Raw genomic sequence first — 72089 nt, 5'->3', positions numbered from 1 at the left:
ATAATGTATTGTATTGTATCTTATTACAGGACACTTCTCAGCAGATTGAATGAACTTCGGATCCTCTCAATAAAGCATTTCACCCGATAAACGACCTCATACTTTAGGGGGCATCTGTTATAGACAATTTTGTGCCTTACAGCAACAGACATGAATTGTCAATAATCCAAGGGATCCAAAGTTCCCTAAACATGATGTTCCTACCCCTAGAGGAACAAGGTCAGCAAACCAACAGCTCTCAGATCAGTTCTCCACCTGAAAACACTCAAAAACAAGCAATCCTGAAATCAAAGCAGGTGCTCCACTAGGCTTCTGCGCTGAAACACAACTGCTCCATGGTGTACCTGCGTTGCAAAGCAGGTAGAACAAAGCCCACCTGCGTTGGGCGAGTTTGGACATGTGGCACAGTGTGTCATTGCTTTGGAATCTTCCAAAAATGACACTTGGATCAGGTATTTCGCCTTGTGATGAGTCAGAGGCTTTGTTTCTCCAAGTGGAAGCAAGGTTCACCAAGTGGACTCAAGAACTGAAGATCAACTAAAGATTAACTGAAGAGAGAGAGGACACAAGGCAGCTACACATCAGTTGCAAGCTGACTCATCCTTTCTCAATTCATCTATATATTGAGCTCTCTCCTATGAGCTCAAGGAGGTTGGAATTTTGTGCAAAGTAATGATATGCTGTTGGTTTCACTATTGAGTTATTGGGTGATTGTTTGAGAGAGGTGAAGAAGAGAAATTCTTTCTGCTGGGAGGTGTTGCTGGGTTGGAGCCTTCAATGGTTGTAATACTCTCAGAACCTTTATTTCTTCATTAATAAAAGCTATTGAGGTTCTTCTATGTGCTCTTGTTTCAATTATATATTGTGATGATTGCATGTTTGGTTTACACTAATCCATGAACCAGTTATGATTGCATGCCTCTTGTAGTTTCCTTCTTTGTTATTTTGCAGGATCTCATCGTAGCTGGGCCAGCAGAAGAACAAAGAGCTAGGAGCAAGCGGCCAAAGAGAAGAGTTTGGATTTGACATTAAGCGCAAGGCAACGGTTAGTGCTTTCTCCATTCTCTTTTGTTTTCATAAAGAAGTAAACCTTAAGTAGTTTGTTTTACAGTTGTTGCTAAGGAACTGTCACCCTTAGAGTGGGATAGGGTCATCCGAGTCGGATACTTTTCCCTACAACAGAGAGATCTTTCGAATGACCATGGGGAATGATGAGTCTTTAGAGGATTATGAGGAGAGGTTCCAACTTAGCTATAAACGGGCCAGGTGCACACTTGACCCTGAATCCCTCAAGTTGGTGCTACTCCGAGGAGTCCCTGAAGATCTCTTAGACACCCTTCACATGTTAGCTGGGGGGGACATTTACCAACTGCCTTATGAGGACATCAAGACTGTGTTCTGAAATCATTCTAGGGCAGCTAGGAAAAGAGGTAGAGGAAATCTCCTCTCCACTGGTGTCCCTTTCTCCAAACATGAGTTTACAAACCAACTAGAAGATCTTAAGAGTGAGGTGAGACAGACCATTGCCATGCAGCTGGACACATTCAGGATCCAGCAGAAGAAAGAAGAAGCTGAGAGAGCCTTGGCTATCTTCTGTCCTAGGTGCACCAGAAGACACCCTAAGAACGAATGTCCATTGCATTCGGTTGAAGTGTGTTTCGTTTGTGAGGAGGACCACCCAACAAATCAGTGTCCAACCTTACCTGGATTTAAAGCTATGTACCAAGGGACTGAAGCCCCCACTGAACCTCTCTACTTCATCAACCAACGGAGGCCTCCAGGATCTAGACCTTATCAGCAGGGGATGCAAGGGGCATCTCAAGCTTATTACAACCCCAACCAATCGACTCCTATGCCTTCCTGGGGTCCCCCTGCTCATCCTTCTTGGTCCATGCCTCCTCCATGGTCTTATCCACCTCAGTATCCTACTCAACCTCCCTCTCATCCATATCACTCACATACCCAGTCGCAGCCTCAATGGAGTGCTCCTCAGTCGGGGTGGAGGCCCCAATACAACACTCCTCCTGCCATTTTGCCTCCACCACCAGTTCAACCTCAGCCTTTACCTCCTGCTCGTCCTAGGCAACCTCAGATGCCTACTCAACCGAACCCGAACCCCAACAATAGACAGGCTCAGCAGGTATATACTGGGGAGACCTCATGCCCTACCTATGTTGTGGAGATCCAGGAGATCAATCTTAGATCTGGAAAGACTCTTCCAGATCGCCAACCTCCTCCCCCAGAGGATGAGGAAAACCACTAGGAGAGTGAACCAAAGCCTATTCCACCCTTTCCTGAGAGACTAACAGCCACCACACAACCTAACCCCGAAGAAGATGAGCTTTTGGGTGAGCTCAAGCAGTTGTGTGTAAAAATCCCACTTCTCCAAGCCATCAAGGATGTGCCTATATATAACAAGCTGGTTAAGGAGAAGTGTTTCAAACACCTAGGCAGATGGAAGAAAGATGCCTCAACTATCAATGTCATAGGACAACTGTCTGACCTTATGCTAGGACAAGTCATCTACCCAAAGTACCTAGATCCTGGAAGCCCTGTAGTAGATGTTCACATCAATGGCACCATTATCCCCCACACCTTGATTGATCTGGGGGCAGCCATCAATGTGATGACCAGAGATACCATGCTTAAACTCAATCTTCAGGGTTCCTTGAGGAAGACCTCGACAGTACTGCAATTAGCAGACCGCTCCACCGTGACTCCCGAAGGGATTGTGGAGGATGTCTTGGTCTCTATTGATTCTTGGGAATACCCTGCAGACTTCCTGGTTCTGCAACCAAAGGCCAACCTTACTGGATATCCTCTCATCTTGGGAAGGCCTTGGTTAGCTACTGCAGATGCTTACATAAGTTGTCGGGCAGGAAACATGACCATCAAGAATGGTCCCATGTCAAAGCAGCTAGTCCTATACCCTCCTGCCCAACCTTCTTTAGAGCATGATTTACCACTCTGGTTGGAAGAAGGAGAAGAAGACGAGGTGTATTCAGCACCTCTGTGTACCATAGAAACCAATAGAAGAAATCCCCCAACCGAGGATGATTTGATCGAGAACTTGATCCAGAATCCACCTACCAGTGCACTACCTTTAGAAAAATTGGTGGAGGATGCCCAAGCTAGCACCTCAGTGGACCTTTGTACAACCGGCCCTGTCACTCCCAGAGTCAAAAGTGTGGAGTTTGGCCCTGAGAGAGCATTAAAGATCAGCTCCTCCCTATCTCCTTCCCAAGAGAAGGAGTTGTGTAGCCTATTGGCCAGCCACTTAGATGCTTTTGCTTGGAGCTATAAGGAGATGAAAGGAGTCCATCCCTCGGTCTGTACCCATCATATATACATCAAAGAGGATTGTAAACCAGTTAGGCAACCCCAGAGGAGAATGAATCCAGCCCTTAAAGACATTGTCAAGGAAGAGCTGCAAAAACTGTTGGATGCCGGATTCATCTACCCCATCTCAGATAGTGAATGGGTGTCCCCTCTAGTGTTGGTTCCCAAGAAGAATGGGAAGTGGAGGATCTGTGTAGATTACCGTGAGCTGAACAAAGCTACCAAGAAAGACCATTTCCCCCTACCCTTCATAGATCAAGTGTTGGATGGACTGGCAGGAAAGAAGTTCTTCTCTTTCCTGGATGGGTTTAGCGGGTACAATCAAATCCAAATCAGCCGGGAAGACCAAGATAAGACCACCTTCACCTATCCTTGGGGTACCTTTGCCTACAGAGTCCTTCCCTTTGGGCTATGCAATGCTCCTGCTACTTTTCAGAGAGCTGTCTTCAGCATCTTCTCAGAGTTGGTCCATGATGCAGTGGAAATATACATGGACTTTACCCCTTATGGGGCCAACTTCCAGGAAGCATTGTCCAACTTGGGAAAGGTCCTAACCAAGTGCACTGAGATGAACTTGTCCCTTAGTCCTGAAAAATGTGAATTCCTAATGACTGAGGGGACCGTGCTAGGCCATACTATTTCTTCCCAAGGATTGCAGGTGGATCCCAACAAAATTGCTCTCATCAAGAGGGTTCCACCTCCTCAAAAAGTAAGGGATGTTCGGAGTTTCTTGGGATTAGCAGGATACTACCGGAGATTCATTAAGGACTTCAGCAAGTTAGCCTCGCCATTGTTTGGTCTGTTGGCAAAAGATGTGGAGTTTAAGTGGACTGACGATTGTCAGAAGAGTTTGAATGAGATAAAGGACAAGTTGGTGTCAGCACCAATCTTGAGAGGTCCAAACTGGGCCCTACCTTTCCACATCCACACTGATGCCTCAAACAAAGCCATAGGTGCAGCCTTAGGAAAAGTTGAGGAAAAACTTCCATATGCCATTTACTTCGTTAGCAAAAACTTGTCCAAAGCCGAGCTGAACTACACTGTAACCAAGAAGGAATTCTTAGCTGTGGTCCATGCACTGAACAAGTTCCGACATTATATTACCGGTTACCAGACTTTTGTACATACTGACCATGCTGCTATTAGATACTTGATGAATAAACCAGATGTGAATGCTCGTATTATTAGATGGTTACTTTTATTGCAGCAGTTTGATCTAACCATTGTTGATAAACCAGGGAGAGAAAATGTTGTTGCTGACTTCTTGTCTAGATTGGATTTGTCTGCAGATGAAGATGGGACGGCGGATGACCAGATGCCTGATGAGCATCTGTTTGCTATATCATCACTCTCTCCGTGGTTTGCGGATATAGCAAACTACCTTGTTTCAGCTCAGTTCCCTCCGCACCTCTCTTCAAAAGAGAAGAGCAAAATCATCAGAAAGAGTGCCTCATTTACATGGATTGGGGGCAACCTGTTCAAGCTTGGCCCCGATCAGATCTTAAGGCGTTGTGTAAGGGAAGAGGAAGTCTTTGACATCCTCCTCACCTGTCACGATGGGCCTTGTGGAGGACACTTTGCAGCAAAGAGAACTGCCTTCAAGATTCTGCAGGTAGGCTACTATTGGCCCACACTGCATCAAGATGTCAGAAGATATGTCAGCCAGTGCGACCAATGCCAAAGAATGGGGAAACTGACCCAAAGGGATGAGATGCCCCTCCAACCTCAAGTGACTCTTGAGCCATTTGAGAAGTGGGGCATGGACTTTGTGGGTCCAATCAATCCCTCTTCGAGGCAAAGATCCTACATCATTGTGTGCACTGACTACCTGACGAAGTGGGCAGAGACCAAAGCCATCAAAGCAGCAACAGAAGAAAAAGTGGCCAAGTTCTTGAGAGAGAACATCTTCTATAAGTTTTTCTATCCAAGAGAGCTGGTCACCGATCAAGGGAGCCAGTTCACCTCCCACTTGGTTGAAGATCTCCTAGCTCATCACAAGATCAAGCATAGAACCTCCACTCCCTATCATCCTCAAGCAAATGGGCAGGTGGAGGTCACCAATAGAGCATTAGAGGGGATCTTGACCAAAGTGGTGAGCAGCAGCAGAAAGGACTAGGCAGATCGCCTGGTTGAAGCCACCTGGGCTTACAACACCACTTGGAAGACCACCACCGGCTTCACACCTTATGAGCTGGTCTACGGGAAGAAGGCTTTGTTGTCCATTGAGTTTGAGTATAACACGTTGAGGATGGCAGCTCAGCTGGACTTAGATCTCAGCCATGCACAGCAAGAAAGGTTGTTGCAGCTGAATGGACTGGATGAGCACTGCATGCAGGCCCTCCTTCACTCAGAAGTGGTTCAACTTCAGAGGAAGGTGTGGCATGACCAACATCTCCATGACAAGCAATTTCAGCCGGGAGATTGGGCTTTGTTGTATGACTCCAGATTCAAAGATTTCAAGGGGAAGTTGAGAACCAGATGGCTAGGACCATATGTAGTGGAGCAGTGCCATGACAATGGATCTGTCCTCATTCGAACCATTGATGAGGAAGCCATTCCCATGCTTGTCAATGGGCACCGATTGAAGATCTACAGGAAGCCTCCCTCAAGACAAGAGTTTATCAGCACTATGGAGAAATCTGTTTTGGTCATAGAGAAGGGTTCTGCCTCCATTTTGGGCATACCCTGAAGAAGAAAAAAAGAAAAAAAAAAGAGAAAAAAAAAAGAAAAAAAAGAAAAAAATAATAAAGATCCTTGGGTGAAAACCTCTCTGAGGCGCCCAAGGCAGGTAGTAGGGGTGAAAACCTCATTGAGGCGCTCCTATTGTCTTTCAAAAAAAAAAAAAAGGAGAAAGTTTAAAAAAAAAAAAAGAGAAGATCCTTGAGTGAAAACCTCTCTGAGGCGCTCAGGGCAGGTAGCAAGGGTGAAAACCTCTTTGGGGCGCCCCTGCTATCTTTTCAAAAAAAAAAAAAAAAAAAGAAGAGAAAAAAGAAGAAAAAAAAAACAATAAGCACAATAAAAGTTTTGCATGCAGATGTTCTATGGAGGAGAAGAAGCCTCTCCACTCCAAGCCAGGGGCCTTCATCATGCTATCAAAGGATGTCATCAACACCTCCTCCAAGAATAACAATGTTTTTCAAGGTATGTGCAATTTTCATCATGATTTGGATCTTCTACAGGAAGATACAGTTTTCTACAGGAACAGACAGTCTTCCTACAGGAAGACGCGGATCTTCTACAGGAAAGTGCAAAATTTCTACAGGAAGCTCTGTGTTCTACAAGAAACTTCTTGTAGAAGGTTGCGACGGCCGAAATGTGTTTCAAATGAAGATCTAGCGACTGAGGAGTGGATTGAATGCATGCATGCCACCGATGGTACCCCTGAACATTGCTATTATCTTGCTCCACCATCCTCGTCGCCATGCAACCAAGATCCCTGCAGCAGCACAACAAAGCAATGAGTTCTCGTGAAAAAACATCTGTCAAAGAAAAACCAAGCACCGAGAGCCATACCACATCCACGTTATGCATCAGAAGCGCTGGGATCGTGATCGAGAAGACAGAACCGCCAGCATGCAGCATGCACCCAAGGAGGTGAGACTGTTGCAAGGCTCCCACGGGAACCCTGTAGCAGTCAAACCTGCAGGAGTGGATGCCATTCATCGGCCAGCCATCTGCAAGCAAAACGCGGGCGCATGCAACCAGAACGTCAACCACAGCGCCAGCATCCCGTGACCACGAGCCTCCGGACTGTGTAAGCCACATGCAGCAGGTAGATCCGTCGTCCAAAAACCTGAAAATCATATGCAGACGCGCGCAGGTAAGTGTTCTAATCCTTCTCTCCATCAAATCGCATGGATATTACTTTGATTTGTTTTGCATGGCATAAAGGTGAATGGTTGAGCGGCCGTAAGGCCAGTTGACTGGCCACATCGGCTAGTGAAGGGATAGTAGGATGATGAGGTGGCAGCCACAACAAAGGACACACGCAGCACGCACGTGAAGATCAGTCCCGTCAACCGTGAAACGAGTTTAACCGAAAAGGGCGGCGGCAGATCTGTGGGAATGAATGCAGCAGCAAGCGAATGTGCAGGCGGATGATGGGTGACGTCACCCAACGGTCCGGCGGGGACAGCTCACCCCCCGCGCCACGAGCTGCGCCGATTCAAAATCTAATCGGCTCGATTGAGCGTGTATATCCATCAACCTCACTTCAAGACTCGAGTAGCTCCTCTGATTACCTCTGCATGTTGATACGCCAAGCTCTCGGCTACCTGAACGCTGGTAAGGCACCTCTCGACCGCTGTTCAACTATAGCTCCCCCCGAAGTCTGCGCACTGCTCCTACAGGAACAGTTTCTACAGGAACGCAGTCCTACAGGAAGCAGTATCTACAGGAAAGCAGTCTCTACAGGAAGGTGAAGTCTTCACGTAAAAAAAAAAGGTGGCGGAAAAGAGGTAACCCTGAAACTCCTTCCGCAATTGGTTTTCAAAGGTGGCAAGGTCATTATTCACAGTCTGGTCATAAAAAAACCATTGGATTGCCGTGCCCATACTATCGCTTCTACAGGATAGCAGTATAATTAGACTGTGGTTTTGTGAATTCATTGCATGCTCTGTCTATAAGACCGAATTCCTTTTGTATTTACCGCCTTTGGTCAAAACCACTGTGTTCGTCATGCCTGGTGGGTTTATCAGGCGAGAGCCCACTGATTCAAATACATTAAGGAGAAACCCGGCAGTGGTTGAGCTCTTCACTAGAGCACAATGGATGCCTTTTTGTGATAAGCTACAGGGCTACGATGATGAAGTAGCCGAGGAATTCTTGCAGGCCCTGAGGCCAAAATCCAAGGTGCTGGCCACAGTCAATTTCAGAGGCCTAAGCCTCAAGATAACCCCGCAGTCCATCAGTAGAATCACTGAGCTTCCTATGGGTCTCCCGTGGGATAAAGAAGAACGGAAGCAGAGCCAGCAAGCAAAGAAGGAGTTCTTCCCGCCTGAAGAATCATTCACAGAGGACAAAAATGGGGTGAAAAGGACAAGCCTGTTGCCACCGTGGAACGAAGTCAATTTGCAAATTATGAAATATATCACCTGTGAGGGTCGTTACAACATCATATATGCGTATCACTTCAGGCTGCTCAATGAACTAAGACACCAGATTGACCTCCCTGCAGCACAGAGGCTGAGCATTCCTTACTTTTTACTGCAGTCCTTGATGGAGTGCTCTACAAAGCTCAAGGACGGAATCCCTGATCAGATAGCCCATCATGGGCTGATAAAATTGCTTGTGGAGGATGCTCTTCACTCATATAAAGTCCCTCTCGCATGGGAATCATTTAGGAACTTAACACAGGAAGGGGACATAAAAATGTTGCTTGAAGAAACGGAGTCCTCTAGCGGTGAAGAAGAAGAGCCCGTAGCCAAGAGTAAGAAAGGGAAAAGCAAAAAGGTCCCGACTCCGACACAGAAGGAAGAACGGAAGGAAAAGGAGGAGGGAAAGGATGACAGAGCAAAAGAAGACACCCCCATCCTGTCAGCAAGAGAACAGAGGTTGAAAAGCAGGGCAGTCAAGACTGAGGTGGTCCCTGCCAGCCAAAGCACCTCGTCAGCTCCTGCAGGCAAAGCCAAAAGCAAAATCCACGCAGCCAAGCAAGAAAAGGTGGTGACAGCTGCATATACAGGGAAACAAACACAGGCTTCTACAGGAAGCCCAGGAACAACGCCTACAGGAAAGCAGACGAAGGCTTCTACAAGAGGCTCAAAAACAGAGAAGGGATCTTCTACAAAAGACCCACAGAGCGTAAAGAAAGGGTCTTCTACAGGAAGCCCGAGAATCACTAAGGAACAGACTTCTACAGGAAGTCTGGAAACAAAGACAAAGGCTTCTACAGGAAGCCCAAAACTGCTAAAGGAAAGAGCTCCTGCAGGAAGCCCAGACGTGCTAAAAGAAAAGGCTCCTACGGGAAGCCCAAGAGCTAAGGAAGATGCTCCTGCAGGGAGCCCAAAACCGGTCAAAGAAGGGTCTTCTGCAGGAGGCCCGAAACCAAAGGAGGAGGGCCCCTCTACAAGGAGCTCTGAGAGAGCAAAGCACAAGAAAGAGAAGTCTAGCATCCTCGAAAAGGAGGCGGCAGCGGCACTGGCTGCCCTCAACACACCGGCAAAACCCAAAGAAAAGAGAGAGAGGGAGATCCCTCTACCTTCCGAAACAAGGAGGAGTCAGAGAATGAAAACAGACAAGTCGCTGCCTCCACCCAGCAGCCAACCCACTTCAGGAGACATCCCTACTTCACCCAGTACAAGAACTCCCTCTAAAACACAGGCCACCCCTGAGAAGGGAAGCCCAAAAGTCACTTCCTGGATGCGGAAAATAGGCCAGTCGCCTTCTGAAGCCCGGCTCAAGGAAATGAAAAAGGGGGAAGAAGCACCACCCTCGTCTCCACCTGAGGCAGAGAAAACAGAGGGCCCAAAAATAGAGAAGAAGGAGCAGGTTCTGGGCCCCAGCTCTCGACCAAGGACAAGGAGCCGGGGCAAAATTGCTCAAGGATGAGCAAATGGTTCAGCTGGGGGGTGATGACGAGCCCCAATTTTGGTACAATTTGGGCTCATTTTGGCCTATTCTACTTGCTCAAACCATTCATTTTTTTATTGCTTATGCATGCATTTCTTAGTTTATTCATGTTGTTTGTAGGAAGAAGGGTAGGCACTCTCTCTACGTGACTGATGCATTTTGATTCCAGGTTTTGGCATTAAAAGGGAGCAAAAGACAACGAAAAAGGAGTTAAGGAGACAATGAGGTGGCACTGCGGGTTTTGGGAGAGGATGTCCACGGTTCTAGGGACATCCCTCGTGATTCCCATCAAGAACTCTGAGCTCTAATCCATCTCCCCTCCGAGCTTAAAAAAACGGCCAGCTGTTCTACAGGAACAGCAGTTATAAACTGCTCTACAGGAACAGCGATTATGACCATCCTACAGGATCAGCAGTTAAACTCTAGTTGGACAGCCGAGCTCCTAAAATGTAGGACACTTGTTGGATCATTGTTTTTGTATAAGTATGAAGGCTTTAGCCTTAGAGAGGTTGTTGAAACTCTCGTATTGCTATTGTAATTTTGGAGCACGGTTCAGTTTTCGTTCCTTTTTGTAAGCCAATTTGGCATGATATCAGTTATGAATAAAGAAGGCAGTTTGTGATCTAGTTCTGAGTTTTTCTCAAGGAGACTATAGCTCTCAGGTTAGGGCCCAACCTGAGAGCCATAGATCCCCTCTGCTGTAGTGTTGTTTCCATTTCATTTCAGCACTGTGAGCTTTCCATTTACACATGCAATTCGAATCACAGGTTGTTGAGTTGGTCTTTTTCATGAGTTAGCTAGGAGATTGCTTATAGTGAATTTGTTTCCATTTGCTTAGTGTAGCAGAGGATAGATATAATCGATTGGAGCTCCAACAAAAAGGTTGTTAAGGCTCACTGCCGTCTCATCTGGGATTGGAGTGAAGTCCATGATTAACCACCAAAAATACGCATTTCTTTATTCCATGATTGCTGCCAATACAGTCACGTTAAGTTAGCTGCTTCTACATGATTCACACCTGCACCACACTTCCTTACCACAGCTTCATGCACGTTCTCTTTCACGTTTAGATTGCTGCTCATCGAATTTACAAGCACACGTAGTTTAGGTTGATGCATTTTTGGTTAAGTGACAGTCATAAGCATTTGTTCCATTTACACTGCTCTCTCTCTCGTTCCATTACTTCATTCTCCATCTTGATCACGCATGCAACCACATCTTCGACCCCTGCTCCGCTCTGTTATCTCCCAAAGTCTTTCACTCCTCACGTACTTCCATTCTCTAGCCCTTTCATTGACCTAGCCCTCTATCTTCCAACCTACTCCTTACATTCACTCCCTATCCTGTTCCTCCACTTCTACAGCCATCACCAGCCTCATTCCTACCTTACACATCTTCCCCTACCATTCCATTACTCCTCCATCACTCCAAACACTCACGGTAGGTCCTCCTGTAGACATCCTGTAGAAAACAGAGTATCCTGTAGGATCCTCCACAGCCATCCTGTAGGAGGCCACTCTCTCGGTTGCTGAGCATCTGAATGCGAGGAACCTCTGTGGATGGATGCTAAGGATCCCTAGGGACCTCTCTTAGCTTCCCCAACCTATCCCACGCTTTCCTTCCTTCTCCATCCCATCTGCACAACCAAACCCTAGTTAGCACAAGATCACCATCATCCCACACACTTAACAGAAAATACAAAAACATAACTTTCATGATGCAAGTAGTTTAGAACGATGCATTTTCATTTATCAGAGGTAGTGACAGCATTGGTAGAAGCTTCATTCACATTTCTTGCATTGTAGAGGTTAGACTAGTTAAATTAGGGTTTCCTAGGTTTACATGCTTTGATTTGCTTGCAGTTCATTTTTGTCAAGTAAAGTAGCTTTTCTTTGAGATTAGCTTTCGTCCATCGATTAGCAAGCTTCTTCTGAGAGCCTATAGAAGTTCGCTTGAGCCCTAGCGGACTTATGCTAGCTGACCAAGTGACAGCTGCGACAAGAGCTAGTACTTGTGCATATAGCACCGTCGCTTCCAAGTTTGTACGAACTATCGGGTTGATAAAATGAGAGACAGGAAGCCCCAGGAGTTGTAGCATTATTGCTACAATACTAGAGCTCACTAAATACATCAGTCGACCAACCCCTTTTACAGTGCAAGAGGTCGTATATATACAAAAAGAAGTCACAAAATATCTAGGTGATGACTCTTCAGACAATAAATTACATCACCAACTCCTGCCAGGGAGTAAGTGAAACATTAAACACTGCAGTTAATGTTAGCTTGCTAGCTGTCTGTTTCTGTCAGAAAACCATTGACTTTGTAGGTTTAGTGGGTGGGCTTCCTGCTGTGCATTTATTTTAGCGCGTGTCCCCTGATGTTGGTATGTTGCCAGCTCCTGCCTGGGTCTTTGTCCTGCGTGTTTGGCTTTTTAGCATTGGATGAGCTGTAATCATCAATTCAATTTTGCTCCATGTCGATCTACCTTTGACAGGTGTATCTTGCCATTTCTATATGCTGACCTGTAACTTGACCAAAAAATAATTAATAAACCAAATCACCTGAGCAATATCTCTTTTATTCCCTTCCACCAGTCCTCCGTAGGCAGCTGATGCCTCCGTATCTTTATCAATGTTTCCTCAGCCTCCGTGTACCTATGGAAGGTGGGTTGGAATTCGAACAGGTGATTTATCTCTTGTGCAATATAGAATAGATTTTCTAACTTATTAAAAACACTCTGTCCTGATGGAGGCCCTGTTCCTTCTGAAGTGCTGGAGGAAGCTGTGATTTGGTTGACAGCAAACTTATTAACTCTATTAGCATAAAGGTCATGTGACAACAGTCTTCCGGCACTGGTTAACAAATTTGGCAGTCCTCTGCTATGCAATTCCATGATCTTTGCCTTGAACTCATCCACCTCAGCTTGCATCTCTTGGCATTTTCTGTCCAATGCCTGCACAAAGTTCCTAAGGGTTAACACCTTTTTTATTAGCAAGATAGTTTCAATCCTGCTACTGATTCCTAATGCTGCCAGCTACCCCTTGGTTCGAGTATTCAAGAATTGGATCATCCTATTTGATTCCTTGGGCATATTTCTCAAACATGCTCTGGCCTTTTGGTTTTCGAATTGAGCCAAATTTATCAACTCCATTTGCTCGTGAATAGTTTCAATGGCCTGCCACTGGTCTGTAATGGATTGGCCAATTTTGGCCCATAGAATTTTCTTTATATCAGCTAGAGTTCTATCAAAAGTGAGCTCTTTCTCTAGCTCTTTTATTCTTTTTTCTAAGGCTTTGACCTCTCTTGTTTTCTCAGCTACCTCCTGCTTTGATTTGTCATATTTTGCCTCAATTGTAGCCAGCTTTTCCTTGGTTTGTCTCAACTCTGTCATTTGTAATTCCAGAGCTTCAATTTCCTTCATCATATTGTCCATTTTTAAGTTGGTGTCCTTATCTGTAGGTGTTGAGGTAGTTGCTGTAGTTGGTGCTGAACTTGAGGTACCTGCTTCTGCTGCTGGAGTGATAAGGGGGACTGTTGTGCTGGTCGTGGGAGGGGCGGCTGTGGAGATCTGAGCTGTTTGAATTGGCTGAGAGGCCAACTCTCCCTGTCTTCCCTGCAATGCTGCCTCCAAGGCAGTCTCTGTTTCTGCCAACCTTTTATGCAAGGTCATGAGTAAAGCTACTACATCCTTTTCTTCTTTCTGTTGAGCTACCTCTGTAGTCTGAGGATGCAACGTAGATGACAGTTTGATTTGTTTCCTAAGGGCAGCTATGTCTTCATCCCTCTTTTTTAATAGAGCTTGCACGCCCTTGGGATTAGAGGGATCATGTCCCATCTCTATGATAATCTCCTCCAAGGACTTGATTCTATTGTCCTTGGCCTGTGAGGAAGCCTTTTCCAACTCAAGTTGGGCAGCAGTGTTGTGCAAAGAATTTTGCAGTTTGAGAGCTAGCAATGTCTTATCTGCTAGGGTAGAATATAGCATTTCCCCTGTCTTCTTGTGCAATTCAATCTGGTCCATTGGATGTATATCCTTGGCAAACACCTCCAGATTGGTTCTAATGTAATCAGCAGCTGATTGGGGTTGTTGAGTTGTAGGCTTGAAGTGACCAAGGGTCATCTTGCCTTCTTGGATGTCATAGGCCGCCATTAGTCTTTGCTGGTTGGTGGGAGCCATCCTTATTAACTGATTATACAGTTGGATTCTCACTGGTTCATTCCTAGCCTTTATATCAATAAATGCATTTTTAATGTCAGAGGGTTGTCGGCCTTGTTGTATTGTGGATGATACTTCCACGCCCCGCTGTCTCTCATGCTCCTACTGAAATGAGCTGACCGATGTCTCCATGCTGGGAGGAACCTGCTGTTCAGTGGTTGTCTCTGGCATTTCTTCTTCTGAAAAAGGATTTAACCTTTGTCTCTTCTCCCCTTGCTGCTCTGTGGATGTGCCTGGAGGTGTTTCTGGCTATTTGTCCCTTTTCTTTGATCTCTCTTCATTGAGAGGTGTCTGCAACACCAAAATTTATGTTGCCTTTGTTTGTGTCGAAAAGTCTTGCCCTTGACTTTGTTCATCACTAGAAACTGGTTGATCCGCCATTTCCTCTTGCTGTCCTAAATGGTGCACTTGCTCTTCTGAATGCTCTACCTCTTTACATTTGTCTGTTGCTGCTGGTGGGACAGTCTGTTGGGCTGGTTGCTAGGGGGCCGTGGCAGATGAGGTGCCTACTCCAAGCTGTCAAGGAGCTGCAAAAGACACCTGTCCAAAAGATTCCAAGTCAACTGATTTTTCAAGGTTTTTGATTGCTTTTTCTATTATCTCTTCCTCAGACAGTTCTTCAACTAATGTGCCCTCTATCCATTCTGGTTGGTTGGCAAATTGTTCAATTTGGGGGATATCACAGTGTTCATATGCTGCAAGCTTGTATTTGACTCTTCTAAGGCTGATAAAGTGATTTGGGTCATAAGGTGCCTAGTAAAAACTTGTTTTCAATAACATAAAATCTTTCAACATCTTATCTGCCTCCTTCCAGGCTTCTTCTCTTTTATTGAAAATAAATGGGCCCAATTGATGCCTGATTTTCAGCTGTGCCTTTTTGCTTTTGCCATAGAAGTGAAGCATGTCTGCATTGCCAAACTGCCGGAAGTATTCCAAGGCAAAGAGTCTCATGGGGACATATTTAGGCAGTCTATAAGGGGCCAACTCACACCCATAAATCCTGATTACTGTGTGGTGTTGATAAAAATACCAATCTCCAATACTGTAGGTCTTGGAAAGTTGTAGGATTTTTTGCATTTCATCAGTGAGTCTAAGGAGAGGAGGGCTTACTAGCAAGGAGGAAGTTGGGTATATGAACAGGTCAATGAACTCACAGTAGGTGTATGGAGAGTAATAAACATGGTGGCAAACTGATGACCAAAATACTACGGACCTTCACCTCCCCTTAGCATCCAACCTTTTGAGGAAGACCGGGAAACTATCAGGCTGATAGTACAACAACAAGTGATATATGTAGGAAGTATATTTAAACACCCTTTCTCTCTCCAGGTTCATGAATTGCTCATGAATTTTGTCAGCTATGAAGGTGGCATAATCATACTGGACAGCGGGGGGTTGCCCTGGAGTGAACATGGATAGCATTACCAAGATAACCTCATCAACATACTCACTGGTATTGAATCCTAAGATGCAAGATATCATATCTACTAGCAGTCTCCCTGTTTCATTGAACCAAACATGTAGATAAGGAGGAGGTTGGCGGGGCTGGTAATCTGGGAGCATGAATAATTGGCCAATTCTCGCGACCTCTGAGCTGGGCAGCTTAGTGCCTTGGTTAAGTAGAAGATTCATAGAAAGGGGCATCAGAGGTTTGCTTGGCTCAAAGCTTAGCATCTCATTTATGGATTGAGGGGTGATGTGAAACAAAACAGCCCCAGATGGAGCCAAAACTGCTCTTTGAGTGGGTTCATAATGCTCACAGCACTGATGGATAAAGTCTGGGAATACATTCACTTGTGGAAAATAATAGATGGGTAGGTTGGACTCCAAGATACCCATGTCATCAGTACCGCTTCTGTGTTTTCTCCTTATTTCACAGACAGTTTCAATGTGATATTTGTTGCTTATTTCAACTGTTTCCTTCATTTGATAATCCCTGTTGGCAAGGGGCAGCCATTCCAAGCCCCTATGTGGAGCATTCAGTGGTGAAATATTCAGGGCAACTGGGGTCTCCATGCTCCGACAATAACTACAGCTGGTTTAGGCCAGTATTTCAGCAAAGACAAGAATTCTGATGATGGTTTTTCGGGCCAGGAGCTCAGAGTTTTAAGCTTTGTGTAGATATGTTTTGATGAGCAGAAGTCAATGAAAGGCCGAGTGTGCAAGGTTCTGCAATAAATTCACTGAGAGGGAGGAAATTGGAGGGCTTTAGCAGACTGTCTTCAGCGGTTCTGCGGACAAATTGGAGCTGGATTTTGAAGCTATGAATGGCAGCTTTGTCAGAGACAACAGAGACGCCGGGCTTTGGCCACAACTGAGTTATATGGTGAGGCAGAGAGGAAAAGGTCGCATGTGTCGATGTGCTCCAGGTAAATTTTGGTGTATTGGCAATTCTTGCAGAGAAAATATAAAAACAGGGTTACGGGCGTTGTTTCGGGTAAATACCTGGACTTAAGGCGCCGGTAACGAACGAGCAGGTGCAATGGAGAGCAATGGCGACAAATTGGTGGGCGGCAGCAGCTCGTTTGATCGAATTTTGGACTTAGGCGGAAAAACAACGTGAAATAGCATGCAGAGAGCTCCCAGAACTGAGCAGTGAAAATGACATAAAACGGTCGATTTGCGCATTTTTATGATAATTTGACACTTTTGGCGCTTTTTAACTATGACGTCAGCATGATGTCATTGGCGAGCTAGGTACGAAGGGTGACGTGGCGGGATGACGTCAGCAGGATGACTCGGCAAGGGGCTGATGTTTGTGCAGGTGATGTGGCATGGTGACGAGGCAGACACGTAGAACAGGATAGGTTACATGAGGCGCGCGTACAGAAGGCGGAAAGCGGTTTCATCGGACCGCTTTCTGTACGGGGGCGGAATCCGTCAGAGCCCCTCCGATGCAATAGGAAATGGACAAGTGTCTTTGGGTACGACGGAAAAACCGCCCCGCCATCGGAAGCTAACGACCGAGCAGCGGGGCGCCTCCGAAATCACCGAGAGCCGTCGGATGGGGAGGGCCCGATCCGACGGTGGATGGGACAATGATTTGACGGGATGTTAACGCACTGGGCCCGCCCGACTGTTAAATCTTTATTCAGCGCTTCAGGGTCTTAAACTTTGGGTTATACGGGTTTAATGGGTTTACAAATGGGCGCGGGTGGCTATTAATTTGATCAGATATCAAATTAATTCCAAAGGGAATGTATGCGCGGAAGAACTTAGTATAAAGTTCACATGTGGGGGAGGGAATGGTGGTTGTTAATTTAACCAAATGTCATATTAACCCTGGGTTAGGACGCGGAAGGGTTAATGCCAGGCCCCAAATGAGCTTAGCATGCCCCAGACTTAGGAAATATGGCTATAGTGCCAAGGGGAGGGATTATTTAGTATCTTTTTTGGGAATTTCATACAGTTTTAGTAGTGAATAGGGATAGGGGAGAAATTAGGGAGCTACATAGTAGAATTAGGAGTTAATATGATAATAGTGGAGTGGAAGAGGAAAGAGAACAATGGTAAGTCTATGAAGTAAAGATAGACATAGAGATCAGGTGGAAGATGAAAACATGATTGTTACACAAGAAATGTGTCTTCTTTTCATGAAGAAATCCAAAACCTTGACTTAATGTTTTTTGCAAAAATGAAGTAAGAACTAGGACTTGTTGGGCAGATCCCAAGGTCCTCTAGGGGGATGTTAGTAAGGAACTTTTGAGAAGGAGGTGAGGGGAAATTAGATATGCTTTTCAACATTCTGCTAAAAAAAAAAAAAAACACTGCTTTGATACCTCTACCACTGATGAGATGAGCCTTCTTTGTCAACGCCCAAAAACTGAGGATGATCTTGCTTCTGCAACGCCGGGCTACCTACCCAGCCTAATATACCTAGCATTTTTTGTTACTTCAGGAAGGGTGCACCTGCTGCCTGGCACTAATCACACTGTAAAAGAAGTAACCTCAAGAGGTCAAGACCCTATTCCCAGGAACAGGAATCTTCAGCACTTGGCCTCTTGTTCCTAATCACACTGCAAGTAAAAGAAAGCAATCAATGGGAGCAAGACCCTATCCCTCTGTGCGGGGATCTTCAGCACATGCTCTCATCATCCACTCGTGCATTCAATACATGTAGCGCTAAGAAACAGAGTATCACAAACCATGTAACTAGTGTTTCAGCAACAGAATTAAAGACAATGCAAATACATAAGAAATAAACAGCTACAGGAATAAAGGGGTGAATCTTGTGAGGAAGGCGGGCCCTTTCCTTCTCACAAGATTCCCCAAGAGAAAGAATTAAACTGGAACGCTCAAAACAAGTCTTTATTCATCTGTCAAGAAACTGATACATTACAAAAAGGAGACTAGCTCCTGTCTCACACAATGCTGTTCTGTGAATTACAGTTCGATCCCCTCTAATGATGATGTCTCCTCTTTTTAAAGAGGAGACATCATTTACAATTTTACACAAAAGCGAAGATCTCGATTCTGTTCGAAACAAAACTATTCTGTTCTTTCTTAAAAAGAGCTACTGTTACAACCGAGACAACAGAAATGCTATCTTCAAGATAATCCAGGTAACCGTATCTTCGGGCTGCTGCTATTATCCACAAAAAGTTCTTCCAGAATCGCAAATTACGCATAACGGGATTTGCGTGCTTGACGGCTGTTTCAGCAACTGAGTTAGCTGTTTCAGCATCGGGACCAGCTGTTTCAGCAACGGGACCAGCTGTTTCAGCAACGGAGTCGGCTGTTTCAGCAACGAAGTCAGCTGTTTCAGCAACGGCCGCTCGTTCCCAACAAGACATATAACTTATCTGCGATCTTTGACTTGTGTTAGCAACAATGCACTTCAATAATTGATAAAATATAAGAGTATTATGGAATTAAATGTAAGACAGATTAACCATATAATAAAGAAGAGGTTTCTATATACCTTGGGATAAAGTGAATGATAAAGACATTGAGGTTCATGGTTTTAAGAGTAAAGTGATGTCAAAATATATAGCAAAAATGGTACATAGTGGAGTCCTAACATCCCCCCCAGCTAAAAATGTTGCATGTCCTCAGGCAACCTCTTCATCTGAATCAGAGTCTGAGTACTGGGACTGGCAATGCAAATTACTCAAGCAGTAGCTGGAGAAGGTGGCGTCTGTAGGAGCTCGGAATCCGCTGTTGGTCTGCAACTGTCGCCATGCCGAGGCTTCCTCTCTGTTAGTCAACTGATAATGACTTTGATATTTTTCTGAAGGCAGCCATAAGATTGGAAAACGGAAATGATACCCAATCCAGTTGACTCCACAATGTTGAATGCAATCAATATACTTAGGGACCCTGGATAATGCAGCTTGAAGATTGAGAGGGTTAAAAGGATGATAATCCTGTCTTTCCTTGCATGACTGCTGCCAAAAGATATCATTGGCCTCCAATGCAGCAGGACCCTTCAATCTAATGTGCTCTTGACACTTAAAAAGGATTGAAGCCTGTAATTGCTCTATGTGCTCGTTCATTCCCGGCTTCTGCAAGAATTCATAATACTGTGCTATAAACATGGCTGGGCTTACAGGTTCTGGTCTAATCCACAGGAGTTTATTCTCCTCATTATGACTGCTGGCATTGAACGCAGTCTGCCAGGTGAGCTGATTAGACAAAAATGAAGCAAATGCCCTAATTTGTATATCACCTGCAATTGGAGTAAGATTAACTCTCCTTTCTTCAGGAAGGGCCTCATTATGAAGGTAGAGTTCACACAGCAGATGCTGGTCACTTTCAGGGGCCTCTTTAAAGGTCTCAACAAATTTCTCTGAAGTCAGTACTTCATGTGGTCTGCCATATGCTATTGATTTTATTTGAAAATAAACTAGTCGTTCAGTAAGAAAGAGAGAGTAATTTACAGAGGGTTTACGTGTAACCATCAACTTCCGTACCAATGAAAACATCAAGGCTATCCGTTCCTTAGACTGTCTGGCTTCCTTCTTATATTCTCTGTGCTCTTGCAATATTTGTTCCCAGCTATCCCAGTTAGCATATACATAGTTCTGCCATTGCAACTTATGCTGTTGTAATACTATATTCTGTTCTTCAGCATGTTTCTTCTTCCATCTGTTGAATTGTTCCAATGGGTCCCATAGCCGAGTCTGTGTCTGTTTAACAGAAGTAGTGGGTTGGGACACTATTTCCTCTGTCTGAATGGCTGCCTCAGAGGTAATGCATTGGGGCATTATTTCTTCTGTCGGGATACTTGCATCAGTAGTGTGCTGAGGCAGTGTCTCTTCTGCCGGAATAGCTGCATCAGTAGTCATTTGCTCTGGCAATGTTTCTTCTGTCGGAATATCTGAATCAATAGTCATGTGTTCTGGCAATGTTTCTTCTGTCGGAATATCTGAATCAATAGTAGTGTGCTCTGGCAGTGTTTCTTCTGCCGGAATAGCTGCATCAGTCCACAAGGGATGAGATATCTCTGGTTTGATTTCTTCTTCTTCTTGCACCATAGGGGGTCCTACTGGTTCTTGTGGAGCAGTAGGGCATTCCTCTTGTATTCCCTCTGTCATGATTGTTTCAGGGAGTGGAATTTCAACTACTTTATAGCCTGCATTCTGATAAATGGTGCCACACTCCTTGCACATATATTCCATACATGGCTCCCTGTTTTGCATTGAGGCTACATGTGCTAATGTATGGAGATTGAGTTCTTTTTCAAAGGCTTCTTGTGCCATGGCTAATTCAGCTCTGTAAGCTTCTAATTCAGACTTCAGGAACTCATTTTCCTGCAGTAGAGATGTCATAGTGTGTGGACCTTGTATGCTGATTATTTCTGTTGGAATATTTTGTTGATGCACGGTGGTAGCTGATTGTTGCACCACAATGGGTGGTTCCTGTGTTTCATCCACCGTGCCAGGAATGGATTCTTGTTCTCCAGTGACTAAATCTGATACCATACTGGGTAGTCCTTGTGTTTCATCAGGAATAAATTCTTGTTCCACAGCAACTAGTTCTGATACCATAGTAGGTAGTCCTTGTGTTTCATCCATCGGGCCAGACATGGACTCTTGTGCCTCAGTGACTAGTTCTGTTACCGCAGTGGGTGGTTCTTGTGTTTCATCCACTGGGTTAGGAATGGATTCCTGTGTCTCAATCTCCAGTTCCGGTACCACAGTGGGTGGTTCTTGTGTTTCATCCACCGGGTTAGGAATGGATTCCTGTGTCTTAATCTCCAGTTCTGGTACCACAGTGGGTGGTTCTTGTGTTTCATCCACCGGGTTAGGAATGAATTCCTGTGTCTCAATCTCCAGTTCTGGTATTTCAGTCACTGGGCATTTCCCATTATCATCCTGCTTGTTGTATTCCTGTGCCTCAGTGACTGGTTCTTGTGGAACAGTCACTGGGCCTTTCTCACTGTCAGACAACTTGGTAGATTCCTCTGCCTCAGTGACTGGTTCTTGTGGAGCAGTCACTGGGCATTTCCCACTATTATCCTGCTTGGTGTATTCTTGTGCCTCAGTGACTGGTTCTTGTGTTTCAGTCACTGGGCAAGTGACTGGTTCTTGTGGAGCAGTCACTTCTTGACCCATAAACAATGTCAGATTATCCCGAGGCACTGGTTTTTGTATGACCATGCCCTCGGACGAGCCAGGTTGGGAGGTTTGTGATGGGGATAAGGGTTTTAATAGAATAGTAGCAGGGTTAGGGGAAATGGAAGTGGATTTTGTCTCAACAGTCTTTGTCCTCTTCCTTTTTGGTAGGAAGGCAGTAAAGTCGCTGCCTTTCCTCTTTTTCGAACGGGAGGGCTTTTTCTTAGGGACAGGGTTTTCCGGAGGAGTAAGAATTTGGGATGTAGACCTTGTCCGTGGTCTGGAGCTTGTGACTGCTGGGGTTTTCCTCTTTTTCTTAACAGGTGAAGAAGGGGGTGTTAGAGAATCGTCACTAGGGACAGGAATAGTAGAGGGTGTTAGCTCTGCTAACCGAGACGAGCTCGGGGTTGGATTGACCGGGGAATGCGGGGTTTCCTCCTGAGGAATTTCGGGAATATCATGAGGACTTCCAGACGGTTGGGACGTTTGGTCCTGCTGAGAAATTTCGGCCGGCTGGGGAATTTCGGGTGTTTGTAGGGGAATTTCGGCCGGCTGGGGAACTTCAGGTGGGGCTTGCAGAGGGACTTCAGGTAGGGCCTGCAGAGGGACTTCAGGTAGGGCCTGCAGAGGGGGATTTTGCTGAGCAAAACCCCTCTGTATTAGCAGCTGGCATAAGCGGTGATGGGTAAGGGATGACATTGGGGATTTGGCTCGTTTACAATAATACGACATGTTTTTAATACAACCAAGCAGATAATAAGGGATATTGATGAGCCTTCCATTCCTCAAATGATTCAGCAAAACAAAGTCATGATTGTACACTACCTGATAACGCCCCTCACATGTTAGGTAGTGTTTGACGAATTCTGCTACTGATGGCCATGGTTGAGGAAGTGAGTGCAGACTGACCCCGCGGCCTCTGGGTTCCACTTGCTCGTCCGGGCGCAGGAATTCTTGCTGCGCGTTAAGAACGACCTGCTTCCTGCTAAACCAGCGAATGCCCTCGGCTGGCAACCCTGATACCTGAACTATGTCATCCTCTGTCACTGAAATGCGAACCCCTCGGACCACTGAGAAATTGTCTTCAAGGTTTTGTGCAAACTCTAATACTTCTTCTGCGTTAAATTCTCCCAACCTCTCAAAATATGCTGTCCACCCCGCTTGTTGGAAGATCTGATACACTTCAGGAAAGAACTGAAGAAGACTTATGGAGCTGGGCTCATTTCTAATGGCCGTCCCTCCCATGGCTGAAGCTTTGAGTTTTCCGCAGAAGCACAATACAGTATTCTCAGACCCTGATCGGACTAGTTGTTGCAACAAAGGCTGCGTAGTCTAAATGACGGCAAAAATGGATATGATAACCGGCGGCAGGTTGGTTCATGCGAAATGATTTTTCCATTTTCGGAATTCCCCCCCCTACGGATGGTGTAATAATGATTGAACGTGGAAAGATATGCAATCATTATGAAATGAAATCCTCTCTTTTAATATGATTTAACCGAATTACATTAAAACCATATACCTTATACTTTACCTTTGATTAATAATTCGAAGTGTCGGTTGCAATAGCTTTAATGATCATAGAAGGGTCTGTGGATTGTTAGAACAAAGGTGTATATGCCAAATAATTTTCACCAAAAGTATCGTGAAGAACCAGAAAGCTTTTGTAAGAGCAAGGAGGGATACTGCTTTGATGATAACCAATTGCTGAAACTGTTGTTTAAGCAACTGAAAATGAACGATACATTGCTGAGGTAGGTGTTTCAGCAATCGAAGAAATCGATAATGCATTTGTTGAAACAGGTGTTTCATCAACAGGTGTTTCAGCAACGGAAAAAGCTGGTGTTACGTTGCTGAAACAGGTGTTTCAGCAACGGGAAAAATCAGAAAATTGGGATAACTGACTTAGGTCTGTGAATGGTAAGGGATTATTTCAGCAGTAAGGGGTGGAAAATACTGACTGAAGGAGGATATTTCAGGAGTGGTGGGAGTGATAGAAATAATGTGGGTATGGGGGGATATTGCTTTTAGGAAAAAGGGGGTAAAATGATGGGAAGAAGCTTCTTGATTTAAAGCTTCAGATCTTCTCATGATGAATCTGTCCTCCTTATTGCTTTTCCAGAATCTGCAAAATTCAATTGTAATATGCCAATCCTTGACAGGGATTATTAGTGCTAAATCTAATCTAATAAAAAATAGTGCAGAAATTTAAGTGCTGTGAGGAGCAGAAGACTCCCCTGGAAAAAGATAATGAATATCAGTCATGCAAGCAGTCTTGAAATCCTCTTTAGAAACAGGGCGCTCATACAAACGGAGCCTATGGCCATTGACTAGTAGAGGTGTTTTAGCATCATCAATTGTTACAAGTCTTACCGTTCCGTTTGGAAAGACATCATCTACTTCATATGGTCCAAGCCACCATGTACGTAGCTTTCCCTGAAAATTTTCAAACCGAGAATCATACAGCAAGGCCCAATTACCTTTTTGGAACTGCTTGTGTTTGATAATTTTGTCATGCCACTTCATCCTTTGTTGTTGAATCATGTTTGTTTGGTGAATGGCATCCAATCTCTTTTCATCCAACTCCAAAAGTTGCTGCAATCTAGCTGTCTGCACATCATTCAAATCAAGATTAACAGCTAAGGCAGTTTTTAAAGTTTTAATTTCAAATTCCACAGGAAAAATAGCATTTTTACCATAAACCAATTCATAGGGAGAAAAACCTGTAGTGTTTCTCCAAGTAGTCCTGTAAGCCCATAATGCCTCAGGGAGCCTTTGGGACCAATCCTTTCGGTTGTCCTTCACTGTTTTAGTTAGAATGGCCTCTAAAACTTTATTTGTGCTTTCCACCTGCCCATTGGCCTGGGGGTGGTACGGTGTGGTCATTCTATGTTGAATATGATATTTGTGAAGAGTAGATTTAAAACCATGAGAATTGAATGGAGGTCCTCCATCAGTAACTAGCTCTCTGGGGATTCCAAATCTAGTGAAAATATCTTCAAACAAGAAGGACAGCACAGCCTCTTCATTGGCTCTAATAAGTGCTTTGGCCTCCACCCACTTAGTCATATAGTCTGTGCAGACTAATATATAGGTTCTTTGATTGGATGGAGGGTTAATGGGTCCTATGAAGTCCAAGGCCCATCTTTCAAATGGTTCAGAAACTACCTGGGGGTTTAATGGCATTTGGTCTCTATGATTGGGTTGACCCATTCTCTGGCAGCTGTCACAAGCCCTTACATACTTCTTTGCATCCTTGAATAGTGAGGGCCAATAGTAACCCATCCTCAGAATTTTATGCGCTGTTCTTTTATCAGCAAAATGGCCTCCACAAGGGCCATCATGACAAGCTTTCAATATGTCGTACACTTCATCTTCTCTAATGCATCTTCGGATCTCCTGATCAAGCCCAGTATAGAAGAGACATCCACTTATCCAGCTATACCTGGCACTTTGTTGAACAATTCTTCTCTTTTCTCTATATGACAGGTGTGCTGGTAGTTTTCCTGCAACCAAGTAATTAGCAATATCTGCATACCATGGAGAATGAGCAGAAACTGCAAACAAATATTCGTCAGGAAAACTATCATCTACTGGAATATCATTATCAGTTTTTAACCGTGAAAGAAAATCAGCCACCACATTTTCCTTACCAGGCCGATCTACAATTGTAATATCAAATTCCTGCAATAGTAACAGCCATCTGGTAACTCTAGCATTTGTGACAGATTTGTTCATTAAGTATTTAATAGCTGAATGATCAGTGTGCACAAAAGTAGGATACCCAGTAATATAGTGTCTGAATTTATTAATGGCATAGATTACTGCAAGGAATTCTTTCTCGGTAACTGTATAGTTAAGCTCAGCAGAGGTCATATTCTTACTGATAAAGTATATAGCATAAGGAAGATGATTTTCCTCTTGTCCCAGGACTGCTCCAATAGCAACATCTGAAGCATCAGAGGATATGTGAAACGGAAGATTCCAGTCAGGCCCCCTCAGAATAGGAGCAGTAGACAGCTGATGCTTCAATTCTTCAAAAGCTTTTTGACAAGAATTAGTCCACTTGAATTCAGCATTTTTCATAAGCAATACAAACAATGGAGAAGCTATTTTAGAGAAATCTTTAATAAATCTCCTATAATAACCAGCATGTCCTAAAAAACTTCTCACATCAGTTTGAGTTTTAGGAACAGAAAGATTCTAAATGACTAATATTTTAGATGGATCTACCTGAATACCTAGAGATGAAATAAAATGTCCAAGCACTATTCCCTCACTCATCATCATGTGGCATTTTTCGGTACTTAAGGAAAGGTGGGCTTGAATACATCTTTTAAGTACTTTCTCAAGGTTTTGTAATCCCTCTTCAAAAGACACACCATAGGGGGTAAAATCATCCATAAATATTTCCATACAATCATTCAGCATATCGGAAAAAATTCCTATAACAGCTCTTTGAAAGGTTGCTGGTGCATTGCATAATCCAAATGGGAGAACTCTATAGGCGAAAGTTCCCCAAGGGCTGGTGAAAGTGGTCTTGTCTTGATCCTGGGGTGCAATTTTTATCTGATTATACCCACTGAATCCATCTAGAAAAGAAAAGAATTTCTTCCCTGCAAGACTGTCCAACACCTGATCAATGAAAGGTAAGGGAAAGTGATCCTTTTGGGTAGCTTTGTTTAAAGCCCTATAGTCAACACATACCCTCCATTTCCCGTTTTTCTTAGGAACAATTACTAACGGGGAAACCCATTCACTGTCAGATATGGGGTATATAAATCCTGCGTTAAGCAATTTTTGAAGTTCTTCTTTAACAATTTCTCGTAAATTAGGATTCATTCGTCTTTGGGGTTGACAAACAGGTCGGCATCCTTCTTTAATGTAAATTCTATGAGTACATAATTCAGAAGAAATACCTTTCATGTCCGTGTAATCCCAGGCAAATGCCTCCTTATATTCGTGTAATAACTTCATTAGTTGCTGTGTTTCAGCATCTGTTAGATCAGGATTTATGTTTAATGTCTTACCGGGTTCAATTTCAACTGCTATGCTCTTAGATGGGATCGTGGTTAAAGTTTGAGATGAATCTTCAGGTTCAATCTTTTCTTGTACATCCGTTTCAAAAATTGCAGTTAATTGATTGTGTGTTTCAGCAATAACAGAAGAAGGTTCACAAATAAAATTATTGATTATCTCATCCTCTGTATTGTCTTTAAGAGTTAAAGCTTGTCCTATAGTTAGAATCGGCTGAACAGCATTATCATCATAATCCATCCATATAGAATCTTCATTATTAACTACTGGCGTAGCGTGAGGATAAAGAGTTAATTGTTTTGTTTCATAACCATTAGAAATTGTCATTGAACCAGATCTGCAACTAATAAATGCATCAGCTGTGGCCAACCATGGCCTTCCTAGAATTAAGGGATGTCCCCCCAGCTTTGTTTTAGTTTGCAATACAACAAAATCAGCTGGATATTTCCAGGATTCAACTGAAATGAGCAGGTCTTCAACAACCCCTTCTGGCTTGATTGTGGAACGGTCAGCTAACTCTAAAATGGTGGGTGTATCTCTGATTGTGTTATTCAGCTGTAACAATTGTGAAGTTTCCAGAGTCATTATATTAATTGCTGCACCTAAGTCTACCAAAACTCGGGGAATTACCGCTTTACCAATCTGAACTGTGACAGTAGGATGGCCAGGATCACCATATTTTACAGGAGGGGCTTTTCCAGACATTAATGCAGACAAGTCTCCCATCACATGTACTGTAAGGGGGTCCTTGGTTTTCCTACCAGGTTTCTTAACACAAATATCCCTTAATGTTTTGGCATAAATTGGTACATCTCTTAATGCTTGTAAAAGTGGAATTTTAATATATAAATTTTGCAATTCCCCCATAAAATTAAAAGCAGGTGTTTCAGCTGTTTTGGTTAAAACCAAACGCTCGGGGAATGGTGGTTCTGTTAATTCAATATTTTTGTTAGGAGGTGGTTGAGCTTCTTTTTGTTTCTCAGTTTCATTTTTATCTGAATCAGTTATGTCATCTATGATAGGCTCTACTACTCTTCCAGATCTCAAGTGAATATCATTACATTGCATAGTAGGAAGTATAGACTGATTCTGAATATCAATGACTTGCACAGCTTTATTATTGGGGTTAGGATTTGGTTGCGCAGGTAGTTGGGGTCTCATTTGGTTGTTTGGTGGGGCATTTGATGGCAGAGAGAGTGATTTTTGGAATTGAGGCATTTGATTTGGGTATGGGAGTGATTGACTATTCCAACTTGGGTTCCAAGGATTGAAAGGAGGTGGTTGCTGTGGAGGCCAAGGAGTCCACATTGAAGGGTCAACAAAGGGAGGGTTTTGCATTTGCATGGGTGGGAAATTCATTTGACTGAAAAGTGGATATTGCATTTGGTTGAAGGGGGGGTAGCTTGTTTGGCCAAAAGCAGAATAATTGTTCCAACGATTAAATGGCATACCAGAGTTCGTACCTTGCCCTTTAGGTTGCCATTGTCTTCTTTGAGTTAGCAGGTAGACTGCTTCAGCTTCTTCCTCTGTTGGCTGCATCGCTGCTTTTATCCCTGGTAGAGATGGACACTGTTCTGTCTCATGATCTTTCTCACAAAGAGTGCAAACTGGTACTTTATCTCTTGGACACTCCCTTAGTGGATGTTTATCTCTACATTTCGGGCAATAGACAGCCAGAGTTGCTTCTGCCTTAGCCTGCTTCTTCTTAACCTGCAAAGTGTCAATCTGCGAGGCAAAAGAACTTAGCATTTCGGTTTTAAATTCTTCAAGCAAATTACCTATCTCTGCTCTTGTTGCTCCTCCATTGGCTGATTTCTGTACCCTTGAATAGGTGGAATCTCTTATTCTGTTTCTTGCAGCTCCCCTAGAACACCTTTTAGCAAGTTCACAAATCTCATCATATGATTCCTTAGATATATCTCCCTTAGCAAGCATATTTAACATATTTAAACAATCATCCCTTAAACCTCTAAGTAAGATTGTTTTACGAATTTCCTTACTTATATCTGGATGATCGGATCTCTGTATGTTGTATTGCAATCTTTCGATGTAGTCCTCCAGGCTTTCATCCGATTTTTGTGCCATATTAAATAATTCATCCTTCTTCTCTCTCGTCCGGCAGTAGTCTTGATATTTAAGCAGAAATTTTTGTTTCATTTGTTCCCATGTTGTGATTACCTGACTTCCAAGGCTCATGAACCATCTCAAGGCATTCCCTTTCAAGGTGGCTGGAAACAGTTTCAACTTTTGAGCATTAGTAACATAATCATAACTTCTGCATAAAATATCAAATTCAAAAAGAAACTCATCAGGATCCTCAGTAGATAAACCATGAAAGTTGGGTAGGGCAGACAGTGGGATGTTTTTCATTGTTCCTGCAGGAAGATCACTGATGGGAAATCCCAAGGTGGAAAGGGAATTTTCATCCCTTCTTTCTTCTTCAGGACCTGCACGTCCTCCTCCAAAGAGGAATGCATCATTATTATCTTCCATTGTTGGCCCTCCTACTGCGCTTTCTCGATCGTCAGAATCCTCTATTGGTTCTTCAATGTTTTCTACCGGTTGTCCAGCACTTTCTACTATTTCCTCAATGTGTTCTACTGATCTGTTAATACTTCCTTCTGACTCTTCAGTGCTGACTGCTGGTTCCTCTGTATTTTCAGGACCCACAACTTCTTCTGTTCTGTAATCTGACTGAGGGGAGTGCTGAAACTTTGATTTCCGAGAACTTAATCTTTGTGATGATTCAGCCTTTGATACAATCTCGTCAATAAACGTTTTTCGTCCTCCCCAGCCTTTGCCACCTGCGCGGTTATTTTTCTTCTGGTTTCCTCGTCCTCTCATACAATCTGCACATTAGAAAAAATAGATAAATGCTTTTTGAAATCTATAATTACCTTCCCCGGCAACGGCGCCAAAATGTTGGTCGCTCTAATTGTTTTCACAATTCGAGCTCCACATAAATTGTCAACCCGAGAAGGTCTTTTTATTCCAAAGGTAATAGCGCACTGGATATGCTCAATTTCAAAAGCAGCTCAATGTTGTAGTAAAAGAAAGTCACACACATCTGTTTAAATTCATCAATCTATCAATTCACAGTCTACTTAATTAAAGCTGAAGTCAATTAACTTATAGCAGACACGATTTCTCTGTTACAGCAAAGGGAAATAAATTTATAAGGAAAGAAATCATTCAACCATAGCAGGAACAGGACCCTATTCCTTGGTGGGAACTTCAGCACCTGCTGCCTGGCACTAATCACACTGTAAAAGAAGTAACCTCAAGAGGTCAAGACCCTATTCCCAGGAACAGGAATCTTCAGCACTTGGCCTCTTGTTCCTAATCACACTGCAAGTAAAAGAAAGCAATCAATGGGAGCAAGACCCTATCCCTCTGTGCGGGGATCTTCAGCACATGCTCTCATCATCCACTCGTGCATTCAATACATGTAGCGCTAAGAAACAGAGTATCACAAACCATGTAACTAGTGTTTCAGCAACAGAATTAAAGACAATGCAAATACATAAGAAATAAACAGCTACAGGAATAAAGGGGTGAATCTTGTGAGGAAGGCGGGCCCTTTCCTTCTCACAAGATTCCCCAAGAGAAAGAATTAAACTGGAACGCTCAAAACAAGTCTTTATTCATCTGTCAAGAAACTGATACATTACAAAAAGGAGACTAGCTCCTGTCTCACACAATGCTGTTCTGTGAATTACAGTTCGATCCCCTCTAATGATGATGTCTCCTCTTTTTAAAGAGGAGACATCATTTACAATTTTACACAAAAGCGAAGATCTCGATTCTGTTCGAAACAAAACTATTCTGTTCTTTCTTAAAAAGAGATACTGTTACAACCGAGACAACAGAAATGCTATCTTCAAGATAATCCAGGTAACCGTATCTTCGGGCTGCTGCTATTATCCACAAAAAGTTCTTCCAGAATCGCAAATTACGCATAACGGGATTTGCGTGCTTGACGGCTGTTTCAGCAACTGAGTTAGCTGTTTCAGCATCGGGACCAGCTGTTTCAGCAACGGGACCAGCTGTTTCAACAACGGAGTCGGCTGTTTCAGCAACGAAGTCAGCTGTTTCAGCAACGGCCGCTCGTTCCCAACAAGACATATAACTTATCTGCGATCTTTGACTTGTGTTAGCAACAATGCACTTCAATAATTGATAAAATATAAGAGTATTATGGAATTAAATGTAAGACAGATTAACCATATAATAAAGAAGAGGTTTCTATATACCTTGGGATAAAGTGAATGATAAAGACATTGAGGTTCATGGTTTTAAGAGTAAAGTGATGTCAAAATATATAGCAAAAATGGTACATAGTGGAGTCCTAACACTTCCAAGGGCCCAGATTAAGCTATTGGGCTCCTTCATTCTCTACCTAGCTACTAGTCTGCCAAGCTTAAACTGTTTGGCTTTCCTTTAACTGAGAAATCTTCAAAAATGGAACTTTTGCAGTATGAAAAAAGATGAACATTTTTGGCACTCCCACTGTCAATCATGAAATATGAAACCTGGTGCAACAGGAGGCCAACAGTGGCTCCACTTGGGGATGACTTTTCCTTGTGAAAAGCCAAGAACAGCAGGTCAGACTGCCTTGATCCTCTGTGGTTGCTATACTCTAAAATCTTTCCCTTTAATGGCTGCTTTATTTATGAACATGATAGCATACTTGAGGAGCTTAGGGCCTTCACTTCGGGCTTCAATTACAACGAGTTGCTATCCAAACAGAAACTTAAATCCTACCTACCTACCCTAATCAGCACTTGTTTGCTGGTTAGGTAAAATGAAACAACCAGTGCAACCATTTAAGCACTTGTAAAAAGAAACTAACTGTTTGACTGACAGTTAGTGAAATGAAAAACATTGTTGGGTGATGTGCCCCCATGGTCAAAATTGTGACATATAAAGGCCACTGCTGGAATACTTGATTCTCATAGAGAAAACATGTTACAAATTTTTAGTTTAGAAAGGTCTCCATATAATCTGCTACAGGATCAACAAAAGCATCTTGTGGGATGGTTCTATCTGAGCTTTCTTGGTTTGACGGAGCAACTGTATCCTCTGTAACAAATTCTGCAACTAGTCCTTTAGCCTTTGTCTTGAAAGCACAGTCATCCTTAATTTGTAAGTCATAAGGCAGTACAATTTTCCCATGAGTTGGAGGAGGAAGTCCTTGAAAAAAAATTTAGGATCTTGAAAATCGTATGACCGGATTTGGGAATGCAAAAGTTCAATCTCATTTTCATGTTCCTCCACAACTAAATCAAGAAGACATATCTTGATTTGGGGCTGTTGTATTGCATTGATCTTAAACAACAACTGTCTGACAAAATTTTCATCAAGCTCATATTTTGATAATAACTTTCTGAATTCATTTATAGCTTGTTTAACTTCATCTTCCACATACCCGGTCATCCTATCTGACTATTACCAGTGTGAAAAGGGATTACTTGGCTGTGAAACTGCTCAAAATTTTGAATTTTTTTTTATCCAGGTCTGCTCCACCAGTGGAGTCTTTGTTTGTGAAGATGATGCGGAGTCACCAGATGGATGATTCAACTTTGGAGTGTCTGATCTTTGTCCATCATCACATATCAGAACTAAACTTTTGTTTTAGTGTTTCTGGAAGAAAAGATGACCTTCTCCAGAGACTAAAAAGGAAATTTTTGGTCTGGTTCTTCCCCAGTGGAGCTTTCCAACTTGATTTATGAAATTATCTGAGGATGTTCCCCAGCGGAGTCGCCATTATGTTATCACTCAGGTTGTCCTTAAGCTCCAGAAAGGATACGGCCGAGGTAACCACAAACCAACTTTGGACTGCAGGTTCTAGCCCACTTGCAGTCAGAGAGGGCTCTCTCTTTATGATATAGCTTTGTTGATGATAATTTTAGGCTAGCTATTGAGTTCAGGGGTTTTGCTTGTGTTTTGGTTGGAAAGATGATGTTTCAAGTAGAGAGGCAAGGCATATGGTGGTAAATTTCAAACCATTGGGCATGGGGTCATGGAGTAAGACTGTTGGTGCGCTTTCTTAATCATGAAAAGGATGAGGAGCAGGGTAGCTATTCATGAAACAATTTTGCAAGTTTATAAGGATGAATAAGGGCTAAAGAATGAGAGGCAGCAAAGAATCTCTCAAACAGGTTAGCAGGAGGAAGATGAATGAACTCTATCTGGGAGCAGCTAAGAATTCCTAGATGACAGTCATTCATATGTGAAAATAGATCAAACATGAGCCATAACAGAATTCATATTTATGTCTAGTTCAAGAAGAAAAACATTAAGAAGCCACAGAGCCTGGGCATAGAGTGCAGCAAAGCAAATTCTATACCAATCTTTTGTTAAGTGACTTGAGTATGTATGAAAATGAAATAACAGAGGTAGGGAGACTTATTGTATCATATTGCAGCACAAGAATTCCTCATTTAACTCTTCAGAAACATTAATCACACATCAACAGTCCATTCTCCAAGCTTGTATGCAGTCTTTGATTATAGAAAAAATATCAGAAATACAGTGCAAGTCTTTCCGGAATACATCAGTCGACCAACCCCTTTTACAGTGCAAGAGGTCGTATATATACAAAAAGAAGTCACAAAATATCTAGGTGATGACTCTTCAGACAATAAATTACATCACCAACTCCTGCCAGGGAGTAAGTGAAACATTAAACACTGCAGTTAATGTTAGCTTGCTAGTTGTCTGTTTCTGTCAGAAAACCATTGACTTTGTAGGTTGAGTGGGTGGGCTGCCTACTGTGCATTTATTTTAGCGCGTGTCCCCTGATGTTGGTACGTTGCCAGCTGCTGCCTGGGTCTTTGTCCTGCATGTTTGGCTTTTTAGCATTGGATGAGCTGTAATCATCAATTCAATTTTGCTCCATGTCGATCTACCTTTGACAGGTGTATCTTGCCATTTCTATATGCTGACCTGTAACTTGACCAAAAAATAATTAATAAACCAAATCACCTGAGCAATATCTCTTTTATTCCCTTCCACCAGTCCTCCGTAGGCAGCTGATGCCTCTGTATCTTTATCAATGTTTCCTCAGCCTCCGTGTACCTATGGAAGGTGGGTTGGAATTCGAACAGGTGATTTATCTCTTGTGCAATATAGAATAGATTTTCTAACTTATTAAAAACACTCTGTCCTGATGGAGGCCCTGTTCCTTCTGAAGTGCTGGAGGAAGCTGTGATTTGGTTGGCAGCAAAATTATTGACTCTATTAGCATAAAGGTCATGTGACAGCAGTCTTCTGGCACTGGTTAACAAACTTGGCAGTCCTCTGCTATGCAATGCCATGATCTTTGCCTTGAACTCATCCACCTCAGCTTGCATCTCTTGGCATTTTCTGTCCAATGCCTGCACAAAGTTCCTAAGGGTTAACACCTTTTTTATTAGCAAGATAGTTTCAGTCCTGCTACTGATTCCTAATGCTGCCAGCTGCCCCTTGGTTCGAGTATTCAAGAATTGGATCATCCTATTTGCTTCCTCGGGCATATTTCTCAAAGATGCTCTGGCCTTTTGGTTTTCGAATTGAGCCAAATTTATCAACTCCATTTGCTCATGAATAGTTTCAATGGCCTGCCACTGGTCTGTAATGGATTGGCCGATTTTGGCCCATAGAATTTCCTTTATATCAGCTAGAGTTCTATCAAAAGTGAGCTCTTTCTCTACCTCTTTTTTTTCTTTTCTAAGGCTTTGACCTCTCTTGTTTTCTCAGCTACCTCCTGCTTTGATTTGTCATATTTTGCCTCAATTGTAGCCAGCGTTTCCTTGGTTTGTCTCAACTCTCTCATTTGTAATTCCAGAGCTTCAATTTCCTTCATCATATTGTCCATTTTTAAGCTGGTGTCCTTATCTGTAGGTGTTGAGGTAGTTTCCGTAGTTGGTGCTGAACTTGAGGTACCTGCTTCTGCTGCTGGAGCGATAAGGGGGGCTGTTGTGCTAGTCATGGGAGGGGCGGCTGTGGAGATCTGAGCTGTTTGAATTGGCTGAGAGGCCAACTCTCCCTGTCTTCCCTGCAATGCTGCCTCCAAGGCAGTCTCTGTTTCTACCAACTTTTTATGCAAGGTCATGAGTAAAGCTACTACATCCTTTTCTTCTTTATGTTGAGCTACCTCTGTAGTCTGAGGATGAAACGTAGATGACAGTTTGATTTGTTTCCTAAGGGCAGTTATGTCTTCATCCCTCTTTTTTAATAGAGCTTGCACGCCCTTGGGATTAGAGGGATCATGTCCCATCTCTATGATAATCTCCTCCAAGGACTTGATTCTATTGTCCTTGGCCTGTGAGGAAGCCTTTTCCAACTCAAGTTGGGCAGCAGTGTTGTGCAAAGAATTTTGCAGTTTGTGAGCTAGCAATGTCTTATCTGCTATGGTAGAATATAGAATTTCCCCTGTCTGCTTGTGCAATTCAATCTGGTCCATTGGATGTATATCCTTGGCAAACACCTCCAGATTGGTTCTAATGTAATCAGTAGCTGATTGGGGTTGTTGAGTTGTAGGCCTGAAGTGACCAAGGGTCATCTTGCCTTCTTGGATGTCATAGGCCGCCATTAGTCTTTGCTGGTTGGTGGGAGCCATCCTTATTAACTGATTATACAGTTGGATTCTCACTGGCTCATTCCTAGCCTTTATATCAGTAAATGCTTTTTTAATGTTAGAGGGCTGTCGGCCTTGTTGTATTGTGGATGATACTTCCATGCCCCGCTGTCTCTCATGCTCCTACTGAAATGAGCTGGCCGATGTCTCCATGCTGGGAGGAACCTGCTGTTCAGTGGTTGTCTCTGGCATTTCTTCTTCTGAAAAAGGATTTAACCTTTGTCTCTTCTCCCCTTGCTACTCTGTGGATGTGCCTGGAGGTGTTTCTTGCTGTCTGTCCCTTTTCTTTGATCTCTCTTCATTGAGAGGTGTCTGCAACACCGGAATTTCTGTTACCTTTGTTTGTGTCGAAAAGTCTTGCCCTTGACTTTGTTCATCAGTAGAAACTGGTTGATCCGCCATTTCCTCTTGCTGTCCTAAATGGTGCACTTGCTCTTCTGAATGCTCTACCTCTTTACCTTTGTCTGTTGCTGCTGGTGGGACAGTCTGTTGGGCTGGTTGCTGGGGGGCCGTGGCAGATGAGGTGCCTACTCCAAGCTGCCGAGGAGCTGCAAAAGACACCTGTCCAAAAGATTCCAAGTCAACTGCTTTTTCAAGGTTTTTGATTGCTTTTTCTATTATCTCTTCCTTAGACAGTTCTTCAACTAGTGTGCCCTCTATCCATTCTGGTTGGTTGGCAAATTGTTCAATTTGGGGGATATCACAGTGTTCATATGCTGCAAGCTTGTATTTGACTCTTCTAAGGCTGATAAAGTGATTTGGGTCATAAGGTGCCCAGTAAAAACTTGTTTTCAATAACAGAAAATCTTTCAACATCTTATCTGCCTCCTTCCAGGCTTCTTCTCTTTTATTGAAAATAAATGGGCCCAATTAATGCCTGATTTTTAGCTGTGCCTTTTTGCTTTTGCCATAGAAGTGAAGCATGTCTGCATTGCCAAACTGCCGGAAGTATTCCAAGGCAAAGAGTCTCATGGGGACATATTTAGGCAGTCTGTAAGGGGCCAACTCACACCCATAAATCCTGATTATTGTGTGGTGCTGATAAAAATACCAATCTCCAATACTGTAGGTCTTGGAAAGTTGTAGGATTTTTTGCATTTTAGTAGTGAGTCTAGGGAGAGGAGTTCTTACTAGCAAGGAGGAAGCTGGGTATATGAACAGGTCAATGAACTCACAGTAGGTGTATGGAGAGTAATAAACATGGTGGCAAACTGATGACCAAAATACTACGGACCTTCGCCTCCCCTTAGCATCCAACCTTTTGAGGAAGACCGGGAAACTATCAGGCTGATAGTACAGCAACAAGTGATATATGTAGGAAGTATATTTAAACACCCTTTCTCTCTCCAGGTTCATGAATTGCTCATGAATTTTGTCAGCTATGAAGGTGGCATAATCATACTGGACAGCGGGGGGCTGCCCTGGAGTGAACATGGATAGCATTACCAAGATAACCTCATCAACATACTCACTGGTATTGAATCCTAAGATGCAGGATATCATATCTACTAGCAGTCTCCCTGTTTCATTGAACCAGACATGTAGATAAGGAGGAGGTTGCCGGGGCTGGTAATCTGGGAGCATGAATAATTGGCCAATTCTTGCGACCTCTGAGCTGGGCAGCTTAGTGCCTTGGTTAAGTAGAAGATTCATAGAAAGGGGCACCAGAGGTTTGCTTGGCTCAAAGCTTAGCATCTCATTTATGGATTGAGGGGTGATGTGAAACAAAACAGCCCCAGATGGAGCCAAAACTGCTCTTTGAGTGGGTTCATAATGCTCACAGCACTGATGGATAAAGTCTGGGAATACATTCACTTGTGGAAGATAATAGATGGGTAGGTTGGACTCCCAGATACCCATGTCATCAGTACCGCTTCTGTGTTTTCTCCTTATTTCACAGACAGTTTCAATGTGATATTTGTTGCTTATTTCAACTGTTTCCTTCATTTGATAATCCCTGTCGGCAAGGGGCAGCCATTCCAAGTCCCTATGTGGAGCATTCAGTGGTGCAATATTCAGGGCAACTGGGGTCTCCATGCTCCGACAATAACTACAGCTGGTTTAGGCCAGTATTTCAGCAAAGACCAGAATTCTGATGATGGTTTTCCGGGCCAGGAGCTCAGAGTTTTAAGCTCTGTGTAGATATGTTTTGATGAGCAGAAGTCAATGAAACGCAGAGTGTGCAAGGTTCTGCAATAAATTCACTGAGAGGGAGGAAATTGGAGGGCTTTAGCAGACTGTCTTCAGCGGTTCTGCGGACAAATTGGAGCTGGATTTTGAAGCTATGAATGGCAGCTTTGTCAAAGACAATAGAGACGTTGGGCTTTGGCCACAACTGAGTTATATGGTGAGGCAGAGAGGAAAAGGTCGCATGTGTCGATGTGCTCCAGGTAAATTTTGGTGTATTGGCAATTCTTGCAGAGAAAATATAAAAACAGGGTTACAGGCGTTGTTTCGGGTAAATACCTGGACTTAAGGCGCCGGTAACGAACGAGCAGGTGCAATGGAGAGCAATGGTGACAAATTGGCGTGTAGCAACAGCTCGTTTGATCGAATTTTGGGCTTAGGCGAAAAAACAACGTGAAATAGCATGCAGAGAGCTCCCAGAACTGAGCAGTGAAAATGACATAAAACGGTCGATTTGCGCATTTTTATGATAATTTGACACTTTTGGCGCTTTTTAACTATGACGTCAGCATGACGTCATTGGCGGGCTAGGTATGGAGGGTGACGTGGCGGGATGACGTCAGCAGGATGACTCGGCAAGGGGCCAATGTTTGTGCAGGTGATGTGGCATGGTGACGAGGCAGACACGTAGAATAGGATAGGCTACATGAGGCATGTGTACAGAAGGCGGAAAGAGGTTTCATCGGATCGCTTTCTGTATGGGGGAGGAATCCGTCAGAGCCCCTCCGATGCAATAGGAAATGGACAAGTGTCTTTGGGTACGGCGGAAAAACCGCCTCGCCATCGGAAGCTAACGACCGAGCAGCGGGGCGCCTCCGAAATCACCGAGAGCCGTCGGATGGGGAGGGCCCGATCCGACGGTGGACGGGACAATGATTTGACGGGATGTTAACGCACTGGGCCCACCCGACTGTTAAATCTTTATTCAGTGCTTCAGGGTCTTAAACTTTGGGTTATACGGGTTTAATGGGTTTACAAATGGGTGCGGTGGCTATTAATTTGATCAGATATCAAATTAATTCCAAAGGGAATGTATGCGCGGAAGAACTTAGTATAAAGTTCACGTGTGGGGGAGGGAATGGTGGTTGTTAATTTAACCAAATGTCATATTAACCCTGGGTTAGGACGCGGAAGGGTTAATGCCAAGCCCCAAATGAGCTTAGCATGCCCCGGACTTAGGAAATATGGCTATAGTGCCAAGGGGAGGGATTATTTAGTATCTTTTTTGGGAATTTCATACAGTTTTAGTAGTGAATAGGGATAGGGGAGAAATTAGGGATCTACATAGTAGAATTAGGAGTTAATATGATAATAGTGGAGTGGAAGAGGAAAGAGAACAATGGTAAGTCTATGAAGTAAAGATAGACATAGAGATTATGTGGAAGATGAAAACATGATTGTTACACAAGAAATGTGGCTTCTTTTCATGAAGAAATCCAAAACCTTGACTTAATGTTTTTTGCAAAAATGAAGTAAGAACTAGGACTTGTTGGGCAGATCCCAAGGTCCTCTAGGGGGATGTTAGTAAGGAACTTTTGAGAAGGAGGTGAGGGGAAATTAGATATGATTTTCAACATTCTGCCAAAAAAACACTGCTTTGATACCTCTGCCACTGATGAGATGAGCCTTCTTTGTCAATGCCCAAAAACTGAGGATGATCTTGCTTCTGCAACCCCAGGCTACCTACCCAGCCTAATATACCTAGCATTTTTTGTTACTTCAGGAAGGGTGCACTTAGACTTGCAAACCCTGATTGCCCCCTTTTTTTTTCTTTTAGACTATCCTTCTATCCAAAACTAGCCTTATTTCTTCCAAGGGCCCAGATTAAGCTATTGGGCTCCTTCATCTCTACCTAGCTACTAGTCTGCCAAGCTTAAACTGTTTGGCTTTCCTTTAACTAAGAAATCTTCAAAAAAGGAACTTTTGCAGTATGAAAAAAGATGAACATTTTTGGCACTCCCACTGTCAATCATGAAATATGAAACCTGGTGCAACAGGAGGCCAACAGAGCCAACCATAGAATCACGGGTATTTTTGGGTTACACAGAAAATACACACATGTACTATGTGTACTTGTCATCCCTCATAATGATAGTTGTGTGAAGGGATGTAAAATTTGATAAGGAGAAAACAATGCAGTGCTCTCTTGAGAGGGGGCTTTAGATCCCACCAGAAGAGGATATTTCAGCTCCAATGGAGCAACCTTAAGAAATTGTGGAGTAGCCATAAATTGAGGAGTAGAGAGTCGAGACAACCACTCACGCAGAACCATCCAGAGAAGGAAGGAAAAGAACCAGGGAAGCTGAAAGACTTGTGTAGGATGAGAGGGAGAATGTGGGTTCTCCTTCAAATCAACGCGGGAAGAGAAGGTCAACTGATCAGTACACTAGCTACATGGATCTAATGGCTATGCTTGTAAATACTAAGCCATCCTCTTTCAAGGAAGTAGTAGAGAAACCTATATGGGTTGACGAAGTGGTGGAGGAATATGAATCCATTGTAAATAAAAGTGTTTGGGAAGTGGTCCCAAGACCAACAGATAAATCAGTGGTGGGTTCGAGATGGATCTTCAAGGTTAAGAAGGAAGAAAATGGAAGCATAAAGAAGTATAAGGCCAAATTTGTGGCGAAGGGGTACTCTCAAGTTGAGGGAATTGATTATGAGGAGACATTTTCTCTTGTAGCAAGGTACCCATCTATGAGATCACTTCTTGCACTGGTTGCATAGAATGGGTGGAAGATCCACCAAATGGATGTAAAAACAACATTTCTCAATGGAGTTATTGAGGAGGAGGTGCACATTAATCAACCAGAAGTTTTTGAGAAATTTGATCGAGAGTATCATGTGTGCAGACTTAAGCGATCATTTTACGGTCTCAAACAAGAACCCCGTGCTTGGTACACAAGGATCAATAGCTATATCACTGGTTTGGGCTTCACTAAAAGTGAAGCAGATGCAAACCTCTATCATATCTTGGTAAAAGGTAAATTTATTATTATTGTCTTATATGTTGATGATTTTATTTTAACTGGTGATGAGTTGCTGATCAGATCTTGCAAGGAGGACCTTGTAAGGGAATTTGAAATGAAGGACATGGGTCTCATGCACTACTTCCTCGAGTTGGAATTATGGAAGGGCAATGGGAAACTGCTTGTCTCTTAAGGAAAGTATGCAAATGAGATATTATAGAGATTCTGCATGAAGAGTTGTAAGCCCATGGAGACACCTCTAGTGACCAAATGGAGGAAGGAGGATGCCACTTCAGGTAAGGAAGTGGATTCGACCATATATTGGTAGCTAGTGGGTTCACTCATGTATCTTGTAAAGACATAACCATATATGTGCTATGCAGTCAAACAACTAAGCCAAGCTATGGTTAGGCCAATCAAATTATTTTGGAAGGTAGTTAAGCATGTTTTATGGTACCTCAAAGGAACTACCCAGTTTGGACTATGGCATAAATAGACAGAGGGACTGAAGCTATGTGGCTTCACAAATGCAAATTGGGTAGGGAGTCCATTAGAATGAAAGAGTACGTCACATGGAATTTTTAGTGTTGGGTCCGCAACTATTTCCTGGTACAACAAGAAGAAAAAATGTGTGGTGCTCAGCTCGACAGAAGAAAAATACATGGCTTCCAGTCAAGCAACATGTGATGCGATCTCGATGAGAAAGATACTTTTTGGACTATTTGGTCAAATGATGGATCCAACTGTGATCTATTGTGATAATCAAATTTGCATCAATTTCTTTGAGAATATTGTATTTCACGATCGATCCAAGCATATAGATATCTGGTATCACCATTTATGGGACTGTGTGCATATGCGAATAATGTTGATTCAGTACATTTCGATAGAGGAACAAGATGCTAACATTTTGACAAATTCCTTGTCAAGAGGGAAGTTCAAGTTCCATGGGTGCAAGATAGGGGTGGTTGATAATCCCTTTCTTTGTCATAGGGAGTGTTAAAAAATGCAGCAAGAAATTCTCAATTTGATTTTTCCTTGATTAACTTGAGAAAATTTGAATTTCCACATCAACTATTGGGGGAATTTTGAGGACTAAAATGGGCCTCCGAAGAAAAATGTACAACCAAAAAAAACTTTATGAGAACCAATAGGATTCAAGATGATGATGTCAACCATCGGGGACGATTCACCATTTTTGGAGCAAAAAAGGTAAAAAGATTAAAAAATAATAAAATAATAGAACTTCTTTTTCAACTTATCTCCCTAAGGGTTTACTCAAATTTCGAGAGAGAGAGTAGTCATTAGATGCAAAATTTAATTCCTCATCCAAGGACTACTCATGTTGCATACTTTCGATGGACCCTACTACATGAAAAATGAGAAATATGTGAAAAAACGTGATTGCAATCACATTTTTCATGCATTTCTCTTTTTTTTTTGTAGCACGGTCCATCGAAAGTATGAAAAATGGGTACTCCTTGGATGAGGAATCAAATTATTCATCCAACAAGTGTTTCCACTCAAAATTTGAGTAAACCCATAGGGAGATAAGTTGAAAATACGAGTTGAAAAAATAGTTTTTTCATTTTTCCCTCTAAAATTTGATGATGTAATCTAATATTATTTTATTATTTCGACTATTATTTTATAATTTCCTTAGGAGGCCCATTTAAGACCTCAAAACTCCCCTAATGAGACAACTTGGATGCAGTTAACTTGTGTGAAATGGCTTGTATCACCCAATTTACTAAGTAAATTCGAGTTGGAGGAGTTAGAGTTTAGTTAAGCAACTGTAATTTCTAATTTGTAGCAATAAAAGTGAGTTATCTCAAGTTGTTTTCTGTTAAATTAGTTCTAACTGTTGAAGGAATTGTTGGAATCACGATTTCCGTTACACAAACCTGTAGGTGTTAGTGTATGAACACATCGCCGAAGTTAACGGATCCACGAGTGTTGGTTAAGCACATGTCAAGAAACACACGGGGATCACTGGTTTATCTAATGTCTAGTAATATCCCCCCCAGCACAAGATGGGTGTGATTTGAACTTGAGACCTTTGGCTCTGATACCACTTGTTGGATTCAGGATTGTCGTTACACCAAAAACTGCAGGTGTTAGTAAACGAACACATTCCTAGAGTTAATGAATTCGTGAGAGGCGGTTAAGCACATGTCACGAAACACATGGGGAGCGTTGGTTTTCCCAATGTCCAACAAGAACTAGTGGGAGGTCAGTTTTGGAGTGGGACTTCAATCAAACTCAGTGATCATCCACTTAATTGATCAATCAACCCAAAATAGCTAGTGCACGTAGAGAATTTGAGTTCCCCATCTACGGTGGTGATTCCAAGGCAATGTAACGTCAATTTTAGAATAGTCTTCAATGTGCACATGTTGCATGCAGTCAGATGATCAACCTTGGGAATTGTGTAATCCATTTTGGATAAATTTCTAAATAATTAGGGCCTATTTTCTTAGGAATTGCGCAAGGAAATAGGGGCTCAAGCAGAGACAAAAATTGACTGAGTCTGGGCCAGAGCTTCTCAGTTAGTAGAGAGAGAGGTTATTCACTTGCAGGTTGTGCTTAGTTGAGCAAAGCAATTGTAATGCATCTTTATTCATCATATTAATGCAAGCATGGATTGGGGTTTTAGCATATTTCTTTCCCCAGGAAAACTACTATGTGCATGTGTGTTATTGCTTATTGTATGTCTAGAATTTTCTTTCCAAATTGTGAATTAACTTCCTCAAAGCAATAGAGTAGGTTTGTGTCTTGTAATTTTGATTAAAAATTCATGAGAAGTTGCAAATATACACCATGATTTCTACATAAATAAGGTAAGAATTTTATTCAACTTATTATGAATTTTGTTTTTAAATTATTACACCGAAGGTGTTCCTATGATAGGTTTCATTGGGTAGATACAACTAATGAAAGAGGCTCGTTTTCTCTTCCTTTCTCCGAAGGTATTTCACTAGATGACAAGTACAATGATTAGATTTTGATTTCTTTTTACACTCAACCGCCTTAGTCTTGAACTCGCAAAGATGGTGAAGAATTTCTACCGCTCTTGTCGCGCATTATGTGGACCGTCTCAAAATTGTATTAGACCATGTGGAAAGTACAATGATTAGAGTTTTATTTTTTTGACACTCAACCACCTTAGTCTTGAACCCACAACATTGGTGAATAATTTCTATCACTCTCGTCGCATCTTACCTCAACCGTCTCAAATCCATGACATCCGAGAATAATTACTACCGCATTGTTGCCCCTATGAAGATATCTCTGGACAACAAAACACCAATTTTCAACTTAATGGTATGATGTTTGGGAAATAACATACGTGATGATGTTGAAAAAATATAAAGGACACCTAACAAAGAGCCTCTGAACTAACCATAAAAAAATTATGCAAAGAAGACCTTGACAAGAAAGTGTTATCATCCATTAGCGGGCACCAATGGCTAAGACCCCAGTTCATATCCTTTAGAGCGCTGACAGTCATGCAAGATTCTCTACATAAAAGAAACAACAAAATTCTATGTTTTGGCAGAAATGAATCCAAAAATTGTTAAGAACGTTCTATGTTTTGGCATAAATGAATCCAGGAAAACAATTTCTGCAACCACAGTTATAACACTCCAGGATAGTGACCCTCAAAGTATTGTCTTTATGAAGACACGCTTCTTTATTTTTTGCTCAAACCTGTCGAAGATGAGAAATATGAAAAAAAGACATTAGCTAGATGTAGCAAAATAGACATTATATTGTTAATTTAACAACAATTGGTTTACAGTGAGATGGACCATGCTTGTGGTTCAACCATTCCTAGATCGATGCTTCCCCTTGGTCTAGTGGAGTTATAACAAAGGATCCTGCAATTTAAACAAAAATGGATAGACACACTTACGTGTGTAATGAAAATGGCTAACACGTGGCTTGATGGTGAATACTTTAAAGAAATTTGTCACAAATAACAACCATGTGGCAAAATGGGAAATACCTTAAAGACATTTAGTGTAGGATGAATCTGGTCCCAAAAGTCATGGCGTAACTCCAACATCAATGTTTGAATTTCCACATCAATAGAAAACTTAGATGCAGTTAACTTGTGTGACATGGCTTGTGTCACTCAGTTTACTCAGTAAATTCAAGTTGGAGGAGTTAGAGTTCAGTTAAGCATGTGTGATTGCTAATTTGTAGCAATCAAAGTCAGTTACCTCAAGTTGTTTTCAGTTAAACTAGTTCTAATTGTTGAAGGAACTAGTGGAAGGTTAGTTGTGCAGTGGAACTTCAGTCAAAATTAGTGATCATCCACTTAACTGATCAATCAACCAAAAAATAGCTAGTGCATGTAGAGAATTCTAGTTCCCCATTATGTATATAGGTGTTGCATGCAGTCAGATGATCAACCTTGGGAATTGCATAAACCATTTTGGAGAAATTCCTAAATAATAGGTGCCTAATTTCTCAGGAATTGCGCAAGGAAATAGGGGCTCAAGAAGATGCAAAAATTGACTAAGTCTGGGTCAGAGCTTCTCAATTAGCAGAGAGATAGGTTATTCACTTGCAGGTTATGCTCAGTTGAGAAAAGAAATTGTAATACATCTCTATTCATCAGATTAATGCAAGTATGCATTAGGGTTTTTAGTAGACTGCTTTCCCCAGGACAACTACTGTGTACATGTGTTTTATTTCTTATTGCATGTCTGAAATTTTTGTTCTAAATTGTGAATTAACTTCTACAAAGCAATAGAGTAGGTTTGTGTCTTGTGATTTTGATTAAAACTTCATGAGTAGTTACAAATCTACACCATAATTTCTACATGGTATCGGAGAAGGATTCACACTAGAGAAGAAATTTCGAAGTTGTTTCTCATAAGGTTCAAATTTGAAGTTTAGTGCAAGAAGATCTCTTCAGAGCTTAGAAGATGACCTTCAAAGGATTGAGGCCAGAGTATGCCTTGGAATACAACTCTAATTTTACTGCATGGAGGTGGTATTGGATGACAATGGATTGCTAGAATACATCAAAACAGATGTTGCAAAACCACCAGAATCTGATGCCCATAACCTTGCTCAACAGAATAAAGATGTAGCCAAGGCAAAGAGAATAATCTTGGAGCGAGTACAGGACCACATTGTCTCAAATATCCGCAGAAAATAAGCTCCATTCCCAATGTGGAGAATAGTAGTGACCATAGGAAGTTGGCACTCAAGGATACACTTTGTAGTATCAAGATGCAGAAGAATGACACTATTTCGCAGTATCTAAGTAGGTTCACAAAATTTCATGATGAAATTGGTGGGGTTGATGTTAATGTTTTAGAATATGACTTGGTAAGACTAGCCCTTCTAGGCCTTCCCAAGAGCTAGCATAACTACCAAGATTCGGTGAACGAGAGGGAGAAACTACCAAATTGGGAATGCTTACGATCCAATTTGGTATAGGAGGAAATAAGGAAAAATATTAGAAATGGGACTTCATCGAAGGCCAAGGATGAAGAAAAATTTGCATTGGTTGGAAAGGGAAAGAAAGGAAAAGGGAAGAAATCTCTATCCAAACCAGAGTCAAGCCAAGGGGGAAAGAAGAAAGATTTGTCCAAAATTAAATGCTTCCATTATCATGAATCTAGGCACTATTGCATGAAGTGTCCACACAAAAAGGAAAGAAATAAGACCTCAAGAGGAGAAGCATGTGAAGCCTTGGCTTCTCAGTTCGAGCTTGAATTTACCCTTATCGGATGCATGGCCAACACAATGATGGGGAACGTGTGGTACTTGGACTCATGTGCATTGTTCCACCTGACAGGGTGTAGAGAGTTTTTCAATGACCTAGAATAGAAATACTTGCATATGCACATTGAGATGGGGGATGACAAAAGGTACAACACAACCAAGCGTGGTACAATCACCTTTTAGAAGGAGTTAGGCTCCCCTATCCGGCTCAAGGATGTCATGTCAATTCTAGACCTAAGGAAAAATCTCATATTTGTTATAGTTTTAGAAGAACGTGGTTATGATGTGATATTTAGAAAATGAAATGATTTCTTGAGACACATAGCCACGAGATAGGTGAAGAAAATCGGGGTTTGTGTGAAGAACTTGTATAATCTAAATGTGGAAGATTGTGCTGCATTTAGCATTAAGGCAAAGAAAGTGCAAGGTCATGATGTTGGTGAACTTCGGCACAAGAGACTTGGCCATTTGCATCATGGTGCCATGAATATTATGTAACAAATAACCACATGCATCCCCAAAGGAGCACTTGAGCAACAAGATGTATGCAAAGAATGTGCTTTGGCGAAGTACACAAAATCCACATTCCATGATTGGGACAACAAAGCACATGTAGTCCTATAAAGTATCCACTCTAATGTGTTTGAACCTTTCTTGACAACCTCCACTGCTAGACACAAATATTTTTTCATTTTTATTGATGACTTCTCATGGAAGTGATGGATCTTCTTCATGCAGAAGAAAGAGGAAAATTTCTCCAAGTTCGTAGAATTCAAGGAATTGGTTGAGAAGGAAACCTACAAGAAGGTGAAGGCTCTCAGGAGTGATAATGGAGGTGAGTACGTGTCGAATGAATTTAAAAATTTATGTGCAAAAGAAGGCATTCGACGAGAGTTGACAACACCCCACAATCGACCACAGAATGGGGTGGATGAGAGAAAGAACCATAGTATTGTGGGAGCATTGAGGGCGATGTTGCATGACCAAGGCCTACTTCTACATTTGTGGGTTGAAGCATGCAACATAACAGTCTATTTATAGAACCAGAGTCCTCATCGGATTCTGGGCATGATTACACTGGAAAAAGCTTTCTTGGGGAGGAAGCCGGATATGTCGCACTTCAGGATTTTTGGAACCTCTGTTTATTTCCATGTCTCTAAAGACTAAATGAAGAAGCTTGAGCCGACCACATAATTGGGGGTATTTTTGGGTTACACAGAAAATTCACACAACTACCATGTGTACTTTCCATCCCTCATAATGATAGTTATGCAAAGGGATGTAAAATTTGATGAGGAGAAAGCAATGCGATGCTCTCTTGAGAAGGAGCTTCATATCCCACTAGAAGAGGAGCTTTTAGCTACAAAGGAGGAACCTTAAGAAATTGTGAAGTAGCCACAAATTGAGGAGCAAAGAGTGGAGACAACCACCAAGTAGAACCATCCAGAGAAGGAAGGAAAAGAACCAGGAAAGTTGAAAGACTTGTACAGGATGCGAGGGAGAATGTGAGTTCTCCTTTAAATCAATGCAAGCAGAGAATTTCTCCTGATTGATACACTAGCTACATGGATCTAATGACTGAGCTTGTAAATACTGTGTCATCCTCTTTCAAGGAAGTAGTAGAGAAACCTGTATGGGTTGATGCAATGATGGAGGAATGTGAATCCATTGTAAAGAAAAGTGTTTGGGAAGTGGTCCCAAGACCAACAGATAAATTAGTAATGGGTTCGAAATGGATCTTCAAGGTTAAGAAGGAATAAAATGGAAGCATAGAGAAGTATAACACCAGAGTTGTGGCCAAGGGGCACTCTAGGGTTGAAGGAATTGACTATGAGGAGATCTTTTCTCTTGTAGAAAGGTACACATCCATAAGATAAATTCTTGCACTGGTTGCATAGATTGGGTGGAAGATCCACTAGATGGATGTAAAAACAACATTTCTCAATGGAATTATTGAGGAGGAGGTGTACATCAACCAACCAGAAGGTTTTGAGCCATTTGATCGAGAGTCAATAGCTATCTCACCAATTTGGGCTTCACTAAAAGTGAAGCAGATGCAAACCTCTATCATATCTTAGTAGAAGGTAAAGTGATTATTATTGTATTATATTTTGATGATTTTATTTTAACTCGTGATGAGTTTTTGATCAAATCTTGCAAGATGACCTTGCAAGGGAATTTCAAATGAAGGACATGGGTCTCATGCACTACTTCCTCAGGTTGGAAGTATGGAAAGGCAATGGGGAACTGTTTGTATCTCAAGGAAAGTATGCAAATGAGATACTACAAATATTCCGCATGGAGAGTTGTAAACCCATGGAGACACCTCTAGTGACCAATTGGAGGAAGGAGGATGCCACTTCAGGTGAGGAAGTGGATGCTACCATTTATCGACAACTAGTGGGTTCACTCATGTATCTTGTGAACACACGACCAGATATGTGCTATGTAGTCAAACAACTGAGCCAAGTTATGGTTAGGCCAAGCAAATTATTTTGGAAGGCAGCTAAGCATGTTTTACGATACCTCAAAGGCACTACCCGATTTGAACTATGGCACAAATAGACAGAGGAAGTGAAGCTATGTGGCTTCACAAATGTAGATTGGGCAGGGAGCCCATCAGATTGAAAGAGTACATCAAGTGGAATTTTCAGTGTTGGGTCCACAACTATTTCTAGTACAACAAGAAGAAAAAATTTGTGGCTCTTAGCTCGACGAAAACAAAATACATCACTGCTAGTCAAGCAACATGTGAGGCGATTTGGATGAGAAATACACTTTTTGGACTATTTGGTTAGATGATGGATCCAACTATGATCTATTGTGATAATCAAATTTGCATCAAGTTCTTTGAGAATCTTGTATTTCACGATTGATCCAAGCATATAGATATCTGATATCACCATTTACAGGACTATGTGCATAGGTAGATAATGTTGCTTCAGTACATTCCAACAGAGGAACAAGATGCTTCAACTGCCTTGGTCTCAAACCCATGACATTGGTGAATAATTTCTATCACTCTCGTCGTGCATTACCTTGAATGTCTTGAACCTGTGACATCCGAGAAGAATTAATACCACATCAGTTGACCCTCTGAAGATATCTTTGGAAAACAAAACACTAATTTTCAACTTAATGGTATGATGTTTGGAAAATAACATATTCGATGATGTTGAAAAAATATAAAAGCCACCTAACAAAAATCCTATGAACTAACTAAAAAAAAATATGCAAAGAAAACCTTAACAAGAAAGCGTATCATCCATTAGTGGGCACCAATGGCTAAGAGCCTAGTTCATATCCTTTAGAGCGCTGTCAGTCATGCAAGCTTCTCTGCATAAATGAAACAACAACATTCTATGTTTTGGCATAAATTAATCCAGAAAAATTTTTGCAACCACAGTTAACTTGGAAATATAATTTCTACTTGTCTCAGTTGTGACTCTTTCTATGTAAAGGAGTCTATTCCTATTCCTTAGGAGTTGTTAAGATCTATATGTTTCCTAGAATGGTGTGTGGTTGAGATATTCTCTCAACCAAGTGATTGTGTGTTAAAGTTAGTTCAACTATCTTGAGACAACACTTCATGTATATATGTAATCTGATCAATATAAGTTTATTGTGCATTATTCAATTTTAAGTTGGTATTAGAGCCTGTAAGGGTCTGGGCCTTGGTCACTTTTGGCTAAGGGAAATAAAAGAGTATATTTTGTTTTAATATTTAGTTTTTCCATCGAGTAGGGTTCTGAGAGTCAAGGGAGGGTGCTTTTGTTGATGGAGCATCTAAGAACTATGTGCGACTGATGTTGCTACTAGTAGTGTTTACTGTCGGGTCTCAAAGAGCCCGTTCTAAAGAACGAAAAAATGGTGTGGCTGAAGAATTATTTTTTTGAGGTGCTTTTAGCTAAAGAGTAATGCGGTATGGCTGTAGTCCATTCCCGTTGCAGAGTTTCAGGGTCGAACTTTGGTAGACCACCCTCGTAAAGAATGGACAGCCACCAGGTGCTCTGACGGCTCCTCGTGAGCCTCTTGATGCTTCAATTATTGTAGTTGCAGGGCACGTCAAACTATGAGACATGATGTTTCATACGATGTATATGCATTGAACGTGTGGGTGTTTAGGCCTGAGAAGTGTCTTTCTGCGCTGTGATCAATCCATCAGATAGGAGTGTTGTTTGCATTGCAGGTTGATGTGTAGCCAACGAGTGGACACGAACATTTTACATGGTATGAAATGAAGAGATGTGAAGAGTTCCAATTGTAGCTATCAAATTCTCCTTGAAGAGCCACCGATCTGTGTGTAGAGTAGACCTGAGTGTGGCATTAATGAAGGTTGGAGATTCAATCTGTGTGTAATATATCTAAGGGGTGATGCGATCTCCAATGTGTAGCATGTCGACCCTTTTGGGTGTGAGCCCTGTCTCGTTGTATGAACCAACGTATGAGCTAGTGTGAGACAGTGTGAGCCAACATTTTGATGTTGTATGCAACCTGTGTGAGCCTACACGTGTTTGAAGTAAAAAAGGAATGTCAAGCATGGTAGACGTCTGCCATGTGGAGACACTATTAGTGGTAGAGTGTATGGCGTGATCAGTAAATGATGTTGTCAGTTGACCTACGGTGGTGTAGTCAACCTATGTGGACGCGGTTCAGTTGCAGAACGTGCCGCTCGGGGTCAACAATAGTAAGAGAAATACAGTGTGGGATTCGACATCCATTTTTTGCCTCAATTGGTGGGGCACATGGAGACTCACAAGATTGTTGCTTGGGTGTGGATTTGAGCAGTGATTGCAAATCCGTTGACTGGTGTGGTGAGCGTGATCTATTTTAAGGCCTATCTATAATTTTCTCAGGGAGAAACGATTTTTGTTTATTTTGATAGGAATCACTATTGCATCGACATTCTTTATTTTTTAGCTTGGTTTTTTAGCATCTAATGTTAATGAAAATGGAAGGTTTGTGCTCGACAAACCTCATCAAATTGTTTATGAGACTCTTGTTTCTCGAGTTGCTCATTTCTTCCTTAGTCTGTCTCTCTCCTTAATTTTTATTTGGTAGATTTGCGGAGATTTTTACTTTGTCTATAAGGGTGGAGGAGTTGTCGAGGATGCAAGGAGACTTATAAATTTGGGGACTTAGAGCCAGAGGAAGAGAAAAATTAAGCTTTTCAAATAGCTGTCTAAAGTCATTTGTGGGCAAAGATAGAGAAATTTGATGTTTTGTTCATCTAAAATTTTATTTTTTATGTCTTGGAATCATGGATAAAAGTATTGAGCCTTATTGAGCCTAGCTAACTCTATGCAGGTAAAGTTATTTTTGTAGAATTCATGACTCTAACAAAGGATAGATTAAGTATGGAGTTCCAAGATTTAATTGACAAAGACAAAGGTGCCCATGATGTGAACAATTTCAAAAGATGAAGTAAAGGAGCAGCAATAATTATTTAAGGATCATGGAAAAATAAGTTAAAATCTGTGTGAGTTTGTGAAATAGACTCATGATGATGGTGTATTATGTGTCACATACATTAGTAAGCAAGTCTATGTAACGTTTTGTAGTGGTCTTTGTAAACTATGTACCTGGTAACTCCAAGAGTTGGAGTTTATAATGTAAGCCTAATGAGGCATGTCTTCCCCCATAAAGTTTGTGGTAATCTTCAAACCACTTTGTAATTGTAGGTTTGTGGTTAGCCAGCAACCACTTTGGAAGTGTAGGTTTGTGGTAATCTAGAAACCACATGTGGGAGTGGAGTGGACAGGGATTCCTGCAAGTATGCTTTAGGGTTAGCCGACAAACCCTGGGCATGGTTGAGGGTGAGCCAAGAAAACCTTGGGCATGGTTTAGGGTAAGTCAATAAAACCCAAAGAATGGTTATGGGTAATCAGAGAAAAGCCATAATGATGATGATGGAGGGGGATTTACAGGTACAGGTACACGTATGTAGTTATAATGGTTGACATAACCATATATGCGAAGGGCATCCTAGTAGACTGGCAGTTGTAGTGGTTGGTACCCATGCATTCGGTAGATGGTTGTTCCTTTATGTGGACGTCGACATATTCTTTTGTCATGTTTGACCACAACTAGACTTTGCATATTGAGATTGAGACAAGTAGTCATTAAGGGGGGTGACTTGGAAATATAATTCCTACTTGTCTCAGTTGTGACTCTTTGTTGGGTCCCTATAATACTAGTGATTACCCCATTACTATTGTAGTTATACCCCTTATTTATATTGATGTACCCATGTAGTGCCCATATTGTTACTATTGTGCCACATAGAAGCCCACTATTGTTATTGTTGTGCCCTACAATATTATTGTTATGTAGGCTTTGATTGTATTGGGACCACTTAGACTCCTATATATAGAAAGGAGGTATTTTCATTTGTAGCATCCAAGAATTGTTCATTTATGTAATGTAAAGGAGGTTGCCCCCTCGAAGAGGCTGAATTCTAAGGCGTGGATCTCTCTTTTCTATCTTTTTTTGAGCTGGTTTCATAACATTTGGTATCAGAGCTTTGGATTCTAGGGTTTCGCTGCTCCAAACAGGTCATCGTGGCATTTTCGCTATAACTTTTTTTCTGTGACGTTTCAGAAGTCGCAAAAAAAACCCATTTGAGAAGAAATCGCGCTGAACCTTGGGTCCAAATTTCAGAGTTTTTCGCGCGATATTTGCGGAGATATGATCTGAGGAAGTTGGTCTTTTTGCAGACTCTTGAATTACACTCAAAACAGGTGACCTAGGGAAAATCGTCATAACTTTCTTTCTGAGCATCGGATTGAAATTTCATAAGAAGGTACAGAAAGAGGACGGACTGTAGTTTTCTCTTATATATTTTTCAGAGTCAAAGGTTGAAACAGTGACACGTGGCACGTCTTCCAAGTTCGCTCTACTGAACTAGTCTATAATCAAGTAACTGTGGGAGATTTCGCATAACTCTTCCTTGGAGAATCCAATTTGGGTCAGACTTGTGGCATTGGAAAGAGGACACAGAGGGCTACTACAGGTCACAAATTCAGAACTAGATAATCAGAAAGTACAGAGATACATCGGAGGCAATATCGAGCTCCTACAAAGTGAAAAAAGGTGTGTAGATTTTCTTTAATTTTTGCTTAAGCTTGGTTTGAAAATTTATTTTGAAGGTATTCAAAGGGAATATTAGAGAATTATTATCGGTAACTGATGCCACGAGGAAAGAAAATGCAAACACCTAGTAAGGAGCCTGAAAGCTCTAGCATGACTCATGAAGAAGAAGAAGAAATGCTATATGATATATCAAAATTACAAGAACAAGTGCAACGAGTGTCACTTGCACAAAAAGCAACAGAATCTAAAATGGATGGTTTAAGGAAAGATGTAGAAGCTAAGATGGATGGTTTAAAGAAAGGTGTAGAAGCTAAGATGGATGGCATGGAAGCTAAAATTGATGGCATGGATGATAAGATGGATAACTTGCTACAAGAAATAGTCACTAAGGGTGAAAGAGTACCAAAGGAAACTCATGATGAGAACAAAAGAAATATTAATCATGATTCCATAGAATCTAATGTTGGATCGAAGACTCACCATGTTCCAAAAATCGATATGAGGAAGTTTGATGGCAAGGATCCCGCCACATGGATATTACAAATGGAGCAATTCTTCGATCTCAATAATGTGCAAAACACACAAAAGGTACATATGGCAACTTTATATTTGGAACCAAATCAGTTTGTATGGTATCAATGGCTTTGTTCTCGTAAACAATTTATCACTTGGGCAATTTTTACGGAAGAATTGATAGCACATTATGAGGATACAAAAAGCAACACTTTTTTTAGCCAATTGATGAATCTCAAACAAAAGGGTTCAATAATGGAGCACATTGAGGAGTTCCAAAAATTGAACATAAGGATAAAAGATATTCCAGAGGAGCATAGGATTGATGTGTTCATAGGGTCTTTAAAGGATAATATCCAACATGATGTGCGCCTTTGGGAACCTGATTCATTAGAGAAGGCATTCAGGTTAGCAAGAAAAATGGAAAGCAAAATTATGGCAACTAGGAAGCATACCATTCACAACTATAAAGATGGAAGTGTTGTTGACCATAGTCTTCCACAACCTACAAGGTTGACACCACAACAATTGGAAGAAAAAAGAGCAAAAGGGCTTTGTTACAATTGTGATAGCAAATACACAAAAGGTCATAAGTGTGCTGAGAAGAAATTATTCTACATAGATTGTGAAGAGGAAGAAGAAAAGGAGCAAGAAAGGTCAAAAGAAGAGGATATATTCCAGGAACAAAGCCTATATGAAGAACAAATAAATCCGACCATATCTTGTAATGCATTGGCGGGAATTACCACTCCTCAAACCATCAAGATAGAAGGACAAATCAAGAAGAAAAAGGTGATAGTGTTGATTGATTCAGGAAGCACCCACAATTTTATTCATTGTAGGGTAGCAAAAGAATTGAATTGCTTCCTATATCCAGCACCAGAGTGTCAAGTGATGATTGCAAATGGAGGAACAATAAATTGCTCTGGAAAGTGCCATAATATCAAGCTATCCATGGGAGAATATGTATTGACTAGCCCAATGCTTTCCATTCCAATGGGAGGTGCTGATGTTGTACTAGGAGTCCAATGGCTACAATCCTTGGGTACAATAGCTTTTAATTTTCAAGAACTTTTCATGAAATTTTCTGTGGAAGGAAAGGAAGTTGAATTAAGGGGTATTGCAGGGAAACCAGGAAAGATAATCAGCTCTAATGGTATGACAAAGCTTCTAAAAAAGGAGCAAAGGGGTGTAATTGCACAATTATGTTCGCTAGATGTTTCCACATTAGAATCATCTATTTCTCCAGATCTCCAAAAAGTCTTGGACAATCATTCCAAGGTATTTGAGACTCCCAAAGGTCTCCCACCTATGCGTGATCATGATCATGCTATTCATCTGATTCCAGGAAGTGTTCCTCCAAACATCAGGCCGTACAGATATCCCTATGTTCAAAAAAGTGAAATTGAACGTATGGTTGCAGAAATGCTAGAGGCTGGTATAATTCAACCGAGTCAAAGTTCTTTCTCTGCTCCAGTAGTATTGGTGCACAAGAAGGATGGATCATGGCGCATGTGTCCGGATTATAGGGAGCTCAACAAGCTCACTATTAAAGATAAGTTCCCCATTCCTGTCATTGATGAATTACTGGATGAATTGCATGGATCAATTTACTTCACCAAGTTGGATCTTCGTTCAGGATATCATCAAATCAGAATGAAGATTGAAGACATTCCGAAAACGGCATTTAGAACTCATGAGGGTCATTATGAATTTTTGGTCATGCCTTTTGGCCTTACCAATGCACCTTCAACATTTCAAGGTTTGATGAATTCAATTTTCAAACCATTCCTTAGAAAATTTGTGTTAGTATTTTTTGATGATATACTTATCTACAGCAAGTCTTGGAAGGATCATGTTGAACATGTCGACAGGGTGCTACAACTATTGGAAGAGAAACAATTATATGCCAAAAGATCCAAATGTTTCTTTGGAGTCCAGGAGGTGGAATATTTGGGTCATATTGTATCTCATGAAGGAGTTAAGGTAGACCCTACCAAAATTAAAGCCATTAAGGAATGGAAAATCCCCACATCCATAAAGCATTTGCGCGGATTTCTTGGGTTGACAGGGTATTATCGCAAGTTTGTTAAGAATTATGGGAGAATAGCAGCACCTCTAACGACATTATTGAAGAAAGATGCATTTTCATGGACTCTGGAAGCAACAAAGGCCTTTGAACATCTTAAAGAGGCAATGTGCCAAGCACCCGTCTTAGCTACACCGGACTTCACAAAAACCTTTATTGTGGAATGTGATGCTTCAGGAAATGGAATTGGTGCTGTTCTAATGCAAGATGAAAGACCCATTGCCTTTGAAAGTCGTCCAATCAAGGGAAAGTTTCTAAGAAAAGCTATTTATGAGAAGGAAATGTTGGCAATACTCCATGCACTTAAGAAATGGCGACCCTACCTAATGGGAAGACACTTCAAGGTAAAAACAGATCATGATAGCCTTAAATACTTTTTAGAACAAAGATTATCCTCTGAAGAGCAACAAAAGTGGGTCACAAAGATGTTGGGTTATGACTTTGAAATCATCTACAAAAAAGGGAAGCAAAATGTGGTGGCAGATGCACTCTCAAGGAAGGATGAGGATGTGGAAACATTGTTGTGCGCTATTTCTATCATCCAACCAGATTGGATAAATGAAGCAAGGGAGGAATGGAAGAATGACGAAGAAGTATGGGCACTTATTCGAAAGCTACAACAAGATTCCAATACGTCTAATACATTTAGCTGGAAAAATGATTCGTTATGGTACAAAGATCGCTTATACCTCTGTAAGAATTCCCAGCTAAAACAAAAGATTCTTATGGAATTGCACACTTCTCCCTTAGGAGGGCACTCAGGATTTTTAAAAACTTACCACAGGGTGAAGAAGGAATTTTTTTGGGATGGCCTTAAATCAGATATTCATAAGTTTGTGGCAGAATGTTTGGTTTGCCAGCAAAATAAAGTTGAAACAATTAAGACACCGGGTCTATTACAACCTTTACCCATTCCAAGCCAACGTTGGGAGGAGGTATCAATGGATTTTATCACAGGTTTACCCAAGTCTGAGGGAAAGAGTGTCATCATGGTGGTAGTTGACAGACTTACCAAGTATGCACACTTTTGTGCATTATCACATCCATTTAAAGCCAGTACAGTTTCTACTGCATTTATGGAAACAATTCAAAAGCTACATGGAAACCCAAAGATTATTGTAAGTGACAGAGATCCCATTTTCACTGGAAATTTTTGGACAGAATTATTTTCTTGTCTTGGTACTCAGTTAGCTCATAGCTCATCTTATCATCCTCAATCTGATGGGCAAACTGAGATAGTAAACAAATGTTTGGAAGGATACCTTCGTTGCTTTGTATCTGATAAACAGACACAATGGGTCAAATGGTTGCCTCTGGCTGAATGGTGGTATAACACTTCCTTTCATACAGCAACAAAAATGACCCCATTTATGGCACTTTATGGGTATCAACCACCATCCATCACATCATATTTAAGAGAAAATTCTAAGGTTCAGGGAGTGGAACATCACATCGAACATCAACAACAAGTCCTCCAACTCTTAAAGGATAACCTTGTGTTGGCACAGAATAGAATGAAACAACAGGCAGATCAGCATCGCAGTGAAAGAAGTTTTGATGTAGGTGATTGGGTATTCTATGTAAAGGAGTTTGTTCCTATTCCTTAGGAGTTGTTAAGATCTATATGTTTCCTAGATTGGTGTGTGGTTGAGATATTCTCTCAACCAAGTGATTGTGTGTCCAAGTTAGTTTACCTATCTTGAGACAACACTTCATGTATATATGTAAGTTGATCAATATAAGTTTAGTGTGCATTATTCAATTTTAAGTATAGTCACCCCCAAAGGACTATCTTTATGAAGACATGCTTCTTTATGTTTTGCTCAAACCTGTCCATGATGATCAATGTGAAAAAAACTCATTAGCTAGATGCAACAAAACAAGCATTATATTGTTAATTTAACAACAATTGGTTTGTAGTGAGATGGACTATGCTTGTTGGTCCAACCATTCCTAGATCAATTCTTCCCCTTGGTCTAGAGGAGTTATAACAGAGGATCCCACGATTTAAAGAAAAATGGATAGGCACACTTTCGTGTGTAATGCAAATGATGACAACATGGCCCAATGGTAAATACTTTAAAGACGTTTGGCACAAATAACAACCATGTGGCCCAATGGGAAATACTTTAAAGACATTTAGCGTAGGATGAAACTGGTCCCAAAAGTTGTGGTGTGACTCTGGCATCAATGTTGGTCGTATTGGTCACGACTTTGAGGATTACATAGACATAGGGTTACACATATAATTTACTATGTGAGCATAAATAAGTCTACAGTTTCCCCTCAACTTTTAATCATTAAAATTTTCAAACACATTTCAAACGAAGGTGAAATTTATGCAACCGAATACTACGAAAAAAATAATTACGAAGATAATTTCTCTTTCACACATATTTAAAACGAGAAAAAACACCAACTAAAGGCTATCTTCTTTCTCAACATTTATTAACGAATACTAATCATATAACATTTATATATCACATTATTCTTTTAAATAGTAATTTACTAAAAATAAAATCACGGTTTATATATATATATATATATATATATATATATATAAAATTAACGAATATTAATCATATATGTTAACGACTCAACATTTATTAACGAATACTACTCACATAACATTTATTTATCACGTTATTATTTTAAATAGTAATTTACTAAAAAAATCATGCTTTAAGGTGTATATATATAAAATTTGGATTTGGAATTAGGCTAAATGACATGTAAATGGAATAGTTGTGATTATGGAATAGGTTTTCAATAGTTGTGATTATGGAATAGGTTTTCAGATTCATTGTTATGATTTATTGTTATGAACTTTAATGGGCTTATAGTCTATGATATGAGTATCAAAATTATTGGTAAGCTGGAAGAAAATCAATCATTCAAATAATTATTAATAATATTTTCATTGGAGATTTTGACATATCTTGAGCACATGCATTTAGTAGTTGTCCACTGTGTTTGTGGCCTAAATGATTTTCCAAATGTTCCATTTCTTCGATATACCTGTTTAAGAAAAATTAGTAGTTCTATTTATTTATAATGATTAGGTAGTAAAGTACACATAGTAATCATAATAATTTTTGTTTTAAAATTATTTTATTTTCACATATATATAAAGTTTTGAATTATTTATTCATTGAGTTGTTTGTTTATTTGCTAGATGATGTACATATTTTGAAAGTAGGTATTTTAAGTGGAAAACTTGTTACATATGCCGTATGATATTGAAAGGTTTTATCTTTAATTAATTATTTTTTAAATTTTACAATTTTAATATAATGTTTTAAATTTAAATATAATTTCTCAAGTGTTATATAATTTGTTTTTTTATGATTATGGATCATTGTTTAAGTTATTTATAATTAGAGTATTTTTGTAAATTAAATAAATTGATGTTGATAGACATTAATTCATACTAAATATCATAACACTTATTTTATGATACATATTACATTACTAAAATTTTGAAAATCATAAAAATTATCTAAATTATAATTTTATTTTAAATAATTATTATTATTGTTATTAATTATAAAAATGATTAACAATGTTGATAATAAAACATATATACATTTTAAGAATATTCTTCATCATAAAATCTTATTTCACCAAAAAATTTCTTAATTTGTAATTAGGTATTATGACAATATTACTGGCTAATATCATATACACATTAATATACACATTAAATCATAATCCATATTCATATAACTAATATAACCTAGACAATAATTCATAATCATATAAACAAATTAAATACAACTTATAACATTATATTTAAATGGTAAACTTAGAAAAATAAATAATTAAAAATAAAACCTTAAATCATAACCCATATTCATATAACTAATATAACCTAGAGAATAATTCATAATCATATAAACAAATTAAATACAACTTATAACATTATATTTAAATGGTAAACTTAGAAAAATAAATAATTAAAGATAAAACCTTCCAAACTTTATCATACTAGAATGTAACACGTGTGCCCCTTAAAACACCTACTTTCAAATATGTTTATCATCTTGCAAATAAACAAACAAATGAATTAATGCTTTGCAACCACCGTTTATACCCTCTAATTTTGATTAACCACCGTTTATACCCACTAATTTATATAGTATTTAATAGTTAACATACTTGAAAAATAATTCAAAAGTTTATATAATTTTGAAAATAAAATATTTAAAAACAAAATTCATAATAAGCTGAATACAATTCTTACCTTAGTCACCACCTAATCATTACAAATAAATAAAATAATTTGAAAACAAAATTCATAATAAGTTGAGTAAAATACTTAACGTACTTATCACCTAATCATTACTTAACACATTGGTCAAAACTTATTTAATACTTTATTGATTAAAAATAAATGTTTCTTCAAAAATAGTATTTTTCATTACCGACCAAAACCATTTGATAGGTACACTCCTTAGGTTGAAATTATCGATCATGATTTTACGATAAATAAATTAGTCATTGTATGTTTTATTAGGTTGATGTTTAGAAATAAATAAATTTAATATTTGTGTATTGAAAATATTATGATGTTCTATATCTTAGTATAAGAGTGACATCTCATGTAGAGTTAGATAATTATGTTAAAAAAATTTGAAAGATATATTAAAAAATGTTAAAAAACTAAAAGATATATTAAAAAATATAAGTATGTAAATTTTGATTTATGTTTTTGATTTAAAACTTAATTATATAAAATAATAATTTTATGATAATAATGATGTCGACAATAGTAATTAACATTCACTAAGATCTATATAGTTTATTGGACTTTTAGAAAGTAAGAGATTAATCATAATTGTTTAACATCTTATTTTTATGGTAAAAAGGAAGTGAGAGAAGCATTCACAAATCACCATAGTTTTGTTGAGTTAAAGGTTAAGAAGGTTGGTAGCATGAAAAATATTTTGAAAATTAGATCAAATGTGAGTATACAATGGACAATCTAAGAGAAAGTGCTTTTCATCTTCAATCCTATTAGGATCGCACAGATGACAAACACTTCCATCCCATAGCATATTGAGAATTGACCAATGCTCAGTTTCACTGTGAAGCTCATGAGAATTATTTCTAATCTTTGCAATGTTCATTTTGTTCTCAACACTAGTCAAGACAAATAGATAATTTTATATTTTGTGATTGAGGTTCATCACATTTGTATGCTATCATAGTTTCCTTTTTCCCTCCAACTCTATATTTCCCCATAATTCCTCCTCAAATTTGGAGGTAATAATATTTTTAATATTATTTGGATTCTGCAAGGATATTCTCCTTTCTTTCTCAATGGCCCAACCAAGATTGGGCACCCTTATGCCACCCTCGTTTGAGCCAAATGTTGGGGTTTTCACTACAATTAGAAGCAGATTTTGGAAACTTCTTGGCATCCATGTTGTATAACATATTCTTATGCGTAAGATACCTAGTCACAACCATGCTTTCAAAGGGGGAAGTGATTGCTTTAATCAAGAGGAAAGGGTAGGGAGTATTTCCTTTAATCTTGAAGTTGTAGGTTATAAACTACATTTGGATTTGATCATTTTTCCTCCATGACTCTCTAGATGTACTACAACCCCAAATCTCACATCAATATAAAATAACAAGAGATACAAGAGTCTCCAAGAAGCGATTTTTTAATCCCAAATCTAAAGATATGTCTACTTACAATGGTTTTCAAGCCCATAGTAAGCTTCCAATATATATTTATCATTTTATTCATGCTATAATTCTAATTGGGCTTATGATGGATTTCGATTCCCAAAGAATTATATAAAGAAAATTCCTTCAAGGACTTGTTGTCATCCTTAAAAGAATCATGGGTGATATTTTTGGATTTAATTATCAAGACTTTAGTTTTGTTGGTAATTTTACAATCATATCTATATTGGAGAAAAAATATTGGAGGATTCTGAGTTGATTTCCAAGATGGGGGCAACACAACTTGCATCTTCCAAACATTCTTCTAGCGTATCAGTGCATATGCCAAAAAGGGTAGTGGATAAATGACACCCTTGCTTGACTCCAATATTGCATTTAATTTTTCCCACCAACCTTTAGTGATCCTAATATTGGAAATAACCTTATCACAACAACCCTCAACTCGAGAGGAACCATTATCTCTTCTCTTCTCTTCCATAGCTTTGTTTTAGGAACATGTCAAAAGATTTTCTAAAGTCAACAATACAACAAAAGAGACCAATTTTAATATTGCAACGAAATGTCTGCAATTACCTTAAGAGTAACAAGATGATACATAATTGAATGATATCTTTTAAACCCAACTTGGTGTTTACCTCTTTTACTATGGCTTTCAAGCCAAGGGCTAATCTTCTTTTCCAAAATAAGCTCGTACAAATTTCCTAAAATGTGGCTAATTATAATGATCATGTAATTAGAGGGAATTCTTTTATCCCCACTCTTAAAGATAGGCAGAATACATATTTGCGTCCAAGGCATAGGGAATCCTTGCTTCACTGCTAAACTAAAGTGCTTGTGTATATGTGGGATGATGATAGGTTCTCCCATATTATAAATTTCAGCTTGGTTGCCTTCAATATCCTTATATTTCCTATTAGTGAGTTGTTTAACCTTAAACTTAATGTCTTCCAAAGAAAGGATATTATCCTCTATAGGGAGAATTCAAAAAAATTTCCATGGTGTTAGGGGATTCATAGAGGTTTTTAATGCAAATTTTCCAATTCTTCAAGGGAATCAAATCATTTCTTTAATCCTACAAATCAAAATTTTTCTGCAAAACTTTCTAGGATCAGACTTAGAGAGGTGCAATAATTTATCTTGCTTTCTACTTATAGAATATATTCTCTTTATTTTAATAAGATCTTTGTGAGTATTTATCTTATCGAAGTTTTAAGATTTTGTTCGGAGCATCCCTAATCTTGTTTCTAGCAATTTTATGATTGTTATGATACCAAGGGGTTGATAGTTCTATTATTCTTTTTACTTGACACTTTGGTAGAGAATTTGCTAATGGTAGTGGAGAGAGTTGTAGTAAAATTATGATAAATGTTTTCAATGTTATCCATTATAAGTTAAAGGGTGTAAATCCTTATTTAAATCCTTTAAGAAGAGTTCAATTTTATTCTTGTCAAAAGGTAGGTGGCTTTGACTTTCATAATTCTCATGCATGTGCTCATTCTGCATGGATAAGTTTAGAGTTAAGGTTAAAGTTCTATGATTAGAGTTAAACTCATGGTCATTTAATAGGTAAAAGTTTACAATTTTATTGGAAACAAGGATATCAAATATCAATCAATGACACTACTTACAAGCCCATAAATACAAACCATCTAGTTGGAGTTTGGCCACTTTATTATGCCATTGCAAATTATAAGTTCTTGAGAACTACACATTTTAACTAACTTGGTGCCAAATAAATTCTTGGTTAGGTCTTTATCGTTTCTTTTGAAAATTCCAGTTAAATCACGATCCTCATTTATCCAAAGAGGATTAGAGTTTGAATCATTACTTATAAGAACAAATTTAGTGGATTTAAAGGTCTCTTAACAAGAGGATATTACCTTCATTTCTTAGACTACAAATATCACACTCTAAGGTATTATAAGGGAAATTATTACCTAAACTGTTTTTCTTATAAAAAGTAAAGTTAATAGGTGTGAAATAAAAAATTGCAATATAATCCCTCTTAGTTTTGATGTCAGAGGTTCCTATCGAAGGGGTCTATCTTATGAAGTTGGCTGTGAGGAGAGACACTCATTTTTATATAACTTGTTATTCCTACAATTCTCTGTGAGAGGATATCTTGTTCCAAGTTGACCACAAAATGAATTCATTTATGTGAGGGACCTTAGACTCATCATTTTCCCAAGTTTCAAGTAAAAAAATAATATCAATTTCACTGGGGTCTAACTTAACATAGGACCATTAAGCCATGGAAAGCCACGATAGTTCCAAAAGAGAATCAAGAGTGTTCAAATTTCCTATATATTACTCTTATTTTGGTCTCTATCCCTAATAATAGCTTTCCCATTTCTAATGATTGTCCAATTCCCTTCCTTTTTTACTTTCTTTACCCTTTAAACCTCCTTCCTTAATTCAAATTGGTCTACTGGGATGAGGTCCCCATCTATAAATATTCTTTTTCCTTTTAGGCTTAGAGATTTATTAATTATGACAAATTTATGGTCACTACAACTTACCCTAGCATGGATTAATCTATCGTTATGCCAGCCTCAAGATCATTCCCAACTTTCTTGCTTTTACGAGATGAGTTGTTTTAATTTGTGAATTATTTTTTAGTGTTTCTTTTACTATTTTTAGTATGTACTCATCTTTCTGCTCTTTCGACAATTATAATATTCAACTTTTATTGCACTCATGATTCAATTCAATTAGCTTGTTCATTTCCTCTTTGATGTGTTTGATGTCTAATTTATTATTTGTACTACTTAGGACTAAATTGTTATTTATTTTTTCTTTTAACTCATTATTCTGTTCTCTCAATGTGTAATTTTCTTAATTAATGATTGTTTATACTTTTCCATTTTCTTGTTTAGCTTAGTCCTGAACCTTGATATTTTATTTTCTAATAGTTTGTATTTGCTTTCAATCATTGTAATTAATTCTATTTTATGTTCTATTTCTTTTTCTCCTCTCCTTTTTTCTATTGAATTGAAATGATCACAAAGACTTTCTAGAGTGACTTTGCTTTGCCTCCCCTTACTAGGTTGAGGTTTTGACATATGTGGCAAAGTACTCATATTTTAAAAAATAAAAATAAAAATGAAAAAGAGGAAGGAAGAAAATAGATAAATGCACTTATGCCCATCATCTATGAGTAATTATGAGCATCCATAGCACGGTGAATGCGTTTTTTTATTTTTTATTATGAATTAGCTATAAAAATAATAATAAAAATGTTTACTTAATTTGTTTATAATAAGAAAAATACTAAAGGTTTATTTATTTATACTTAATATTATTAATGGAATTAGAAAAATGACCTTTTTAGTTAAAAAAATAGAATAAAGGGAAGATGTTATCACATATATCTATGACAACAATATGTGTGTGTGTGTGTGTGTGAAGCTACTGGTGATAATTAAATGCTAAAATTAATTCTTAAATTGATAGAATTATGCTTAAATTAACTTTTAAATAGATACAATTAAGATTGCAACTAAAACATAATATAATTCCTAACTACCAAATTTCATAAAAATATTAAGAATTGCAAAAATTAGAAAATTCAGTGTTAAACTACTTTAAATTGTGATTTGGAGTTAAAATTTTAGAAAATCTTATGGTGACACTATTAAAACTTCAACATAAGTTACATTAATGACTTTGGACTTGTTCCATCTTCAAAGAATAAAGATAAAGATATTAATACTAATTCAACACATAAATGCAATAAAGATATTGATATCTTTATGATTCCAGAGGTAACTTCCTTTCCATGCTACAACTTAACCCTTCTAATAATGAGAATATGAAAAGTGAATTAGATTGCTTAAATTAGAGCAAGAAGCCAAATATTATTAATCACGACAAAATAAACAATAATGTTAAATACTCCAACAATATCCAAACAAAAAATTAATTAAAAAAACTATATAATAAAAAATGAAATAAAAAATTTAGATCTTAAACCCAAAATTATTATAGATTTTCAACCCAAACCACATTTCAACTTAATATAATGATTTTCATAACTAATGTAATTATGATTTTTTCATCACTTTAACCCTTACCTTATTATAACTTAACTCACATTCAATTAAAATGTAAATATTATTATTTGATTATTGCTTTAACGTTTTCACTATAATTGCATTCAGCCCTATGTTTCTTGCTACAAGTCAGATCTTGCATCTGATCTGATTGCTCTCACTAATAAATTAGTATTCCGAGTGAGCATTTCCTAACAAAACCAACGTGAAACATGCACATGCACATGTTTGTTCCACGTGAAACGTGCACATGCACTCGAATAAACCAAGTCGAGGTAACTTTAAAATATCTTATTTGATTCCAGAGGGCCATTCAAGTGTGTATATATCCACTTGCCTAAAGATATATAGGTTTATATTTTTATATGAATATAAGATCTTTCTCTAATTAATGTGATTAATTGGTTTTTTACTCAAACTCAATTATCATGTGATTGGTTGGTTTTATACTCAAGCTCATTCCTAAATTTATTTAATTATTTGATTATTATATATTAATGAAAAACACTTGCTTTTAATAAACCATTTCCAAGTCTCTTTTCATTGTTTATTAGTATTATAGCTTAATACACACATGGAATAACTTTTACACACAGTAACTCCACATCTCAAGGATGACCATGCATGGATATATGTATCTAGGACATTTCCATGTACACAACATTTAGAATAGTTTCAAATGCTTTTGAAAACATTTCACATTATCCTCTATAAATTGTAATTCAATTTTTCCTAGATTGGTATCCATCTTCATCTATATTTTGATTTTTTTTAATCCTTAATTAAGTTCTAAGCTATGCACTTTCCATAATTTATGGCCTCCTTCACGAGTTACGGGCCCTTTTGATGATATGTTGAGATTAAACTTGATTTTTAATTGTAATTTAATTTCTTAGCGTGTGTATCATCCTTAGAGATACTTCGATCTCCTTAATCCTTAATTAAGTTCCAAACCATGGACTTTCCATAATTTATGGCCTCCTTCATGACTTACAACCCCTTTTGGTTATATGTTGAGACTAAACTTGATTTTTGGGTTACATCAACGTGGTCATTCCATATATGATTTACATCTCCACATGCCGAGAGAAGGGTTACTTAGATGTTACATGAACTTTGTATAATAGTATGCTCTAACATTATAGTGTAAAAAGGATTAGATTTTAACTCATAATCTTTTAACTCATTTGAGAAGAAATTAGATGGGATTTTTATTTTTATTTTCAAAGAAAAAATCGTAATATTATTCAACCTGAAAACCAAGGAGTGAAATTATATTTTGCAAATGCCCAAAAGCATTCGATCAGGTCAGCCTTTTGACCGATGCACAAAAAGAGAAAAATGAAAAATAAAAATTACATAAAATTGATAGGGCTAAGTGTGATAAAAATCGCTTAGTTTCTCCCTTCTTTCCTTTATTTTTTTCCACCTTTTACGAGACTTATTGATTAGGAGCAGCCGATACTATTCCTAATTCGTTGCCTTCCACCTTCAGGGGAGCTTCTTTGTCGGAGTCCAAACTCTTTGATGTATGGGTTCGCTTTATGCACCCTACTTCCTTTTCAATGGGTGTGACTGCCTTTTGTTGCTCTACTACTATAATATCTGTTATTTTTGTACCTTTTTGGCTAGGAGTCACTATTTTGAACTAGTTCTCCATTCCTTTAGAGTGACTTTCTATGCCTTGCGGTTTCACGACTCCACCATCTAGTTGTGTTCCTTGTTGATTTTGTACTTCTATATTTTGATGGTTCTCCACCATTTCTTCTTCCTTCTCTCTTTAAATATGTAGATATGAAAAATACCATCCCTTTGGCTTTTGGGGTCTTTTCTTTGTCCTTCTTGTGAGTTGTTAAGCTTGTGTGCGTGTGTTCTACAAGTGCCATGTTTGAAAACAAATGCGACATCTGAATGTTGTGTTTTCAAAATCTAATGGTTGAGTCCATTTGAACTCTTTTTGTGTTAAATGAATGCAATATAATAGAACTTTGCCAAGGTCTATCTCTACACAGCTCTTATCATAGGTAAAAACACCTTTTTCAGTTCTTTCTGAATCCATCTTTAAAAACTTTCCCAATGAATTTCCAATGCCTTCTAGCACTTGATGGTGCTCGAAAGGTAGAGGGAGATTGTGTAAACTCATCCATATCGAAATTTTGAAACCACCATTGATGTAGCTTCGAAACTTGGAAACCAGAGAGTTAAGAAGAGTCCTGCTCCATCCCAAAACCATGGCCCCTTGTTTAGAGAAAATTCCAGATATTTTTGTGTCTCGAACTATACAACAAAATATCCTTTGGAGCACAAGTCACAATATCATAATTTGGGGTCCAATTAGTGAATACCCATTGATGTAGATCTTATGAATTGGGCCAAAAACCATTGAATCTACATATTACTACTTTAGATTGGAGGACAGTGAAAATACCATTTACCTCTTATATATTTACTATCATGGATGGTGCTTGCTCCATATGCTCAACAATGCAAGGGCCCGAAATATTTAGTGATTGTCCAGATGGGATGTGAATCTTCCCTTGCCTTGAAGCCTGGGAGGAACCATTGGGGGTTGAGGATCAAATGACCTCCTTATATTATGCTACTCCATTGGGGTTTCTGGCACTCTACACTCTTCCCCATAGCCACATGGTTAAGATGATTGTGGATTCCGATACAATGCCATATTTCTTTAATGGAAAAGAGTTTTGTAGTATTTGATGAGCCTCATCATTGGGTAACTATATGGACCTTAATCCACCTCCTAGCTTAGTCAAATCAACTCTTCTCACAATTTATTACATATTTTGATTATATTTTGTTTAATGAGATGAGTCAAAGTGAGATATTATGCCTAGTGGACTAATGTGCATTGATTACAGGTTTGTGAGAGAAAATCATGGAATTTTGGCTAATTAAGGGTTGAAACTCGAATGAGACAAGGAGGAGAGATTGTAGGAGGTAGATCCTCCTCATTTACTCCTCCCTCATTCGAATATTCCTCCATCAATCACACTAGCTCGGAGTACAAGAAGCCAAGTCATGGAGATCAAAAGGCAGCCGAGCAAGTGACAGTTAAAGAGCTAGTTTATCTCGATTTTGGGAGCCGAGCCTCCCTAGATTTAAGGAAGTCATTGGGGACTTCAGTTGTATAAATAAAGAGGCCTAGAGCCTCATTAGGATTTGAATTTTTGTTGTAAAAACACTAGTCAATTTTGAGTTCAAGACTTGTGGAAGACATTGTTATGTAATTTTCTGTTTTGATAATGAGAATGAGCAATTCCTTGATCCAACACTAAGTTAACTCAGAGGGCTGAAGCTCTTGGGTTAGGGCCCAACCCTAGCAGCAAAGGCTCCTCTTCTTGTATTTGTATGCTTAGATTGAATTCATAGATTAATGGTTGAATTGTCTTTAGAATTATTTCACTGCAAGTAGTGTAGATTTGATTAGTTTTCTTCCATTTGTGCTTTACTTCAGCAGTAGTTTAGAAGAGATAAAGGAACATAAAAAAGCTTTCAATAGGTGGTTTTGGCCTCACTCCTTCCTTCAGGGATCATGGTTTGAGGAAAGAACTCTTATGCAGCCCCAAAAATACAGAATTTTAGTTTCTCATGGAATTTAGGGTTTTCTGTACTTAGGCCAGCATTTGATTAGTTTGCAAGAGTAGGATTTAGTTATCATTTCTTCTACCTTCAGTCTTACATTAGATCTCATCAATGTTCCATCTTATTCTGCAAGTTCTCCTCATGCATAAAGTAGGCAGCTAGCTCATGAAATTATGTTTTCCTTAGATAATTGAAATTCTTCTTGTTTACATGATTTTTGGGTAAATGTCAATGTTTGATGCAGTGCAGGTGTTTCAAAAGTACAGAGAGATTTCATAGTCAACAACCTCATTCCAACTTCATCCATCCATGATCATTCTTTTCTTTCACTAAAACCCTCACCAATTTCATCATTTCACAAGGAAACTTCTCCAATCTTGTTGAGCAAATCCAACCATCTCCCAACCTTGGTTTTGAGTTCTGAAGTGGTCCTAGGCACTCCCTTGCCTCATTCCATCCACCAACCACCTTCCCTAAGCCTTCCATCACCTTCAACACCCATAATTTTCTCTCGGATGTATCCTGTAGAGATATAGGGGATCCTGTAGGTTTTCAAGACATCCTGTAGAACACATTAGGATATCCTGTAGGTTTTCCTATAGTGGCTTGTTTTGAGGTTGAATTGAGGAAAACGCCTCTAGGAAGCTAGAAAAGTCCCCTACTAGTCTCCCCAACGTTCTAGCCATTCACCATCATCCCTAAGCCACCTACCACATCACCAAAAGGGATTAGCTTTCACACTGTCACATAAAAAAGACAAAACAAAAAGAAAAACATAATTAGTTTATTCATTTACATGCACAATAGTAGAATGTTTGATGCTTTGAATTTGCATGCTTAGGACAAGTAGATTTGCATACATGTTAACTTAGAATTATTTTAAAGCATAGCCTCTTAGCAGTCATTTGGAAAATGTTGTGTTTTAGCATTTGATTTCAATCTTTTTCCTTACTGCAGTAGACAAGCTTTCTCTTAGAGTAGATTTCCTTTTCCCTCATTGGTAATCAAGTTTCTTCTGAATCCATAGAAGTCTGGTTTGAAAAACCTTAGTGTTCTATCGCCATCTTAGTAGTGACAACGAGCAGACCCATCACATTTACTTATGTATACAACACTGTCACCTCCAAGTTTGTACGAACCCCGGGTTGATAAAGTAAAGTTGGTAGCCCCAAGAGTTGCAACATTCTTGCTACAATACTAGTGCTCATCACTTTTTGGTGTCGTTGCCGGGGAGGTGTCTGAGTAATATGTGATTACTGCTTTCTTTCTTCCATTTCTTGTCTTTGATATTCTGCTATTAGTTTCATTTCTGCAAAATTAATTTAGTTTGCTTTCTTTTCCATTCTGCATTCTTTACTTTCCTTTCCATTCTGCAAGTAAGATTTCATTCAAGCAGTTATTTTTCATTCAGTCAATTAGTTTTCATTTAGTCTGCAATTTCAATTCTGCAATTATTTTCAAAGCTTGAAAAAAAACACAAAACAAAATGAAAACACTTCTTTCATGCCTCGTACGAATAGGGATAACTTAGGGGAATCTTTTTCCAAATACCCCCACTACTTCAAGCAGCCAACCTTCCCTCTTCTTCGGTGGATGTGAATTGGAGGAACCCTTAGGTGAACAACCAGAGATATTTGAAGAGCCTACAGGGGGAGAAGAAGAAGAAGAACCCATTCCAGCTGACCCAATGGCTGAAAATAGAAATGACGGAGGAAATAGAGAAACAGTTGAGGGTGCCTTCCCCATCAGGGAAACCAATGGGATACCAAGATGAAGAATATAAGCCCCTCTTCCCTTCCTCATTTCCATGGCCCGACCTTAGAAGATCCAACCACTTTCTTGTTTGAGTTTCTTGTCATATGCAGAACCTATGATTACACCAATGATGAGCAAAAGTTGAAACTATTCCCATCCACTCTCAAGGATGCAGCTTTGCACTGGTTCATGGGTTTACCTAGGGATAGCATCACAACTTGGGCTCAGATGCAGCAAGCCTTCAACAACAAGTATCAAGACTACTGCAGGTCTAAATACACTAAAGAGGAAATTTTTAGGATGACCTTAGGGCATGATGAATCCCTAGAGGATTATGAAGAAAGATTCCAGCTTAGCTACAAAAGGGCCAGGTGCACACTTGACCCTAAGTCACTGAAGCTAGTCCTGCTTAGAGGGGTAAGGGAAGATCTTCTGGATACCCTAAACTTGTTAGTAGGAGGGGACATCTACCAGCTACCCTATGAAGATATCAAGATTGTCTTTAGAAACCATTCTAGGGTAGCTAGGAAAAAGGGTAGGGGTAGTCAACCTATGGTAAATCCATCCTCTTCCAATACATCCATCAAGGGTGAAATTGGAAACATGCTGGAAGATTTCAAGAGTGAGATGTTGCAAACCCTTGCCCTACAGATGGACACTATGCACATTAAGAGAAAACAGGAGGAAGCAGAGAGAGCCTTAGCCATTTTCTGCCCTAGATGCACAAGGAGGCACCCTAGGAATGAATGTCCATTAAACCCGATTGAAGTTTGCTAAGTCTGTGAAATAAACCACTCCTCAGAAAAGTGCCCTTCGCTACCTGGACTAAAAGCTATATATCAGGGAGCTGAAGGGGTGACTGAGAAACTCTGCTACATAAATCAAAGGAGACCTCATGGGCCTCGACCATACCAGCAGGGCATGCAAGGATCATCCCATGCATATTACAACCCCAACCAAACCACATCCATTCCCTCTTGAGGGCCTCCTGCTCATCCTTCCTGGTCTACACCTCCTCCTTGGTCCTTTTCACCTCAGTATCATTCCCAGTC

Source organism: Pinus tabuliformis, chromosome 3_1 (assembly GCF_031772625.1).
Source record: "Pinus tabuliformis cultivar Carrire ecotype Pingquan chromosome 3_1, CPIR1, whole genome shotgun sequence".
Lineage (NCBI taxonomy): Eukaryota > Viridiplantae > Streptophyta > Pinopsida > Pinales > Pinaceae > Pinus > Pinus tabuliformis.
Note: the sequence above shows the minus strand (reverse complement) of the source record.